Source organism: Drosophila nasuta, unplaced genomic scaffold (genome assembly GCF_023558535.2).
Source record: "Drosophila nasuta strain 15112-1781.00 unplaced genomic scaffold, ASM2355853v1 ctg16_pilon, whole genome shotgun sequence".
NCBI lineage: Eukaryota > Metazoa > Arthropoda > Insecta > Diptera > Drosophilidae > Drosophila > Drosophila nasuta.
Window position 1 is genome coordinate 702504 of NW_026869398.1, and position 72089 is coordinate 774592.

Sequence of the window (72089 nt, forward strand, 5' to 3'; positions counted from 1 at the left end):
GTTCGAGAGAAAAATTCTTCGCAAGATCTTCGGTCCCGTTCGGATTGGGGACGACTTTCGCATTCGGATGAACCACGAGCTATACGAGTTGTACGACGACGTGGACGTGGTCCGGCGCATCACGATACAACGTCTGCGTTGGCTCGGCCATGTTGTGCGTATGGATGAAGAATCTCCAGCTCAGAAGGTATTCGAAGCGAGAGTCGACTACGGGCGACGACGAAGGGGACGACCAAATCTTCGATGGAAGGACCAAGTAGAGCAGGACCTTAATCTGCTGGGAATTTCTAATTGGAGGAGGCGCGCGAAGAGCAGAGGCGCCTGGAGGGAGACGCTGAGGTCGGCCAAAACCCGAAATGGGTTGTAGTGCCACCAAATAATAATAATAATAATAATCCGAGCTGACGAAATACAGGAAGATTAAGGAAAGCTGGAAGTGGAAAACTTTGCAAAAATTATTCTCGAGCTTGATGGAAATAGTATGCAAGTGGTGGAATGGTTTCAAAACTTTGAGTTGAACGCAGATGCATACGGATTCAGTGATAAGCAGAAATATGTCCAAGTGCGCGCCAACTGCTCACCCCTACTGGGACACTAATTCTGGAGTAAACTGCTGTGTTCGATAATACATTGCGAAGAAAGTTGATTGAAGAATTTGCTAAGGAAAATTTGTTAAGCGCCGAAATTAATAGAAAACAAGAAAGAAAGTTACAGTCGAGTGTGCTCGACCGCTACCCATTTTCAACAAAAGCAAAATATTGCGGTATTTTTTCAAAATATACCAAAAATACAAATTTACTAATAATATACCAAATGGTATATTTGTTATATCGATATAGTACCACAGTCAATATACCAGATTGTCGGCCAAAGCAACTAAGACCCCTAGTAAGTAGGCGGTTTTGCCCATACAAAAGTATTTCTTTAATAACTTCCACATTTTTTATCTGATCGCAATAAAATTTTCAGAAATCATAAATACTACACCACCAAAATTCGCAGATGTAGCTTGTAAATTGGGCTTGTTATTCGATTTAATTGATTTGCGGGGGCGGAAGTGGGCGTGGCAAAAATTTGAAACAAACTTAACTTGCATGCAGACATAACAAATGCTGTCGAAAAAATTATAGCTCTATCTCTTGTAGTCTCTGAGTTCTAGGTGTTCCTACTAGAGATGGGCGCGTGTCTAAAATTTTCAACACGACACAACACGAACACGAAAAATTTTTTTTTGTGTAACACGAACACGCACGGTCGATTTTGGTCCAACACGAACACGCACGAAACACGCACGAACAACACGAAATTTTTTTTTCATATTTATTTCAATTTTGTATCATATTACATTACAATGTAATGATTATTTTGAGTCAGTGAGCTTTTATTAACAATAACCTTTGTTGGAGCCCGGATAAATAAAAAGACGCGCTAAATTTCTTATTAAAAGTAATGGTACTTTATTCACTTTTTATTACATTAAAGGTAAATGCGCATGGCGAAAGTTAACATAAAAAACATTAAAATTAATTCATATTTTTGTACAAATTGCTGCTGAGCAATCTTGTTCTGCGCTCGCACAGAACCATGCCAGACGTTGAGAACACTCTTTCGCTCGTAGCTGAGCTGATTGGTATATTTAAAATTTGCTTTGCCAGTTTTTGAAGACACTTAAGGTTATTAGCGTTTCTCCAAAACTCTAAAACATTGTTTTCATTTTCTTTGCCGCATTTGTAATAGTTATCTATTTCAATGTCGACAGCGCTGCGCACTAATTTAACCTTTTTAGCATTGGTTTCATCTCTAAATTCAAAAAAATCCTGGGCTTCATTAGCCGATGTGCTTTTCTCAGGACTGGTATTTTCAATTGAATATTCAGATAATATGCCTTTGATCGTAGCAAAAGTGTCATTTCTTTCCGTTTCTGTTAAAAAATTAAGCTGCCTAAACGGCGGGTTTAAAAAAAGACCGACGTAATGCAGGTTGGTTGGCTTAAGACGCTTATCAAGTTGTAAGAGAGTATTAGTTTTAAGTTGAGATATAACAAATGAATCTAACATTTTTTGATTACAGTGTGATTTTAATTTGTTGTACCAAAGAACATAAATATGTATGGTGGGTTCTTTTTCGGAACTAAATTTTTCAGAACATTCTTTAAAAGGTTTTAAGAATTCTAGAACTTGATTTATAATTTCAAAGTCAATATCAGCAATTCGATTCGATTGATTTTTTTCACTTAAAAGATATTTTATTTCATCCTTAACGTCAAATATACTTTGAAGCATAATATACACCGAGTTCCATCTAGTTTGTACATCTTGTTTTAGTGACTTGCTTAATTTATTGTTCAACTCTGAATGCTTGAAATATTTAACCAATTTCTTCGACGCATCAATAAGCTGCCTAATTTCATAAATTGGATCCTTTTCGAGGACATCGGTCATTAAAAGATTCAAATTGTGGCATGCGCACGATAGTCTCTTAAAATTATTAAAAGCCGAAACAACATTTGCTCCGTTGTCGGTGACAATTACAGAGTTTATCAACTTATTATCGATGTTAAATTGTTTTAAAATGTCGGTTACATGCAATAAAATATTAGCTCCGGTTTTTTTCTCTGCCTCGAATTCTTTAACACCCAATATTTTAACATTTAACTTAAATTCAGCACATATATAATGAGCGCTTAAGCTTACAAAACTCCGCTGCGTGTACGAGTCGGTCCACATATCCGTTGTGAAGGCTAATTGTTGTTCTATAAGCGCTGTGCTTAGCTCCTTATGTATACGCTCGTATTCCTTTATCATGACGGAGTAAGTAAGAGTTTTTCTCGATACGGATACATCCTTATATTTTTGAACGCCATATGCAGCTCCTAGATTTATAAGGGCTTGAGCATACTCCTGGAATCCTTCGCCTAAACAAAATAAAAAGTAATTACATATATATACATATTAATTAATATTTAATCCACAGGTGCCCAAGCTCAGTAGCTCTTTTCCACAATACACACAAATAAAAAAACATTGATCCGATGATACAAAACAGCGAGTTATGAGCTTGGGTACCACTAATTTAACACTCATATTCACACAAATAAACTCGGCACTGTACATATGAATGTGTGTAAATGTATATGTGTACATATATTGCATATATTTTAACTCACCTTCGGTGACGCTGAGAGGCTGTAAATCCTTAGCCACGAAAGCCAACTGTTTGATGGCCAGGTTATTTATGACATTTTGCGGAACTTTTTTATGCACAAAAGACGGCAAAGTAGGTTGGCGTGCGTCCGCTTGAACGGCACATTTGTGACGATTTAATACGCCGGTTCCGGTCTTCGGCGTGTATGCGAATACAACTTTGCACTTTTTGCAGCACACAAAGTTTAGGATCTCACCACAGCATTCAATTAAATTAAACGTCTGCCAAATAAGACTTTTGGCTTTCGAATTGTTAATTAATTTGTATTTTTCGTCCCCTTTGGCAATCGCTTCTTGAATTTGAATGCGCCTCTCCATTTTTATCTTTCTAGCATCCAGCTCAAAGAAACAATGTGATCGTATGTGGTCTACAGTGTGGCCAATTCTTGCTGAGGAAATATACTAAAAAATAGTGCAGTCGAGCAATATTGCCAATAAGGCAAAAAAAATCAAATTTTTTGCTTCGTGTTGTCGTGTTGTTTCGTGTTGTCGTGTTGGAGTGCGCAGCACGAGCACGCACGAACACGCGAAATTTGATTGCGTGCAACACGAACACGCGTGTTGAGTCGTGTCACGATGTGACACGAGAATTAACACGACACGCGCCCAACTCTAGTTCCTACGCACAGACGGACAGACACAAAGAGGGACATGGCTAGATCATCTCGGCTGTTGATGCTTAAGATGATTAAGAATATATATACTTTATAGGGTCGGAGATGCCTCGTTTTACCTGTTACATACATTTCCTGCCGGCACAAAGTTATAATAGCCTTCTACCCTATGGGTAGCGGGTATAATTAGCTGAGCGTGTAAAACACAAAGACGAAAGTTTTCACGATTACCTCCTGCAAATGAAATGTATTGCCGCGCTTGGAGTTTCAGACATACATTCAGTGATAAAGTACGTCGTAGATGTTCATCATTTAAAGAATTAAGATAAAAGTGTGAAGTATATGAGAGTAACCAAACGAATAAGAAAGAAGAGAAACGGCAAAATCAGCCAAACAAAAACCAATACAGCGCACAGCCGAAAACCAAGAAGAAGCATTGTTTTAACTGTGGCGCACAGGACCACCTTCGAAAAGATTGTCAGAGTGAGGTTAAGTGTTTTCGGTGCAACGAAAATGGGCACAAGTCAAACAACTGCAATGCTGCACCTAACATGAAAGTTGTCTATGAGGATCTTCGACTGAAAAAGTTGCAAATCGCTGAAGTTGTGGAAGAGGCGCTAGTGGATACTGGAGCTGACGTCTCAATCATTAAAGAGGTAGTGGTCAATAAAATTAACGGCGTCTAATTACAGCAGAGTGTTTCAACAATACAAGGTCTTGGAAGGTTATGACTCGCCCTCTGGGTCAATTCAATGAAGAGGTGAAGATCGACGAAATGCAGATGACACACACGTTCCTACTTCTTCCGCATGATGCCATTGCCTGTGATGCTTTACTGGGATATGACTTCGTGGCAAAATTTCGAGTGCAGATGACAGCAGCCGGCTACCAGTTTTCTCCCCCTGCTGGGGAGGAAACTGTAGAATCAAATCAGTAAAGAATTCTTAATATTTTAGAAACCAAAACTAATATTGATACCTGTCCGCAATATGAAGAAGCAGTGGAAACAGTGAGCGCCCAATTCAACTCAAGATCGTGCCGGATGCCAACATTGTGCCCTTCGGCAGGCACCCAGTCGAATTGCTGTTAACGAGGCTGAAACGGTAAAACATCAGGGGGTTAAAAATCGCAGAAAATGTGATTACGTAATATATGGACAGCCCCTTAAGTGTAACTTACAAAATACTAACATGTCTTATTAAGTGTAACTTACAAAATACCAATATATCACATTAAGTGTAACCAACTTATAATTCTGAGTAACTACACGTTGGTATATGTTTCATATTTAAATAGCGTATTCTTGAAACTCCGCTTTTGGTCACGCTGGTCCCGCATGATCAGCTGCTGCGGACCGCGCTATTGATTCGTTTTACTTAACTACTCCCCTCTTCGAGTCTAAGGCCGACCCTATCTCCGCAATGACGTCCCTCAACTGCTTTACAGGCTTCCTCGCAGTGATGACGCGTCAACAGGTGAGGCGACGCAGATGAGCACGCAACACACGGCTGCCACGAAGAATGCCACATTGTAGATGCGATGCGTTCCGACTGCTTCCTTAAACCTCTCGATCTCCTCCAGGTTACATTCATTTAGTTAAAGGTACGGGAGGCTCAGAACATCTTGGCTGGCGGTGATGTTCAAGATGGGAGAGTTGGCGATTCCAGGGACTGTATTCTGGGCGTTGTTGTGGTTTATAAACAGAGTCCCGTTGATCTTGGCTCTGTTGTTGAAGGTGATGAGGTGTGTGCCCTGCACTCTGACTTTAGTACCGTTGTCGACTTGAATCATTGCTGGATTATCGTTCTCAGGATGAAGTTTTATAAATAGTTACTTTTTTTTACAAGAAAATCTGAGTAAGGTCACTTATCAGTGTGTTAGTGGGTTCCTCAAACCAAATTGATCTTAAGTCTGCATGATCTAATATGTTTATGCTAACAATGTTAGCTTTTGCAAGGGAAATAGCCAAGACTAGATTTCGTAACTCCAACGACAACATTCTGCTTCTAGCTAATAGTCTCATAAAGACGGCTTGTGTCGATTTGTGAATCTTTGGTTACCTTTGAAGTATGGTTGACTGTGGAGGTTAGTTTATATATTCGATCCTGAGCCCTAGCGTTTATTTCGACCTGCCTACAGTTAAAATTTATTAGCTGCATCTCTGTAAATCTAGTTTTTTCTAAAAATGCGTGTTTTTTTTTTATTTTTATTTTAGCTATTTCTTATATGCAGAGGAATTTATGGCAAGGTGGCTAAATACAAATGTGCCTCGCGGCTGATAGAACTATCAAATAAGTGATTAGTGGCTAAAAAATATAAATGCGTAGTGGCTAAAGAATATAAATGCCTTGTGGCTAAGGAATATATGTGCCTTGCAGTTCGTCCGAACGCGCCTGAACTATTGTACATCGACAGGCCTTCTGTCAAGTGGATCGATTTATTGTACTCCGTTGCCGCCAACAAAATAACTTCAACTGTGTCACTAATTTTTTCTGTCGATTTTTAGACATCTAGCGAGCTCTAATAAGGTACTATGAAAGCGCTCTACCTGCCCATTCGAAACACTGTGCAGCGGTGGAGCATTTTGACGCTGAAATTGTTGGCCAGCATTGTCCAAATTGTTTGTGAGTTCAATGACTGCTCATTGTCGCAATAGATTGTCTTATTTTTGGGAAGTAATAGTCTGTTAATACCTGCTTGACGTTCTCTTGTGCTACCCTGTGGGCGCGATTATGTTCATCCGTCAAGATTTCTCTTCTTTCATTGACGTCGAAGATGTCAGCGACTATCTTCTTGCAATGCTGGAATTTCGTCGCTGGGAATGTTCTAACCAGTTCATCCTGAATCTGGGCGAGGGTGTGAAGGTCGCAATGGATCGCGTTAACCACCTTAGGGTTGACTGCAATTTTCATTTCCCTAATTAAGGATTTCCTGTCTACGAAATAAAGCGTATGCCGTGTCCTTTCTCGGAACAATATGACTTTCCTTGTTAAAGGGTACCTTTCCTCCTCAATTACGATCTGATTCCTAAAGCAATTTACTGGCTTATCGGAGGACTCCATGGTGTAAGTGGCAGAAGCTTCGCTGTGTACCGTAGCGACGTCAGAGCTGGGGGTGTTGTCTACAAGGGAATTCACGTTTTGCCGTGATAGTGCATCAGCTACGTTTTCTTTCCCGGGCTTGTAGAATAACCGTGCGCTGGTCTCGTCGATCCGGGCTTTCCAACGCTTTATCTTTGCATTGGGGTTACCCTCAGAAACTGCAAAGGTCAAAGGTTGGTGGTCTGTATAGACGCTCCATAGACATACTGACGAAGCTTTGCTAAGGCCCATACAATTGCCAGGAGTTCACGCTCGTTAGTAGCGTAGTTCGCCTCTCTGTCTTTGAGAGTTCTAGAAATCATTGTGATGGGCCTGCCATTCTGTGAGAGGACTGCCCCAATGCCGTACGCCGAGGCATCGGTGGTCAGATCGAATGGCTGCATGTAATCCGGATACATTAGCATGACCTCTTCCGATGCCAGAATATTCCTCAGTTTTTCGAAAACGTTGCGCTGCTTTTCGTTGAAAGACACAGGAATATTCTTTGATTTATATTTGCTGATTGTACCGTTTTCACCTTTTAAGATGTCGGAAACTGGTTTTGCGATGGCCGCAAAGTCTTTTACGAAACACCTACAGTAGCTGGCTAGACCTAAGAAGGATCTAACCTCGTACAGGTTTTTTGGCTCAGGATAATGCTGAAAGGCCCTTACTTTTTCGAGGTCAGTTCTAGCTCCCTGGTCAGTGATTATAAACCCAAGGTATTCTACGCTTGTTTTGAAAAACTTAGATTTTTCCTTAGCGACCCTCATGTTTGCTTCACTTACTTCTTTCAAAATCTCGTCAACGTGTTTGACATGTTCGTTTTCGTTTTTTGGAAAAATGATGACGTCATCTACGTAGACGTAGCACGTCTTACCGATTTTTTCACGGAGCACATCGTCGATGGCTCTCTGAAAGATGCTTCCCGCGCTCTTCAGACCGAACGGAAGCCTGCAAAACTCGTACTTGCCTTCATTTACGGAAAATGAGGTTTTTTCGCGAGCACGTTCCGCCAGAGTTATCTGGTGGTAGCCTGACTTCAGGTCCAGTGTCGTGAAGTACTTTGCTTGACCTAGGTTCGCCAATATCATTCATATGTTTGGCATTGGGTATTTATCGGCAATGGTTTTTGAGCTCAGTTTTCTGAAGTCTATTACCATACGATTTTTCTTGTTACCCATTTCGTCCACACCTTTTTTTCCAACAACCCAAATTGGGTTGTTATGCGGAGATCTGGACTTTTGTATGATTTTGTCTTTAAGGAGGTTTTTTAACCCCGAATCGACGAAGTCGGCCACACCCGTTCCCCGTTCGTATGGATGCTACAACCGAAGTATTGAACGGTAATGCCTCGTCTGGGTCGGCGAAGGCCTTGACCCTGAGTTTTAGCATCCGTGCGAATTTCGCTTTGACGCATGATGGAGCTTCTATATTTGCTGCTGTTGTGAGATTAACGCTTACACATCTGTGAGATTAACGCTTACACTGGATAGTCTCGGATTTGGAGCCTACCCTTAACTCTCTGTTTTTTAAGCATAAATTGACTCGGAGGTCATGGCCTATAGTGCCATCAAATGTTGACAGGTTGTTTAGCAAGAAAAATGGGACGGTTACGCCGAAGATTTGTAACAAGCATTTTTTCGTAACTTTGTTTGAACCATGGATTGAATAAATCGAGAATGGCTTATCGACAGGAGTAATGGATTTAAGTTGCTGAAATGGCTTTATGTAGCGCCCGTGTCGATTAAAAATTTTCTGCTGACCCCTGCTACTCTGCGTTGAATGAATGGTAGCAGGGACTCTCGTGTTTTGATTCGACCTCTTGCGCAAGGGCTAAAACCGTAGGCAGGTCTTTAGGTTTTGCAGCAAAAAGTACATCTGTGAGACTACGCCCGGAAACAAAAACTCGCAACGCGTCGTCGCGGAATTTGTCACGTAAGCCCTCCGCTAGGGCTGGCTCATAACTCATGTTGACTTTGTTTATCAACAGAGTGAGTTTTTCTCGATCTTATCATTATATTGGAGAAGTGGCATGTTACCTTGCCTTAATGTACCAAGCTCTTGCGCAATGACATGCATTGGGCGCTTGTCACTGTATGTGAAGTCAAGGCGACTTATGATTGCTTCAAAGCTTAAAACTGTACCAAAAGAGGCAAGAACTGCATCGGCAGGGCCTCGAATTTTACTCCTAATTATGATTACTGCCTGATAATGGCGTGAACTGCCATTATACGGTTTGAAAATGTCGTAGGCGGCTAACGCCGCTTGTCTCCAAGAGACATACGACTCTTGGACCCCTGCAAATTCATGCAGGCATTTGACGACATCCAATGGCTCGTCGCAACGTACGTCGTTTCTTATCTCTATTGCAGCGTATGTCTGCACTTCCAGTTGCTCAACGCTAAACGTTGCCATCTGGCTTGACAATTCGTTGATTTTCTGTATCAGCTCTTGTTTCTCCCGCTGGCTTGCGGCTGCGTGCTCAGCTAAAGCGTTGGCGATAGCTGCCTCGACTACAATTCTAAGCTGCTCTGGGTCCATGGCTGCCTGAGGGTTTCTGTTACTGTGCCTACTTGCAATAACTCTACCTCCAAAAATCCTAATGTGGCTTTCAGTGTCTGACTCTGAACTGCTAGATTCTTGTTCAAGGCTTCTATAAATACGGAATGGCGAGCTCATGAGTTGTGGCAGTGAATATAAATTCACTGCTGACGTCAATGATAAACATGAGCCTATTCACAATCAACCAAAAGATAGTGTTTTATTTTCCAATAATGAATATTAAACTATGAGTTACGAAATATAGCGCTTATGCTAAATGTTATTTAATACGTAAGTTGCAGACTTAAAAACACTTTGCTACAAGGAGCTGCACTTACATGATTGGTTAAGAGAATCTTAAAAGGGTTGTTGTAAGGTATAGTTCTCGCGCAGCAGTCTCCGGTTTGTGGTTATTGTTGCAGGGTGTAGTTCCCGCGCAGCAGTCACCGTTTGTAGTTATTTTTGTGGGGTACAGTTCCCGCGCAGCAGTCACTGGTTGTGGTTGCTGCTTTGTATTGTGGCCACAGTTTGCATCTGATGCGACTGCGCTGCCGACGTCGGCGTTACGTTTTGCTGCGTTGCTGTTGTTGCTGGCAGCGTTTCTGCCGAAATTGTTGCCGTTTTGTGCACAATTTTGCAGCTGATGCGACTCTGCAGGTGACTGCGCTGTCGACGTTGGCGTTACGCTTTGCTGTGCTGCTGTTGTCACTGCTGTTGTTGCTGTTGCTGGCAGCAGTGAGTGTCTCTGCTGAAATTGTTGCTGTTTTATGCACAATTTTGCAGCTGATGCGACTGTGCAGGCGACTGCGCTGTCGACGTTGGCGCTGGCGATACGCTTTGCTGTGCTGCTGTTGTTGTTGTTGCTGGCAGCAGTGAGCGTCTCTGCTGAAATTGTTGCTGTTTTACACACAATTTTGCAGCTGATGCGACTGTTCTGGCGTTATGCTTTGCTGTGCTGCTGTTGTTGTTGTTGATGGCAGCAGTGAGCGTCTCTGCTAAAATTCTTGCTGTTTTATGCACAATTTAACAGCTGATGCGACTGTTCGGGCGACTGCGCTGTCGACGTTGGCGCTGGCGCTACGCTTTGCTGTGCTGCTGTTGTTGTTGTTGCTGGCAGCAGTGAGCGTCTCTGCTAAAATTGTTGCTGTTTTATGCACAATTTTGTAGCTGACGCGATTGTGCAGGCGACTGCGCTGCCGGCGTTGGCGATGGCGTTACGCTTTGCTGCCCTGCTGTTGACGCTTATTGATTTTTCATTTTTATAACCGCGAAATTCGAACGCGTAGGTAATCTAAGTTACCACTGGTTGGGCGCCAATTAATTCAAATGAATTGTACGATATTATTTATTAGTTTTATTGTACGTATGAACAATATAATTTCATTTAGTAATTCAAGCAAACCGATTTGATGCGTATTCACGTCTGTTCACCACGCACTTGAAAACAGAAGAGAGCGATCTTTTCGCTTCCGGTTAACCTCGATAGCTCTAACTAGATAACAAAGATTTCTTAGAAAATACCAATATATCACATTAAGTGTAACCAACTTATAATTCTGAGTATCTACACTTTGGTATATGTTTCATATTTAAATAGCGTATTCTTGAAACTCCGCTTTCGGTCACCCTGGTCCCGCATGATCAGCTGCTGCGGACCGCGCTATTGATTCGTTATATTTAACTTATATATATATAATTATGTTTTTCGCGTTACACAAAGGGTAAATAAAAAATAAAACAAACGATTTTATTTTAATTTACTTTTTGACAAAGTTTATTGGGATTGCAAGAAACTAACTTTACAATATGTTGAGTTTAAACCAGAAACTTCCTATTACAACTTAGAGCTAACATATGTGTAATGTTTTGTGTATGTGTTAGCGTTTTAATCCAGAGTCCTCAAATTGCAATGGAAAATTTTAATTGATCTTTGGACTTTGAAAGTGGCGTGAAGTGGTTTTTTTTTATTGTGACGATTGGTCGCTGTCGCTACGAGTTATGTCACTCCTCCAACCTATAGAAATTGGCTTGTCAAGCGTTTAATTCAGGGTACATAAGTGGTACTGGTTTTTCTGTAATTTCAATTTCAGCATTAGCATTTGTGTTCGTTTCATTTTTTCTTACATATTTTTGTATGATTGTGTTGAAAGGTGTTTTGAATTAAGAATTAAGATTAATACAATTGTAATTGTTGAATATTTGTAAATAATAGTTTCCTTATTGATAAACAAAATCACTTCTTTTGTTTCTATGTATGATAATGGTTCTATTTTAGTTACATTGGAAATGATTATGTTTGATTACATGGGGAGGGAGGGGTCTTGGACAATGATTACGTAATCATTTTATAAAAATTTTGTTGTTAAAAGTATTTATTCAAAAATTGGTTTCGCGCCGATTACTCCGTCGATAAGTACCGAATCCAACTCTACAATTAAGTCGAAATACATATGCTATTATTTGTATATCGAAAATCATCTCTTCGTTGTGAAATTATGGAATGAATTGTAATCTGTTTTAAAGTTTCGGTTGTGACATGTTCTGCAATGGAATCAAACAGTGAATTATTTTAATCGTTATTTAAAACATACAAGCTGCGATATCCAGACAAAAAACCGTCGGATTGCCAAAAGGAAGCAACGGCAATATGGAAAACAGCAAAAAAAAGAAGAAAAAGATTTTCAAACATATATAAAAATGTAATAAAAAAATATGAAAATCAGGTGCAACAAAAAAAAAATCAAAACGATGTCATTTTTTATGAATGCTTCAAAGGTATGTACGATATTTTTAATATATTTAATTTAGTTCGCTATACATATGCATTCATAGTGTTGTCAAAATAAAAAAAAATTGTGTTATAAATTGTGACAAACACATGCTTTTGCATGTTGGTGGAAAAATTATTATATTTTTTTAACTATTTACAGAATATATGTACTCCTAAAAACGATGTTCCTCACTCAACGATCGATAATGAAAATTCTACTGATCTAAGGTCTCAGCAAGGTAAGTGAATAATAAAACTATTTTAATATTGGTTAAAGAACAAATCACCCAAAAACTTTTAAATTTTCGATGAAAATGAAAATCATATTCCTCAATCAGTGATCGATTCAAATGACAATTCCATCGATCTAAAAAATTAACATGGTAAGTAAATAATAATCAAAAATATTAGTTAACAGACCAACTAAATCACTTAAATACTTTACTATTGTAGATGAAAAGACAACATCTAATGTCAACAGCGAAAAAAGCTACAGAAAGCCTGCGCAGGAAAAGGCAAAGGCAAATATTGTATCCTTAACTCAGAGAGCAGCAGTCCTAGCGCAGGCAAATAATTCAACAATGTCTAGCGAAATCCAAAAGGAGCTTGATAAAACTAGGCAAGAAATTGAAAAGGAAAGAAGAAGCCTCAAGCGCAAGCAACAAATTGCAGAAGCTCAAAATAAATACAGGCAGAATAAACAACAAAAATTGAGTTGCCTATTTGAGGAAATTCCTGAAGCTAAAAGTTTTTGTAGCCAACGATCTACAGTCGGCAGACCCCGATTGAAGACGATCAACCGCTTCTCCATAAAACTAATTTGGAGATAGCCATGTTTGGAAGTGGAGCTGATGAAAAGATGCGCACTAACCTTGTCAGAAGTGTAAAACCTTGTCTGATCTCCATGAAGAGCTCAAAAAAGAAGGGTTTAACTTGTCGAGAAGCGCAACCTATCTAAGACTATTGCCTAGAAGCTCTTCCTCGATTGAAGGAAAACGTCATGTGAGAACGGTATCGGTAAAGCTTTGTCGAGCCCAAGCAGATTATCACAAACAGCATATAGATGGATATTTTGCTACAGCATCTATAAAATATCTTGAAAGCGTTGCCTCTGTTCTCGGCCCTGCTCAAGTGTTTTTTTTTTGTCACAAGTCGACAAGGCTAGGGCCCAATTGGATTGACTGCTGCAAATAAGCAAGCACCTCTGCTTATGCATCTTCAATACAAGGACAAGCTGTCAGATCACGATTGGGTTGTTGCCCCAAGGCATAAGGTAATCCCATCAGTTTATGCGGGTGTAATCATAAGTCCACAAAAACTGGGAGACCCGAAAGCAGTTGGTTATTCTGGCCCAAAGCATTCTTCATCTACTGCTGGAACTCATGCTAGAGATTTCGACAGTTTTGTGAAGCTAGACTCTTTTAAATCAATAGCAAGGTTTTGGTGGTTATTATAACTTCCGATGGTGCCCTGATGAAAATCCCAGATATGGGAAGATTATTTCCTATGCAGTACAACATTTTAAGGCATACAATTTGGATGCAATTTTTGTTGCCACAAATGCTCCAGGTAAAATGTTTATCTAAGTAATAGCTAAATTATATCGTAAAATCCATTTTTATTTCAGGAAGACTCAACCGAGTCGAAAGGAGAATGGCCCCACTAAGCCGAGAATTGTCTGGGTTGATTTTACCGCACGACATGTTGGAAGCCATTTGGATAACTAAGGCAGAACCACAGACTTCGACTTAGAGAAAAGTTTGGGGCAACATGGTTCTCGATGACTTTCCTGTGACTACCAAATATTGTCTACCTAAACAAGAAGATGCAGAACTGGATGACATAGATCAGTACTGGTATCAAGAACATGTTCGTGAGAGTCAATACTTTCTGCAAATTGTGAAAGGCCGTCCTGAAGAATGTTGTGGAGAATTTAGAAGTGGATTACTTCACATTCTATCTGACAGATTTTTCCCTCCTCCTATAAGTGTTGTTCAGGGTGTCTCTGAAATAATGGTTTCCGAGAACAATGAGAAGGGCAATTTTCTGGACCTAATGCAACGCAGAGTTCTCGTGGTATCAATAAATAAACACAACAAATATTTGCAGGTAAACTTTGTCTAAATTTCATATAATATATTGAATGTGCTAATATCACACTCCCCACTTTCACTCTAGATTCCCTACGACTTGAATTGTCCGTCGGTACAAAGCCAACTTCAAAAGCGCATATGCAAAACGTGTGGGTTGTATTTTGCATCACAAAAATCAGCTACTCGGCATGCAATAATCCATAAAAATGTAGCTGTAAGCTTCGATTGAAAATCAAAGAAACCCCTTTACCGTGTGGCTGGACGGCGAAAGGGAGAATGCCTAGTGATTCAGACATACGAAGGATGTGAAGACCTCGAATGGCTTGACGAGGACTGTGTAGACGACGAAGACGAAGAAGATACCTGCGGAAATAAAGAGATTTTGACAAGTCAACAACAAATATATGGACAGCCCCTTACTAGCTTTTAAATATTCGCGTCCTAATAATAAATTATAATTTTCAGAGAAGTTTTGAATATAAAATTATTGATCTGTGGGACAAAGTCTACTAGGACCGAAAGAGATAATATTCGATAATTCGGTGATACCGTTTATAGTTTGGACTTTAATTGGATTTTTATTGATTTTAAAATTGAAAATATTTTTTTTGATGAGATTTATAGAGGAATGATACATTTTAAATTTTTTCGTTCATTTTAATTTTTATAATAGGGGTATTTATTCGGCATTTGGTTCCGAGGCATTTTGATGAAAATTTTCATCTGTCTCCATTTTAAATTGGCCACTTTGGCTTTCTTTTTGTCTTTTACAGATGGGTTTGGCCCACGACTATTTGAAGTATTGCGGTTTGTTATTCGAATACAGAAATGTTTTGGGTTTTCCGATTTCTCACTGCACTTCATGCACGTAGATGTTTTTAGCGGATATGTACATATTTAAAAAGACAACATTATACGCGTTGACCTTGGGTAATGTTAGAATCCCTTAGCGGTCACGACTGTTTGTTGGTTAATTCTTTTAGAGCATATCCTACCGGCTACGCCAATTATGTTTTTCGCGTTACACGAAGGGTAAATGAAAAATAAAACAAACGATTTTATTTTAATTTACTTTAAGACGAACTTTATTGGGATTGTAAGAAAGCGGGCTACGCGTCTTGTCTGAGAAAAGTGTCTTTAAAAACTAACTTTACAAAATGTTGAGTTGGAACAAGAAACTTTTTATTGGTATTTAGAGCTAACATGTGAATGTAATAGCATCTTTGGGAAGATAGGGGAATAATTACGAGAATATGTCACGTACGAGAAATGAGTGTGGTAGTGGATATGTCCATATATATATATATAGATATCGAATGTCGATTGTTTTTTAGACTTCCACGAGCTTACCTTTTTATATAAATTCTTCTCTTTTGTCTCGATCCTCAAAGAATAATGACGGTTCCGCGAGTTGCTGAGAGAAATCTAAAAGTGTTTTATTTCGTAAACTATATACAAATATATGAAAATTATAAAGCTTTACAATATAAGGATTGATAAACGAGAAGTCGCCGTGTTCAACTGAACATTATCTGTATGGAATCGGAATAATTGGATTTTTAACACTAACCAATCTTTTTTCAAAATTAGCGATTAGATTAGATGTCTGTGCAACTTAAATAGTGATTTCCTTCAGACAGATAAAAATCTATTACTAACATGTCACGGTAATTTTCAGGCTTGCGCGAGTTAACATGGATGCAAGAGTTTCTCATGTGTGGTTAAAACTAATTTTTTAAATTTTGCATAATTGAGTAAATTTTGTAGCAAAATAAGACTTCGAAAATTGTTGGTATACGAGGGTTGCTATTTATATTTCTGGCCTAATAATGAAAATGCGAATATTTATAAAAAATGGATTTATTGTTTGTCACAGTATTCTCCAGCAAGATTTATATACTTTTGAATGCCCTCAAATCAATTGTCGAAGCACTTTTTCCACTCTGATTGAGGCACCTCCAAAACATGGTTTTTGAACACTTTAACAGCATCTTCTGACATCGAAAATCAATGACCACGCCTTTTTCGATGATGTGCGGGTATAAAAGAAGTCAAGTCAGGGCTGTACGGCGGATGACCCATGAATTCCACGTTTTGACCGCAAAAAGGCGCGGGTTTGAGCTGGTGTGTGGGAGTTCGCGTTGTCATGGTGCGGAATGATCCATCTTTTCTTGTTCGTTTTTCGAATTTCTACAAGGAGTTCAGGCTTACAAATTATGGTGTACCACTCAGAATTGACCGTCCTACATTGCTCAAGCGAAACAGTCGCCACATGACCAGTTTTACCGAAGAAACAGGCGACCATTTGCTGAATAGTGCTTCCTCCACGAACAAGGTTCGTTGGATTTGGCTCGTCTTCAAAGACCCACACGGTCGATTGCTGTTTTGTTTTGGGCTCATAACCATAGATCCATGATTCGTCACCTGTGACCATCTTATAAATGTCTTTTGAAGCACAGGGAATGTATTTTTCAAAATTTCTTTGAACCAATCCACACAAGCCTTTTTTGAGCAATCGTTAAATTGTGCGGGATCCAATGAGAACAATCCTTTTACGACCAGGTGTTTATGCAATATCGAATGTATTCTGGTGGAAGAAATGTCAAAGGATGCCTCTATCTCACGATATGTCACATGTCGATCTAGCATTATCAGTTCACGCACGGCATCAATGTTTTCTGGCCCAACGTCCGTTTTTGGACGACCTTCACAACCTTCGTCTTCTAGCGAGCATCGGCCACGATAGAATCCATTAAACCAGTATTTCACAGGGCTATAGGATGGCACTTCATCGCCTTATAAAGATTTAAGTTCATCGGTGCACTCGTGTCGTAATAATCCAAGTCGAAAGTTGTGAAAAATTTTTGCTCAAAAGTGTTCACGAGTTAATTCGATTTTTCTGCCGAGGTAAGTTTTTGATTAATCGTTTATCGATATCAAACGTGCTCGTACATGAACAAGCTGTATGGAGCTTTTATTGATAAAAGTCCAAACTTTTTTTGGAAAATAGCCAATTGGTCCTAATATGGCTAGAAGTGACCTAGGCCAGAAACTTAAATAGCAACCCTCGTATTTTGGATTCACGGTTTCTTTAAGTGCACTTTAAATCAATCAAAGAAACCCCTTTACCGTGTGGCTGGACGGCGAAAGGGAGAATGCCTAGTGATTCAGACATACGAAGGATGTGAAGACCTCGAATGGCTTGACGAGGACTGTGTAGACGACGAAGACGAAGAAGATACCTGCGGAAATAAAGAGATTTTGACAAGTCAACAACAAATATATGGACAGCCCCTTACTAGCTTTTAAATATTCGCGTCCTAATAATAAATTATAATTTTCAGAGAAGTTTTGAATATAAAATTATTGATCTGTGGGACAAAGTCTACTAGGACCGAAAGAGATAATATTCGATAATTCGGTGATACCGTTTATAGTTTGGACTTTAATTGGATTTTTATTGATTTTAAAATTGAAAATATTTTTTTTGATGAGATTTATAGAGGAATGATACATTTTAAATTTTTTCGTTCATTTTAATTTTTATAATAGGGGTATTTATTCGGCATTTGGTTCCGAGGCATTTTGATGAAAATTTTCATCTGTCTCCATTTTAAATTGGCCACTTTGGCTTTCTTTTTGTCTTTTACAGATGGGTTTGGCCCACGACTATTTGAAGTATTGCGGTTTGTTATTCGAATACAGAAATGTTTTGGGTTTTCCGATTTCTCACTGCACTTCATGCACGTAGATGTTTTTAGCGGATATGTACATATTTAAAAAAGACAACATTATACGCGTTGACCTTGGGTAATGTTAGAATCCCTTAGCGGTCACGACTGTTTGTTGGTTAATTCTTTTAGAGCATATCCTACCGGCTACGCCAATTATGTTTTTCGCGTTACACGAAGGGTAAATGAAAAATAAAACAAACGATTTTATTTTAATTTACTTTAAGACGAACTTTATTGGGATTGTAAGAAAGCGGGCTACGCGTCTTGTCTGAGAAAAGTGTCTTTAAAAACTAACTTTACAAAATGTTGAGTTGGAACAAGAAACTTTTTATTGGTATTTAGAGCTAACATGTGAATGTAATAGCATCTTTGGGAAGATAGGGGAATAATTACGAGAATATGTCACGTACGAGAAATGAGTGTGGTAGTGGATATGTCCATATATATATATATAGATATCGAATGTCGATTGTTTTTTAGACTTCCACGAGCTTACCTTTTTTATATAAATTCTTCTCTTTTGTCTCGATCCTCAAAGAATAATGACGGTTCCGCGAGTTGCTGAGAGAAATCTAAAAGTGTTTTATTTCGTAAACTATATACAAATATATGAAAATTATAAAGCTTTACAATATAAGGATTGATAAACGAGAAGTCGCCGTGTTCAACTGAACATTATCTGTATGGAATCGGAATAATTGGATTTTTAACACTAACCAATCTTTTTTCAAAATTAGCGATTAGATTAGATGTCTGTGCAACTTAAATAGTGATTTCCTTCAGACAGATAAAAATCTATTACTAACATGTCACGGTAATTTTCAGGCTTGCGCGAGTTAACATGGATGCAAGAGTTTCTCATGTGTGGTTAAAACTAATTTTTTAAATTTTGCATAATTGAGTAAATTTTGTAGCAAAATAAGACTTCGAAAATTGTTGGTATACGAGGGTTGCTATTTATATTTCTGGCCTAATAATGAAAATGCGAATATTTATAAAAAAAAATGGATTTATTGTTTGTCACAGTATTCTCCAGCAAGATTTATATACTTTTGAATGCCCTCAAATCAATTGTCGAAGCACTTTTTCCACTCTGATTGAGGCACCTCCAAAACATGGTTTTTGAACACTTTAACAGCATCTTCTGACATCGAAAATCAATGACCACGCCTTTTTTCGATGATGTGCGGGTATAAAAAGAAGTCAAGTCAGGGCTGTACGGCGGATGACCCATGAATTCCACGTTTTGACCGCAAAAAAAGGCGCGGGTTTGAGCTGGTGTGTGGGAGTTCGCGTTGTCATGGTGCGGAATGATCCATCTTTTCTTGTTCGTTTTTCGAATTTCTACAAGGAGTTCAGGCTTACAAATTATGGTGTACCACTCAGAATTGACCGTCCTACATTGCTCAAGCGAAACAGTCGCCACATGACCAGTTTTACCGAAGAAACAGGCGACCATTTGCTGAATAGTGCTTCCTCCACGAACAAGGTTCGTTGGATTTGGCTCGTCTTCAAAGACCCACACGGTCGATTGCTGTTTTGTTTTGGGCTCATAACCATAGATCCATGATTCGTCACCTGTGACCATCTTATAAATGTCTTTTGAAGCACAGGGAATGTATTTTTTCAAAATTTCTTTGAACCAATCCACACAAGCCTTTTTTTGAGCAATCGTTAAATTGTGCGGGATCCAATGAGAACAATCCTTTTTTACGACCAGGTGTTTATGCAATATCGAATGTATTCTGGTGGAAGAAATGTCAAAGGATGCCTCTATCTCACGATATGTCACATGTCGATCTAGCATTATCAGTTCACGCACGGCATCAATGTTTTCTGGCCCAACGTCCGTTTTTGGACGACCTTCACAACCTTCGTCTTCTAGCGAGCATCGGCCACGATAGAATCCATTAAACCAGTATTTCACAGGGCTATAGGATGGCACTTCATCGCCTTATAAAGATTTAAGTTCATCGGTGCACTCGTGTCGTAATAATCCAAGTCGAAAGTTGTGAAAAATTTTTGCTCAAAAGTGTTCACGAGTTAATTCGATTTTTCTGCCGAGGTAAGTTTTTGATTAATCGTTTATCGATATCAAACGTGCTCGTACATGAACAAGCTGTATGGAGCTTTTATTGATAAAAGTCCAAACTTTTTTTGGAAAATAGCCAATTGGTCCTAATATGGCTAGAAGTGACCTAGGCCAGAAACTTAAATAGCAACCCTCGTATTTTGGATTCACGGTTTCTTTAAGTGCACTTTAAATCATTTCGAAATCTAAGTACAAGGAACTGCTTTTAGAAAAAAACAAGTAAGAAAGTTACAGTCGAGTGTGCTCGACTGTGAGATACCCGCTACCCATTTTTAATAAAGGCAAAATATTGCGGTATCATTTTGAAAATATACCGAAAATACTTTTAAAAAAATACTAAAAATATACCAAATGATATGTTTGGTATATCAATATAGTACCGCATTCAAAATATACCATAGACGGCTCAATATACCAGATTGTCAGCCAAAGTAACTAAGACCCTTATAAGTAGGCGTTTTTGCCCATACAAAAGTATTTCTTTTATAACTTCGACAATTTTTACCTGATCGCAACCAAATTTTCAGGAATCATAACTACTATAGTTATTATTATATATACCAAAATTTGCAACTCTAGCTTTAAAATTACGCTTGTTATTCGATTTTTTTGATTTGCGGGGGCGGAAGTGGGCGTGGCAAAAATTTGAAACAAACTTGATCTGCGTGCAAACATAACAAATGCTGTCGAAAAAAAATTATAGCTCTATCTCTCGTAGTCTCTGAGATCTAGGTGTTCATACGGACAGACGGACGGACACACAGACGGACAGACGGACATGGCTAGATCGTCTCGGCTGTTGACGCTGATCATGAATATATATACTTTATAGGGTCGGAGATGCCTCCTTTTACCTGTTACATACATTTCCTGTCGGCACAAAGTTATAATACCCTTCTACCCTATGGGTAGCGGGTATAAAAATGGTCAAGTAAATATGGATTGGCTGTTTCTAAGGTTATGCCGTTTTTTGAAATATGTATAATTTGTTTTTTAAAATAAGTTTTTTGTTGTATGTTAGTAGAATGTTTGTCGCTTGTGGTCATTTTTGGGTTTCTAGGACAATCATACTAAATTACTACTGTGCTCTTCTGCTCTATGTTGTGTAATCATCTTATTTCATGTCTCTCTGGTGAGGCTCTTGGAATGGTGCGATCGTTTCAACTCACCGATGATAATTATGAGAAAGCAATGGCAATGTCTCGATATACGGTTCATTGTTGTTGCTAAGCTATAATAAGAAGAGTACAAATGCAATCCTTATTTGATGCAGTGACAAAAATGAAGTGGGATGAGCACCTAAATTATAGGTTTATATAGATTCCATTGTGGAGTGAGGGGGAAACTGCGCTTAATCGTCGGTATCAGAACTTGTCAGCTGAGCATTCGAGCAAGTCCGATAATGAAGCCGTTTCTGCTAAGCACCTTAATGAAACCTCGTTCTCAGGTACAATTGTCAAGAACAAGAGTGATCACAGTTCCAAGTGTCACGCATAGTAATTTTTCGCGCGCTTATCTCGTTGATCTCAGTTTTTGTAAACAAATAAGTCTCAAAGAAGAAACAAAAAGTGCCGTTACCGGATAAGCAATAAGCGACTCGCTACGATGGGGACAGATGAGTCATCTGAGATGACCCACCAGATAAAAACAAATCTAAGCCCAGATTTGTTGTTGTTAAACGACTAGATGATAACTCAATGTCAAATGTTTCACCGTTTGTTATTAAGAAAATTATTGACTACTCCTGCGGCGGTGTGTTCGTTTTACAAAGAAGACCAAACTAAGAATGGAACACAAGCCCAAAAATTGGTAAAGCTGACAACGTTAATAATTTCCCTGTGGAAGTTAAAGAACATCCCTAGCTTAACTTTTCTAAAGGAGTTATTTACTCCAATGACTTGCTACATCTTGATGAAAAAGTCATCAAAAACTACCTTACTTCACAAAATGTTCACCAAGTGAAAAAAATCAAGAAGAAGATAAACGATCAACTAGTTGAAACAGGCCTATTAATTTTAACTTTCGGAAGCGCCTCTTTTCCGGAAAGTATTAAAATTGGGTATGAATCAGTTAAAGTGAGGGCTGGGAACGAAGGAATCTGCAGTTTTATATTTTTATTTTTACTCACTGTAGTTTGTGGCTGTATATACTTATACATATGCTTTTACGGTCACATACAAACTAATTTATTGTTAATTATATATATCGGCTATTTCCACCTTAACAATACTGTTGATGCCAGATGACTGCAGGTGTGACCACTCAGGCCAGCTGACAGTGTGGTAGCGATCGAGTGTTACCGATAGCGACACTGATCTGATTTCTCTTGATGCTGGTCACCCTGCCCTTTTTTTAGTGCTTTTCTGCATTCCTACTCATATGTTCAAATTTTCTTGTGCACATGACAAGTATTTCTACAAGTGGTCAATAAAAAGTATTGTAAAGTTTCTACAAACATAAAATCGAAAAATGAATTTGTTCTTAATTTATATGGAGACGCCCCCCTGCAAACACTTGGTCCTTCGAGCCGGAGTTGCCCGACCCCAGCAACAGGATTGGTTTTTTTTTCAAGATAAGTAATGCACTTTCTTCATTCATTCTCAATACATTTTGTGCAAGTGTCGTGTTCGCGCCATATTCTTTTTTTCCTTGTACCTTATATATATGTGACACAGCATATATATAAGTACATAAGCGTTCCACCGGCATTTTTTTCTCTATCTTTTCTACTTTGTTGTTTACGTTGCACATTATATATATATATATATATATCCTTATATGTGACATATCCACCACCACACTCATTTCTCATATGTGACACATTCTCGTAATTATTCCCCAATCTCCAAAATTTCCTATTGCATTCACATAAAGATTATATTATATTCAAAACATAAACTTGTCGCGACAGCGACCAATCGTTACAAACAAAAAGATTCTATTGCATTCAAATAAAGATCATATTTTAAACATAAAATCGTCGCGGCGGCGACTAACGTCAAACAAAAAGATCCACTTCACACCACTTAAAATTTTCTGGTGCAATTTGAGGACTCAGCATTAAAACACTAACACATACAAAAAACATTACACATATGTTAGCTCTAAGTCGCAATAAGAAGTTTCTTGTTCAAACTCAACATATTGTAAAATTAGTTTTTAAAGACACTTTCCTCAGACAAGACGCGTAGCCCGCTAATCTTGCAATACCAATAAAGTTCGTCTAAAAGTTATTTAAAAATAAAATCGTTGTTTTATTTTTTTTAACCTTCGCATTACGTGAAAATATAATTGGCAACAAACTGTCGTGACCGCTAAAGGACTCTAATATTGTCCAGGTTAAACGCGTATAACGTTGTGAACTATATAAAACATATCCGCCAAAAACATCTACGTGCGTGAGCGTATTATTAAAACGGTTTAACAAACGAACATTGTGAACCCGATATAATAAACCTCAAAAACCCGTAGTAAAAAACCACGTGTGTGTGAACTAATAACCACCAACAATAGCAATTGAACTTTCGGAAGCACACCTAAACCAGTGCTTAAATCAAATCAAACATGTGTCAGCGCTTGGCAATGGTGCAGAAAATTTGTCAGCCTTTATAAAAGGGATAGACTTCATCCTATCGCTATATACAACAAGATGTGTACGTCAAAACATCGTAATTTTCGGAGCCATCGAAAGGCAGTTAGACGGAGAAGCCTTGAGAACAGCCCAAGTGACGCAGTCCAATAACTGGATATCACTAAGATCATCGCTAATCGAGGAGTTCAAAACACAGACGTCTTATGAAGAATTGCTGCGAAGACTACAACACCAACTGGAGCGGAAGTCTACGTAAGTTTGTCGAAGAACTCGAACGCAAATCTTATATAATCAGTAATAAGTTAGCATTAGATAATGAATCCAGTACTACAATATTAACCACAAATGCATTAAAAACAACTACTAAGAATGTAATAACTAGGAAATTACCTGACAGAATATACATGACCTTAGCAAGGCATGATATTACCACAATAAGCTAATTAAAAGCTATTGCTCAAGCGGAAGGACTTTATGAATCTTATGAAAAGCGAAAACCATAATCGCAGAAATCAAAATAGATCATGTGCAAATTATTCATCAAATAATTTTCATTCAAATAATACGTCCTGTAGGAACCGGTGCGAGTAGATACGGAGAGCGCCAACGATGACTCTGCAGAGAGGGATGATGGCTCGCGCTCAAATGCAGGCCAGTAGTTCGCACTCAACGAGAGTGTATATAATATTTGTGTCAGTTACTAAAAGTAATAATAAATAATATACCTTAAAATAGAAACAATATTCACTGTTATTATCGGGTTATTACATTGGCGACGAGGTAAATTAAAAAAAAAAAAAAAAAAAACATTAACATTAACTAAATAATAATAAAAATAAAGCAAAGAGTTGTGCGGAAAATACTTGTGCAGTAAAAAAGTCCAAAGACACGCATTCTGCGTACAGTTTGCAATTCCGTTAGTTGGTCTTTTCATTTCGTTTTATGCATGCATTCGGTAGTGGCGTGATCTTGGAAAACAAAGAGAGTAGCGCATTTAAAAAAAAAAGAGAGAGTGTAACGAAATGGAATGCAAGGCGTTAGAATCATCGCAGGTGTGATGCGTATCAAAGAGTACACAAAAATAAATGCAGACACAAGCAAATATGATTTAAGAAAAAAATAAGCAACCAGTGTTGGGGCAGTACTAAGAGTACGGGCCGAATTAAATACATACATATATATAAGTATGTACGAAGCTGACTTTGAGTCAGGGACAGTACTAAGAGTACGGGTCGAAGTTAAAATATATGAAGCTGGCTGTCAGTCAGGGGCTATACAAAAAAAAAAGTATGAGTACAACTTGACACTTAAAACGATCTGACTGAGTCAGTGGCAGTTTGCCTAATAAAATCAAAATTATTTTGTTTATCTCGTGATTTCAGGAATATCTGACAACAATGACGGAGAGCGTTATCAAGCCATTTCTCTGCGAAACAATTGAGAAGACTCTTTTGCGCGTTGAGTGGGAGAAATGGCTGCGAGCCTTCGAAATTTACCTGTTAGCGGAAGAAATTGATACCTCTGTTCGTAAGAGAAGCAAATTGCTGCATTTTGGGGGACCACAGCTTCAAACTGTAGCATTCTCTTTACCTGATGCTATTGTAGAAAATGTTGAAGATAAAGATATAGACATATACAAGGTTTTGGTCGACAAGCTAAACGCATATTTCTCACCAAAGCAGAATTCAAGTTTTGAGAGGCACCTATTCAGAAATATTTGTCCTACGGAAGGAGAGTGTGCTGAGATTGCGAAATCAGATTCAGAAATGTGACTTTGGGACCACTAAAACAGAAGTTGAGGAGATTTCCCTAAAGGACAAGATAATCGTCAGCTGGGCCGGTGTTAATTTAAAAAAGAAACTTTTAGAAAAAGAGTACACATTGTCTCAGGTAATTGATGCCTGCCAAGTCAATGAAGAGATTAATAAACAATCGGAGATGATGCGTTCAAAGCCAGAAACTGAGACGTTAAGAAAAATTTCAGCAGGGCACGTTAACCTAAATAAACCATTTGAATGCGGAAGATGTGGCCGTAAAGGTCACAATAGCAACAGCCCGTCATGTTCAGCCATAAATCAAAAGTGCAATAAATGCGCACGGATTGGCCATTTTGCAGTTAAATGTAAAACAAATCTGAAACGACAGCGATCCCATGACTATAATGACACCGCTAAACGTCAACGCAACAACGTCCGTTTGGTGGAAGAAGAGGATGACCGAAAGGCCAAATCAAATTGTTTTAAGATCCAAAGCGATGATGAGGATGAGGTCATTAAATGTCGAGTTGGGGGTCGTAAAATCTCGCTGGTGATTGACTCTGGTTCCCGTTATAATCTAATAAGCCCAAAGGACTGGGCCTGTCTGCAGATAGATAAAGCAACTGTTTTCAACGTTAGACCGAATTCAACGAATCAGTTCAGAGGATATGCTTCGCGCGAATTGCTGCAAGTAATTTGCGTTTTCGAAGCTCCTATATCTATTGACCAGAATCCTGAGGTGTTTGCTACGTTTTTCGTAATAAAAAACGGAACACAATCACTATTCGGAAAGGACACAGCACTCAAGCTAAATGTTTTACGTCTCGGGCTCTGTGTCAAGAAAATAGAAAAATTAACACCGTTCCCAAAATGGAAGGGGGCACCAGTAAAGTTATCAATAAAGGCAGACATTAAGCCGGTTCAACAACCAATGAGGCGAATACCAATTGCCCTGGAAGACAAAATAACAGCAAAATTGGAAGAAGCACTGGCCCTTGATATCATCGAACCAGTAGTAGGCCATTCTCCCTGGATATCGCCCATGGTCATAGCATTTAAAGAAAATGGCGACATCAGAATATGCATCGACATGAGGCTGGCAAATAAGGCAATCTTGAGAGAGAATTATCCGTTACCAATATTCGACACTTTTATGACTAAGTTGAAGGGCGCAGAATATGAGTCTAGCCGGAGCATAACCACATTTATTACCCCACGTGGGCTATCTAGGTATAAAAGGCTTATGTTTGGCGTTAACTCTGCTCCAGAGATTTTCCAGAGAAGACTCGAAGAACTTTTAGCCTCATGCAAGAACGTGATGAACTACATCGACGATATAATTATTTTCGGAATCAGCGAGAAGGACCATGACGACGCAGTTCAGAAAGTCAAAGATGTTTTGAAGGAAAATAACGTTGTGTTGAATGAGGAAAAATGCGTTTGGAAAACGCAAGAAGTGAAATTTCTGGGACATATTCTGTCGAATAAAGGTATTGAAGTGGATCCTGAAAAAGTCCAAACAATCCTTTCTTTTAGAGATCCCAAAAACAAGGAGGAGACTCGGAGTTTTTTAGGACTTGTTACTTACGTTGGTAAATTTATCCCCAACCTGGCAAATTGCACAGAGCCTTTAAGACGACTGTTGAAAAAGGAAAGCAAATTCAATTGGGGCGACATAGAAAAAGAAGCTTTTGAAGACCTAAAGTTCCATTTAGCAAAAATACCAAGCTTGTGCGGAAAATACTTGTGCAGTAAAAAGTCCAAAGACACGCATTCTGCGTACAGTTTGCAATTCCGTTAGTTGGTCTTTTCATTTCGTTTTATGCATGCATTCGGTAGTGGCGTGATCTTGGAAAACAAAGAGAGTAACGCATTTAAAAAAAAAAGAGAGAGTGTAACGAAATGGAATGCAAGGCGTTAGAATCATCGCAGGTGTGATGCGTATCAAAGAGTACACAAAAATAAATGCAGACACAAGCAAATATGATTTAAGAAAAAAATAAGCAACCAGTGTTGGGGCAGTACTAAGAGTACGGGCCGAATTAAATACATACATATATATAAGTATGTACGAAGCTGACTTTGAGTCAGGGACAGTACTAAGAGTACGGGTCGAAGTTAAAATATATGAAGCTGGCTGTCAGTCAGGGGCTATACAAAAAAAAAAGTATGAGTACAACTTGACACTTAAAACGATCTGACTGAGTCAGTGGCAGTTTGCCTAATAAAATCAAAATTATTTTGTTTATCTCGTGATTTCAGGAATATCTGACAACAATGACGGAGAGCGTTATCAAGCCATTTCTCTGCGAAACAATTGAGAAGACTCTTTTGCGCGTTGAGTGGGAGAAATGGCTGCGAGCCTTCGAAATTTACCTGTTAGCGGAAGAAATTGATACCTCTGTTCGTAAGAGAAGCAAATTGCTGCATTTTGGGGGACCACAGCTTCAAACTGTAGCATTCTCTTTACCTGATGCTATTGTAGAAAATGTTGAAGATAAAGATATAGACAAGGTTTTGGTCGACAAGCTAAACGCATATTTCTCACCAAAGCAGAATTCAAGTTTTGAGAGGCACCTATTCAGAAATATTTGTCCTACGGAAGGAGAGTGTGCTGAGATTGCGAAATCAGATTCAGAAATGTGACTTTGGGACCACTAAAACAGAAGTTGAGGAGATTTCCCTAAAGGACAAGATAATCGTCAGCTGGGCCGGTGTTAATTTAAAAAAGAAACTTTTAGAAAAAGAGTACACATTGTCTCAGGTAATTGATGCCTGCCAAGTCAATGAAGAGATTAATAAACAATCGGAGATGATGCGTTCAAAGCCAGAAACTGAGACGTTAAGAAAAATTTCAGCAGGGCACGTTAACCTAAATAAACCATTTGAATGCGGAAGATGTGGCCGTAAAGGTCACAATAGCAACAGCCCGTCATGTTCAGCCATAAATCAAAAGTGCAATAAATGCGCACGGATTGGCCATTTTGCAGTTAAATGTAAAACAAATCTGAAACGACAGCGATCCCATGACTATAATGACACCGCTAAACGTCAACGCAACAACGTCCGTTTGGTGGAAGAAGAGGATGACCGAAAGGCCAGATCAAATTGTTTTAAGATCCAAAGCGATGATGAGGATGAGGTCATTAAATGTCGAGTTGGGGGTCGTAAAATCTCGCTGGTGATTGACTCTGGTTCCCGTTATAATCTAATAAGCCCAAAGGACTGGGCCTGTCTGCAGATAGATAAATCAACTGTTTTCAACGTTAGACCGAATTCAACGAATCAGTTCAGAGGATATGCTTCGCGCGAATTGCTGCAAGTAATTTGCGTTTTCGAAGCTCCTATATCTATTGACCAGAATCCTGAGGTGTTTGCTACGTTTTTTCGTAATAAAAAACGGAACACAATCACTATTCGGAAAGGACACAGCACTCAAGCTAAATGTTTTACGTCTCGGGCTCTGTGTCAAGAAAATAGAAAAATTAACACCGTTCCCAAAATGGAAGGGGGGCACCAGTAAAGTTATCAATAAAGGCAGACATTAAGCCGGTTCAACAACCAATGAGGCGAATACCAATTGCCCTGGAAGACAAAATAACAGCAAAATTGGAAGAAGCACTGGCCCTTGATATCATCGAACCAGTAGTAGGCCATTCTCCCTGGATATCGCCCATGGTCATAGCATTTAAAGAAAATGGCGACATCAGAATATGCATCGACATGAGGCTGGCAAATAAGGCAATCTTGAGAGAGAATTATCCGTTACCAATATTCGACACTTTTATGACTAAGTTGAAGGGCGCAGAATATGAGTCTAGCCGGAGCATAACCACATTTATTACCCCACGTGGGCTATCTAGGTATAAAAGGCTTATGTTTGGCGTTAACTCTGCTCCAGAGATTTTCCAGAGAAGACTCGAAGAACTTTTAGCCTCATGCAAGAACGTGATGAACTACATCGACGATATAATTATTTTCGGAATCAGCGAGAAGGACCATGACGACGCAGTTCAGAAAGTCAAAGATGTTTTGAAGGAAAATAACGTTGTGTTGAATGAGGAAAAATGCGTTTGGAAAACGCAAGAAGTGAAATTTCTGGGACATATTCTGTCGAATAAAGGTATTGAAGTGGATCCTGAAAAAGTCCAAACAATCCTTTCTTTTAGAGATCCCAAAACAAGGAGGAGACTCGGAGTTTTTAGGACTTGTTACTTACGTTGGTAAATTTATCCCCAACCTGGCAAATTGCACAGAGCCTTTAAGACGACTGTTGAAAAAGGAAAGCAAATTCAATTGGGGCGAAATATAAAAAAAAGCTTTTGAAGACCTAAAGTTCCATTTAGCAAAAATACCAAGCTTATCATATTTTGACCCAAACAAAAAGACACGTCTAATAGCGGATGCCAGCCCAGTTGCTCTGGGAGCAGTACTAGTTCAATTTGACACATCTGGAGAACCTAAAATTATTTCATTTGCAAGTCGCAGTCTATCCGACGTAGAAAAACGTTATTCTCAGACTTAAAAAGAAAGTCTCGCTCTAGTATGGGCTGTTGAAAAGTTCTACTTTTATTTAACAGGCTTGGAATTCGAATTGGTGACAGACCATAAGCCGTTGGAAACCATTTTTAAGCCAACCTCAAAACCGCCGGCACGAATTGAGCGATGGCATTTACGCTTGCAAGCTTTTAAGTTCAAGGTATATATAAAGCTGGTAAAAAAAAACATTTCAGATAGCCTATCTCGATTATGTGAATTACCATCAACAAATTCGGATTGGCGTAAAACGGAACACAACATATTTCGAGTTGTTGAATACACTGTCCCTACATCATTGGACATTTCGGAAATAGCGCTAAAAAGTAGTGCTGATGAGAAAATTGTTGACGCGATGACCTGTTTGGATGCCAACTCGTGGGAAAGCAGTACATCAAACAGTTATTACCCATTTCGAACACGACTAATTATCCCAAAAAGTCTACGGGGAAAGAGTTCTAGAACTAGCTCATGAAGGACACCCTGGTGAGTCAGCCATGAAGCGTCGATTAAGAGTAAAGGTATGGTGGCCACGCATCGATCGAGATGTGGAAAATTTTGTGAAATCATGCAAAGATTGCATGTTAGTATCTCAGCCATTAAGACCGGCTCCTATGCAAAGAACTGCTTTTCCAACAAGCCCATGGAACTCTATAGCTAGTGATTTACTAGGCCCACTTCCAAACGGTAAATACGTCCTCGTATTTATCGACTATTTTTCCAGGTATATGGAACTAAAATTTTTTACAATCTATATCATCGGAATCAATTATAGGAGCCATGAAAGAAATATTTTGTCGATTGGGTTTTCCGAGATATCTGCGAACGGACAACGGGAGACAATATATTAGTTCGTTATTCGAACAATACTGCAGCACAAATGGCATCGAGCTAATAAGGACCCCACCATATTGGCCTCAGGCGAATGGCGAGGTCGAAAACATGAATCGATCTTTAGTAAAAAGACTAAAAATAGCTCATCTTAACAAAACCAACTTTCAGGAGGACATTCAGCAGTTCATTTTAATGCATAATGTTACCCCGCACAGTACAACTGGTACCTCTCCTTCAGAACTTATGTTTAACAGAATGATTAGAACCAAAATTCCAAACATACAATACGCTTTGGGTGAAGCTCATGACTCGGAAGAAAAGGACAATGATTATATACAAAAACATAAAGGGAAAGTATATGCAGATAAGAAGAGAGGAGCGAAAGAGATTAGTATTCAGGTGGGCGATAAGGTACACCAAATTTTGATACCACAACATATGAAGTCTTAGAGCGTGAAGGTAACATTGTTAAATTGACAGGGAAGGGAAAACACTTATAAGGGATGCTAGTCACCTAAAGAAAATTCCAGCTTCGAGCACAAGCAAGGACTTTACGGATATAGCATCGACTGCGGCGGATTTGGAGAAGACACGTCAACAATCGTCGGTGGATACTCCCGAACAATACGACACATCATCTGGACCTGGTTTAAAACTCAAACTGGTAAACAAAGGAGGGATGTGGGAACCGGTGCGAGTAGATACGGAGAGCGCCAACGATGACTCTGCAGAGAGGGATGATGGCTCGCGCTCAAATGCAGGCCAGTAGTTCTCAAGCCATCAACGAGAGTGTATATAATATTTGTGTCAGTTACTAAAAGTAATAATAAATAATATTCCTTAAAATAGAAACAATATTCAGTGTTATTATCGGGTTATTACACGTCCAATTCTAAATCACAAAATAATCACAAAATTCAAATCAAAATCAAAGTAATCAGAACATTCACCAAGAGTTCAATCAAAAATTAAAAGAAGCTCAAAATCAGAACCCTTATAATTATTCAAGGGATACCTCAACTAGCCGTGGGCCTAACCCACCAGTAAAGAGACAAGGAGAAAGCCAAAGTGGTCAATTTAAAATGGAACATGGTGAAAATTTTCATCAAAATACCTCGGAGCAAAGTGCAGAATAAACATTCCATATATGAAAATTAAAATGAATGAAGTAAACCTAAAATGTATCATTGTCACAGGTTCTTCAATAAATCTTATAAAAGAAAATATTTTCGGTTTTCCAACCTATAAAAACGCAATCAATGTCCAAACAATCAATGGTATCACTGAGTTATCAGAAAATATATTTTTCGGTCCTAGTAGACTTTGTCCTATAAAACAAAAATTTTATATTCAAAAATTCTCTGAAAATCACTATATGTTATTAGGAAGGGAGTATTTAAAAGCCAGTTAATCTCAAATCGACTACGAAAATGGAATAGTCACATTAGGAGATTACAAATTCAAATTTAAAAATAGTGAAGAAAATTTCGAAGAAACTTATATAGAAAACCATTCAAACCCACCCTTAACTTAAGATAGACCCTTCAACTTCGCAATCGAAGACGAATTAAAGGAGTGTAATGAGTTCAGATTAGAACATCTTAACACAGAAGAAATGGAAAAATTAAAAAAGGTCTTGTACGAATTTAGCGACATCCAGTACAGGGAAAGTGACAATTTGACTTTCACTAGTACGATCAAGCATTCAGTTCAAACAAAACATGAAGATCCAATATACAAGAGACCTTATAAATATCCACAAGCTCTTGATCAAGAGGTCAACAAACAAATCAATGAAATGATAGAGCAGGGTATAATTAGAAAATCTAAATTCCCCTATTGTTCACCAATCTGGATTGTTAAAAAAAAAATGGACGCTTCAGGAAAACAAAAATTCCGGGTAGTCATTAACTACAGGAATCTCAATGAAATAACCATTGATGACAAATTTCCCATACCAAATATGGATGAGATCTTAGATAAACTAGGCAAATGCCAATACCTTACTACGATCAATTTGCAAAGGGCTTCCATAAAATTCAAATGGATCCCGACTCAATTGCAAAAACCGTCTTTTCAACCAAGCATGGTCATTACGAATTCACTCGTATGCCCTTTGGGCTTAAAAATGCTCCAGCGATTTTCCAGCGCTGCATGAATAACCTAATTGAAAATCTGATCTTCAAGGATTTTCTTGTTTACTTAGGTGATATCATCATTTACTCCACTTCATTGGAGGAACATATATCATCCATTTCGAAAATCTTCTAAAAACTTCGAGAAGCCAATTTGAAATTACAAGTTGACAAATGTGAGTTTATGAAGAAGGAAACTGAATTCCTTGGGCATGTAATCACCACGCAGGGTATAAAACCAAACCCGAACAAAATTAAGGCTATTGTCGAATTTCCAATTTATTCCCAATTTTGCAAATATTGCAAAACTTATGACAACTAAATTAAAGAAAAACGCCACTATAAATATAAAGGATCCCACATATGTGTCTGCATTCGAAAAATTCAAAGTTTTAATCACGTCCGATCCGATATTAGTTTATCCAAATTTCGAGAAGCCATTCTCATTGACTACCGATGCTAGCAACTTCGCTATAGGCGCCGTTCTGTCACAGGAAGACAAACACATTTGTTATGCAAGTCGAACTTTAAACGGACATGAATCAAACTATTCAGCTATTATAGCTATATATAGCTATAATATTAAAGAACCAAACATGAAACTGCAAAGATGGAAAATCCGATTAAATCAGTATGATTATTAAATCAAATATTTACCAGGAAAAGAGAATAATGTAGCAGATGCACTTTCGCGTATCAAAATAGAAGAGAATTTCCTAGAAGAAGATGCAGTTAGCAACTATACATAGCGCTCAAGAGGACTTATAACCGAAAGGCCTTTAAATTATTTTAACAAACAAATAGAATTTCTAAAAGGTGATGATAACAAAGTCGAGACAACTCGTTATTTCCATAAACTAAACATTAAAATTTCTTATGAGGAAATGACCAATCAATACGCCAAGGATATGATAAAAGAATATCTTTGCTAGAAAAAGAGTATTGTCTATTTTCACAATGAAATAGATTCTCCAATTTTTCAAAGAGCTTATTTAGAAATAATAAGACCGAATAATATAACTAAAGTACTGAAAACAAGCTCGAAATTAATCGACTTACAAACTTTTGCAGAGTTTAAAGAGTTAATATTAAAAACACATAAAAAGCTGTTACATCCACGAATTGAAAACACAATTAATTGGTTCAAAGAAAAATACTATTACCCTGACTATCAGAAATTAATACAAAATTTAATTAATGTTTATAATGTCGCTAAAACTGAACATAGAGACACAAAACTCACTTTTGAAATAACACCTGAAGTTCTTAACGTTAGAGATAAATATGTAATAGATTTTTATATGATCGATAAAAAACAATTTCTTTCTTGTATAGATGTATATTCAAAATTCGCAACATTAATATAAGTTCAAAGCAGAGATTGGTTAGAAGCCAAAAGAGCTTTATTAAAAGTTCTCAATGAAATGGGAAAACCCTTAGAGATAAAAGCAGATAAAGATTCAGCATTTATTAGTGCAGCTTTGCAAATTTGGTTACAAGAAGAAAATATAAAAATAGAAAGAAAGGTTCCATAAAACAATAAATGAAGAGTTACGAATAATAAGAAGTGACGATGATGTAGAAAACAAATTATCAAAATTTGAAACATTTTATATACCTATAATCATAAAACAAAGCATAAAGCTACTAATAGAACCCCAGCAGACATTTTTATTTATGCAAGAACTCCTGAGTATAATTCACAAGAAAACAAAGTAAATCAAATAGACAACCTTAATAAAAACAGAAGTAATTTTGAAGTAGATACAAGATTTAGACAAGCCCCGTTAGTAAAGTCTAAAACAACAAACCCTTTCAAAAAGACAAGTAATATCATGAAACTTGATGAAAAACATTTTGAAGAAACAAACAGAGGAAGAAAAGTCACCCATTATAAATAAAAATTTAAAAAGAAGAAAGTAATTAATAAAAGCGAATATTACAATTCCAGGCCAAACGATGAAACATCCTAAGTTGCTATTGCTATTAATACTATCAATGATTTGTAAACCTATAAACACTCAACGAGTTAAAGTTCACCCTATTCAAAACGACCAAGGTTTCATCCTATTCGAATCAGGAATAATCAATTTACCTGTATCTTTTGAACATGATTGCTTCACAAATAGAATATTCTTTGGACTTATTAGTAACTCAGTCATATTTTCAATAAATACCCTCAAATAAGATACTTAATGAATAATCTTGAAAAGTAAATGGCCGCTATTAGAATAGCAAGTCGTACTAAACGTGGTTTATTCGATTTTATAGGATCTTCTTTTAAATTCCTTTTCGGTACATTAGATAATGAAGATAAAAAACAAATTGAAAATCAGATTAATATCATCGCCCATAATTCAATCCAAGTAAGCAATCTTAATGATTTTATAAATAAATTTAATCATGACATAAATATAATAAATAGCCAAGTAAAATTCTGGAAGAAGAAAGACAACTAAATTCGTTAATATTTAATACTGAACACTTTACCGAATATATTGAAGACATAGAATTAGGATTACAAATAACCCGCTTAGGTATCTTTAATCCGAAACTACTTAAACATGATCCAATAGATCATATCAATCATGAAAAATTAATTAATATAAAAACTTCAGCATGGTTCAATCCAATAACAAATGAAATTTTTCTGATGTCTCATATACCACTTACCAATCTCGAAGTTAAAACTTTCCAAATAATTCCAAACCTGACTGAAATGGACAGATCATTAGTGAAAATATTGAAGGGAAATTTTATTTACATAATAACTTTGTTTCAAATAGTATCTCAAAGAAGATCATAAATGACCAATGCATTGCAAATATAATAAAACATGAAGCACCAATAAATATCGCAAACAAGATCTTATACAAATAGTAGAACCAAATATTGGAATAACTTGGAATATAACACGAACATAACTTAACCAAAAGTGTAACAATTTAGACATTTACATTGAAAAGGATAAAATAATCAAAATATTTAATTGTACAATCGAATTAAAAAAATGTAAAATTATCAAATAGAGCCCAACAATTCACAACACTTATATTTACAGAATACAATGTAACTAAAATAGAACCATTATCATACATATGTTAGCAATAAAAGAAATGATTTTGTATAACAATACGGAAAATATTATCTACAAATATTCAACAATTACAATTGTATTAATCTTAATTCTTAATTCATAACACCTTTCAACACAATCATACAAAAATATGTAAGAAAAAATGAAACGAACACAAATGCTTATGCTGAAATTGAAATTACAGAAAAACCAGTACCACTTATGTACCCTGAATTAAACGCTTGAGGACAAGCTATTTTCTAAAGGTTGGGGGGAGTGACATACCCACCACCACACTCATTTCTCGTATGTGACACATTCTCGTAATTATTACCCTCTCTCCAAAATATCCTATTGCATTCACATAAAGATTATATTATATTCAAAACATAAACTTGTCACGACAGCGACCAATTGTAACAAACAAAAAGTTTCTATTGCATTCAAATAAAGATCATATTCTAAACATAAAATCGTCGCGGCGGCGACTAACGTCAAACAAAAAGATCCACTTCACGCCACTTAAAATTTTCTGGTGCAATTTGAGGACTCAGCATTAAAACACTAACACATACGCAAAACATTACACATATGTTAGCTCTAAGTCGCAATAAGAAGTTTCTTGTTAAAACTCAACATATTGTAAAATTAGTTTTTAAAGACACTTTCCTCAGACAAGACACGTAGCCCGCTAATCTTGCAATACCAATAAAGTTCGTCTACAAGTTATTTTAACCTTCGCGTTACCCGAAAACATAATTATATGTATGTGTAAGTATTTATACAGTTTTAAAGAGTTCGCTTATATTTTCCGTTTGTCCGTTGTTGTATGTACTTTGTTACATTTCTGTCGTTTCGCGTTTTGTCTGCATTTCTTGACACACTTCAGTGTATGCAACCTCTTCGTGTTGTTTTATTCTAAATAACAAGAAAGTTGCACGCTATTAAAAAACAAACGCGCGTAGATCCGCTACACTCCATATATATATATATATATATATATATATATACATATACATACACATACGACACACATACATACACGTATCCTTTCATACACGACACCTACACACATATACACTCCGTTTATATTACTTATATATATCATATCATATCCATTCCATATATTCCATATACGTTACATATATATTATCCAAACTTTGTTCATATATGTATATGAACAGCAGCAACTTGTGATCCAACGAGTTTAATAAAGATTCACGCTGTTGTTTGTGTTTTATTTATGATTGTGTTTTTTCCAACACCGAAACATTTTTGTTTTTTTTCAACAGCGATCTTTCCGTCTGTTTTTTGTGTCGGCCTTGTTCACTATCCTGTGATAGTCGAAGTTCCTCTCCATTTTGTGCTTGCTTTCGGCTGTCCGCTTTATCTTGCGTCTTTGTCGAGAAAAAGACTCTAAAGTCCAATCTAAACTTAGCAAAACCCGTGCGATGGCTCTCAGCAACTTCGTCAGCGTCTCTGACAAGCTGGTGCAATTCGAGAGTCGGGTCAGAGGGCCTGCAGCCGAAGACGTCAATGTACACACTTACGAGATCCGTCGTGACCGGCTGCAAATCCTCTGGGACAATGTCGAGGCCGCTTATGCCACGTGCGCTGATGCACTGCATCGAGACGGGGACAACGAAGGCATACAGGCCATGGAGGTGAAATATGACCATGCTGTGTATGAGTGGTGTCTCGCCCGTGTAAAGGGGCAAATTACCCAAGTTTCCGGGTCCACCAGGAATGGACTCCAGTGATTGCTGGCTCCCTCCAGTCGACACCGAAGTATTCCGTGGGGATTACTTGCGGTGGCCGACCTTCCGTGATTTTTTTCACGGACTTCTACGTCGACAATCCGAGGTTGACTCCGGTTGAGAAACTTTTCCATCTAAACTCAAAAACCGCAGATGAGGCCAAATTTCCGCTGACGAACGATGGTTTCGCGTCGGCTTGGAGTGCTCTCTGCGAGCGATTCGAAAACAAGCGCTTGTTGATAACGAGCCAGTTAAAAATCCTTTTTAACCTGTCCGAGGTTACCCAAGAGTCGGGGGGCAGCTATTAAGGAGCTGGAGAGCACAATTCAGCGTTGCTTGACCGCTCTTGAGCATTCAGACATTTCCGTCTGTAGCCCGTTCGCAGATTGCATCCTCGCATTTCTCTGCTCGTCCAAAATCCCCAAGCTCACACTCTCGTTGTGGGAGCAATCTTTGGTGGATAAAGCGAAAATTCCCGCATGACAGGACATGAGCACGTTCCTCAACGAGCGCTATCGTACGCTCGAAGCGGTTGAGGACGTGAAACAGACTGCCAACTCACAGAATGCGACTGCTGGACCACCCCGTCCGCAGAGTTCAATGCGAGTCAACTTTTCCGAGTCACTCCGAAAGGCAAACCATGTGACTTGTGCTCGTTCGTTATTCCACAGTTGGCAGGCAAACTGCCCATAGCGCTGGCTCAATTCCTCAAGAACGAAAATCGTTTGTCAAGAAGCGATTCTCTAAAGGAGCAGTACAATGTCGTTCTCCAGGAGTACGTGGATTTGGGTCATATGACACTCATATCGCCACAGGCGATTGTCACGTCACGACTCCTAGCTTCTATCTGCCTCATCATGCCGTACTCAAACCAGATTGCACCACAACGAAGGTGCGGGTCGTTTTTAACGCTTCTTGTCCATCCTCAAATGGCAACAGTCTGAATAATATCCTTCATTCAGGGCCCATTCTCCAATCGGATCTCACGTTGCAGATCCTCAAATGCAGATACTATCGGTATGTGTTCAATGCGGACATAACGAAGATGTATCGCCAAATCCTCATGGACTCGAAGCACACACCGTTCCAACGAATTCTGTTTCATAAGTCGGACGGTGAGATCCGTGACTTCGAATTGAACACAGTGACATTCGTTGTCAACTGTGCTCCTTTCCTGGCCCTACGAGTCCTCCAGCAACTTGCTGAAGACATACGCTTGGAGTATCCTCGCAAGCCGAGTCATCTCCAGCAGCATGTACGTGGACGACGTCCTGGCGGGGACACACACGAAGGAAGAGGCCATCCGGACCATTGCGGAAGTGTGTGCAGCCCTGGACAGCGCTGGCTTCCCGCTGAGGAAGTGGACGTCGAACAATAAGAGCGTGCTGAAGGACATCCCAAAGGACCACCTACTTCGAGAAGGCTTCCTAGAACTCGACGACTCCAGTACGGCGAAAACTCTGGGCATCAGGTGGCAAGCTCACGATGACGAGTTCTTCTTCATGCCACCAAAAGTTGCCCATCAGGACTCCTACACGAAGAGGGAAGTACTTTCGCAGGGAAGTACTTTTCGACCCTGCTGGGTGGCTGGCCCCTTTCGTTATCCGAGCCAAGATCTTCATGCAGGAGATCTGGCTGAAAACGCTCGAATGGGACGAACATTTACCCGCGAATCTTTTACTCCTATGGAAGGAGTATCTGGAAAGCTATCCTGCTCTGGGTAAGATCCGGATTCCAAGATGGGTCCAGTTCCAGACATGAGTGAAGCTCCAGTACCACGGATTCTGTGATGCTTCAGAAAGGGCGTATGAAGCGGCGATCTATGTCGGCGTGGAGACAGCGAACAAGGTTACCACGCATCTCCTCGCTGCGAAGACAAAGGTGGCTCCTGTCAAGTCACTCTCAGTGCCACGTTTGGAGCTTTGTGGCGCAGTCCTGTTGGCTGAGCTATCTTCGGCCCTGCTCCTGAATCTTCCAGCAGAAAGTTTCCAGGCTTTCTTTTGGACTGATTCAACAATTCCTCTCGCCTGGTTGAACAAGCCACCCTGCAGATGGACAACCTTTGTGGCCAATCGTGTGGCTAAAATAGTCCAAGCCAGCGACTCCAAAAATTTTTAGCATGCGCGATCCGAGCACAACCCAGCAGATCTTGCAACCCGAGGTGTCCTGCCACAAGAACTGATTCATAACCCTTTGCGGTGGCGTGGACCAAAGTGGCTTCATCTCCAACCGGATCAATGGCCAACATCTCCAAGTCCCATTCCGGAGACTCTGCTGGAGCAGCGGATTAAGTGTAACATCGCCAAGTTACCTCCTACTCCTGATTTTCTGAGTAAGTTCTCTGATTTTGGCAAAGCACTTCGCACTTCTGCCTATGTTCTCAGGTTCATCTATAGAAGTCCGAAATTGGCAGTTTCAAGCTGTACCGTGGTCCAAGCGGATGAGCTGTCACGGATCCAAGAGTGGCTAATCGTCATGGCTCAACGACAAACTTTTTCGCAGAAATACCACTGTCTGCAGTCCAAGCAGCAGGTTCCTTCTTCATGTTCAATCCGAAACTTGAACCTTTTTCTCGATGGCAAGGGGATTCTACGGGCCTGTGGGCGTCTGAGGGCGTCCCACTCGCTGCGTTATGATGAGAGTCATCCAATCATACTCTCGTATGAGAGTATATCCTTATCCTTATCCATAGTATATCCTTACATGGGGGTAACCAAGTCGTCATGCGGCTGATCCGTTCCAGATTCTGGATTTCAAAACTGAAGGTCCTCGTGAAATCCACCATCAACTCTTGCAAGGTTTGCGTGATCTATAAGAAGAGATTGCAGACCCAACTGATGGGGGACTTGCCCATGCAAAGGGCGTCCTACTAGAGACCGTTCACGCACACTGGAGTTGACTTCGCTGCCCCATTCGAAGTCAAAAACTACACTGGCCGAGCCTGCCTCATCATCAAGGGATATGTCTGCGTCTCCGTGTGCTTCAGCACGAAGGCGATTCACTTGGAGGCGACATCGGATCTCACGACGGAGAAATGGCCGCATTCTCCCGTTTCATCGCACAGCGCGGTTGTCCACACCAAATGCACTCGGACAACGGGAAAACTTTCGTTGGAGCTGACAAGGTGATCTCCACCGACTTTTTGGAAGCGACGAGGGAGTGCATCATCGCACAACATGGTCACAAAAGCCTATCCTGGCACTTCAACCCGCCGGGCGCCCCACATATGGGTGAATTATGGGAAGCCGGCGTAAAGAGTTTTAAGGCACTCTTTTACAAGGCGACCTCCACCACAAGGTATACGTTTGAAGGGCTAAGATCGAAGCCTGCCTGAATTCGAGGCCGATCTCTCCTATGTCCGAAGACCCTTGGGATCTACTAGCGCTAACTCCTCGCCATTTCCTCACAGGTGGCCCACTTATTTCGGTGTAGGAACCACAAATTAACCAACCGGCCACCTCCATCCTAAATCGATGGCAGCGACTGAAGGCTCTTCACCAACAATTTTGTTTCCGTTGGAAGGATGAGTACCTAAAGGAGCTACACAAATGGACGAAATGGCAATCCCCTACACGGAACCTTCGGATCGGTGACATGGTCGTCGTAAAGGAAGACAACCTTCCCTCCAACGAGTGGCGCCTAGGACGGGTGCTGACGACGTGACCAGGCACCGATACCAAGGTTCGAGTTGTAGATGTGCTCACGGCGCGGGGTACTATCCGAAGACCCGTCGCAAAACTAATTTTACTCCCGAGGAGGACAGCAAAACTGACTCCTCTATGTCAGAAGGACTGAAGGACGAATAACCTCCTGTTCCGTATCTCCATTCGTCGTCCTGTGCTGTCCTATGCTGTCCTGTTCCATGTGTCATTGACAATGCAAAGAGGTTACTATAATAATCATTTGTTTCTTCTGTTTCATTTCATGTAGTATGCCATCACATGCAGCCGCCAACCAGAGCCGCCACGCTGGCACCAACTCTTTCCGGTGTCGCGTGTGCCGTGGGATCCACCCACTCCGGAAGTGTCAGCGATTCCTCAGGCTGACAGCGGACAAACGGTTGAGAGCAGTACTGATCAACAAGTACTGCTCTAACTGTCTGGCCCGCCAACACTCCGGGCAATCCTGCCGCAGCGCGGGAAGTTGCAGGGTGTGTCATAAGGACCACCACACGCTGCTGCACTTTAAGGAGGCACGCAGCGCTCGCCCCAGTCGTCAGCGACGTTGCGATGACCGACCGGACTCGACCCGGTCCCGAACTCCAGCACGGTCACGTTCCCGCTCGCCGTCTCCCCATCGACCGGCCTCACCTACGCACGAGAGGGCTTTTCCGACGTCGCTCACATTCTTGTTGCAGGACAAGGCTGTGAGCATCCTTCCGACGGCCAACATCCTGATCGACACCGGATGTAAGACGTTCGAGATGCGAGCGATCCCCCCCTCCGACTCGATGGCGAGAACTTGGAGCAGTTCCGCAGCATTACGCTCGCCGACGAACGCTGGTTCCAGCCATCGATGGTGTCCCTGGTGCTCGGCACTGATGTGTATCCTCACATCATCCAACCTGGCATCCTGCCGAGCACCAACGGTTTGCCAATGGCCCAGAATTCCATATTGGGTTGGATTCTGTCCGGTCCATGTGGACAATGAAACCGTTTGCAACTCATTGCATGACTGCAGGTGTGACCACTCAGGCCAGCTGACAGTGTGGTCGCGATCGAGTGTAATCGATAGGGACAAAAAGCTGGCCACACTGATCTGATTTCTCTTGATGCTGGTCACCCTGCCCTTTTTTAGTGCTTTTCTGCATTCCTACTCATATGTTCAAATTTTCTTGTGCACATGACAAGTATTTCTACAAGTGGTCAATAACAAGTATTGTAAAGCTTCTACAAACATAAAATCGAAAGTGAAAGTGTTCTTAATTTATCTGGAGACGCCCCCCTACAAACAAATACATCATTTGTTAATTAACAATTCTCCAATGGAATATTAATGGCTTCACTAATAACTGCAATGAGTTGCAAGTTCTAATAGCCAAATACAAACCTCAAATTATTTGCCTGCAAGGGACCCACTTAGCATCTTATTCCATTCATCCAATACCCATAAATTACAGAATGATCTCGCGCAACTTACTGCCATCTTATGGTGGTGTTGCCATACTTATACATAACTCCATTCAATACAATGAAATTTGCCTCTCTACAGAATTCGAAGCCATATGCATCGAAATCCGTAAAAAAAAAAAACAATTAAATATTATTTTTACTTACCTCCAACGTAAAGTTGTCTATACCCTTGCCAACTTAATTTCTGTTCTTTCCCCTTCCAATAACAAAACTATGTTAATAACTGAAGATTTTAATAACTGACATAAACGCTCAATAATAAAAAGGGCTTAATTCTTGATAAATGTTTAACCTGTAAATATTGTAACATTAAGAATTAATCGATTAAATATCTATCGAGTTAGAAGCCCGATCGATAGGTATATCGGTCGAGCACGCGACGAAAGTGCGATCACTATGTAAAAGAACTTAAACGGGAGAACAAGTTGTGAAATAAACTGAAATAAAGAAATATAAAAAACCTGACAATTATAAACCCAATCTAATTTAATTCTTCTTAATGATAAATGCCCTACCCACCTCAGTATACATAACACTCTTACTCACATAGATCCCAGCTCCGGATCTAGCAATTGACTCGGAATGGAGAACTGAAGATTACTTCTTTGGTAATGATCACCTATTATTTCCCGCCTTTACTCAGCTTAAAAAACTCTACGTGGTGTACACTTAAAAGATATACTTCTACGGAAAATATCATCGATTTTAGAAGGAAATATTCAGTATACAGAATGGCTCTAAAAGCAGCCAAAAGACAATCCATTTATAAATTTACTGAAGAGATTAACCCTTCTACCCCGATCGCCAAAATCTGGAACAATAATACACACTTTTGCGGTATATATCCTACTAAGGATATTGTATTATTCTACCCTGTAATCAAAAAATCACAACAGAATATTGCTGATTTCTTCTGTAATAACTGGTCCGTGCAGTCTGAGGACTCCTCATTTTCTAGTCTCTTTACTGTCAATAAAATGAGAACTCTTTCCGATTCATTAATTTACCCACATAGTAAACGTGCATATCCAATAGAAGTTGGCAACAGACCGGCCGCCCCTGCTAGGGGCAAACCAGTAGAGGGCCGTAGCTGGAGGGTGTCTTCGTCTCAGAAGTCGCATGTATGGATGCATTTTTAGCAAAAGCCAGCAGCATCTTGCCTTGCAGTTTTGCACGAGTTGGTATTGCGCTAGCTCGCGTCCCACTGAAGTCTAGTTATCAAGATGCTTATATCATCGGCATAGGCAATAAATGCAAATCAAGTAGCTTCTCCAAAGTTTTTAGCAGGAAAGAGGTAAGGCTGATTGGCCGGAAGTCATTTGGGACTACATGACTGCATTTGGCAGTCTTGGGCAGGAAAATGACTTTTGAGGTCCTCCAAAGAGTGGGGATATATCCCCATGCGAGACACGCCGAAAAGATCCCCGATATCCAACGAACATTCGTAGGTTTGCTGGCTTGCAGCATTGCTGGCGAAAGTCCTGACCTTCGCAAAGGAGTCGATAGCCCAAATTATTTTTATTGTCAATGATTAGACCGGCAGGGGGTCTCAAAACTGGGAGACTAGGAATGAGCTTTTCTCTATTCCAATACATTCCGGGAAATGAGTTGAGAGCAGTGATTCAAGAGTTTCAGCACTGCTCTCCGTCCACACTTCATCGCCCGACCTGAGCAGACTAGGGCTAGAAGCCTGCTTGGACAGCAGCTTCCTCAGTCTGGAGGTGTCTTTAATATTGTCCAGGTCTGAGCAAAAAGTTCTCCATGAGGACCTTTTAGATGATCGAATCATCTTCTCGCAGGACTTCAGGAGATACTTGTACTCATCCCAAATATAGACGTTGTCCACCTTCTTAGCAAGTTGAAACATGCTAGTAAGCTCACCACTCAGCGATGAGAGATCTGGGTTCCACCAGGGTGGCTTCGATCTTAAGAGCCCACAGAATTGGCGAAACGCGGAAAGTAGCCTTTCTGAGAGGACATTAACAGATATTTCTAGGTCCTATACCGAGTTGATAGTGCTCGGTGGACCAAGAGAATTGGAAACGAGACTGAAAAATTTCACCCAGTTCGGGATACGGGGTAGATACCCTGTTTAATGGAATTGTAAACTGGATGTACTTATGATCAGAGAAGGAGGGTCTATCCAGGACTTTCCACTCACCTGCATCAATACAATCAGTCGCAATGGTTAAGTTCAGTACGTTACGTTCAGGTGCAGGATGCTAGCAACAAACATCCTTCACAGCTCTCTAGCACCCCCACGGTCATTGCTAAAATTAGGTAGTAGAGCTTTTAGCCCCTTACTTACAAGAATGACAGTTCTCGATTACGTATAAGTTCAGCCCTGCGACCGTGTTGCCCGACGCTATCCACAATTCTTGGACCAGAGCCGCGGAGGCGGACTCCTCCTCCAGACCGAGGAGTAGCTCCGCCGAAGCCATTTTAGACTTATGGAAGTTGAGTTGCAGCGCACTCCTTGAGGGTTGCAAACTCTCAGGGGGCCCATCTGCATGGACAGTTCCTCCCCCACCTCCTCCGTCTCGTCAGTCAGATTGAGGTGCATGGTGGCGTCGGTTCAAAGTTAGAATTGCTAATTACCGCTCAAAAACTTATTCACTTAATATTGGCATCCCGCAAGGCTCGGCACTATCGGTAATTTTTGTTATAGCATACCAAAAACATGATGAAATAATTGACATAAATAAATAAATTCAAATCAGAGCTTTGGTGACGTTTTTAATCTCCTTATCAAATTAGATAAGGGGAAAGACATAACCATTAACCTTGATTCTTTAGCTCTTAATATTTCAAACTGGTGTTCCAGTGTGTGCCAGTATTTTGCTTGAAAAAGCAAACACATGCAGATTTGCAATAAACATAACTGTCATTGCATTATCTTTCTTGGTATCTTCCATCTTCAAAATCATCGCTGAAACTGATAGGCGTTTTCTTTAACGTTAAACATAACTGGAACTCACACATAAATTATCTTACGGATCCCCTTTATCAACGCCTCAATATTATCAAATTTCTTTCGAGTCTTAAATTTGATTGTAGCACCCTTACACTTATCTCAGTAGTTAATACCCTTCTTTTATCAAAAATAGACTTTGCACTTCCCCTTTATTCCCTTTATTCCGCCACTTAACAAAAGAAAAGATAAACTAACAGCTAATTTGTTTACTACCATAATCAACAGTTCTGATTCCCCAATATAATGGGGAAACTACTCCCAAAATCTATTAATTTATCTCTAAGCTATATAAATAAAAATTCAAATCCTGAAATTTTCAGAAAGGGTTTGCTAGAATGCAGTCGGAGCAAAATCAAAACACAACTTTCATATACACAGATGGGTCTCAAATTAATGGCTCAACGGGTTATGGAATAGCCACAACTCACACCATCATCTTTTTCGGTTTTCTTCCTCCGTGCACAAAAGTGTTTTCCTCTGAAATTATTGCCATTTACTTAGCTGTCCGCCAATTACAAAACAAGAGGGGCAGATACATTATCTGCTCAGACTCTCTTTCCTTTCTCAAATCAATAAACATATCCAACTCCTCCTTTTACCCAGATTTAATTCGTTACCGTCTAATCCCACTCTACCCTAAATTCACTTTGTTATGGATTCCCAGTCACATAAACATAACAGCCAATGAGTTGGCAGATCAAACAGCTAAGAAATCTATTTAGTTTCCGCTTGTTTATAATACCAACAACAACAGCAAGGACATTAATAAAACACATTCAAAATAGTTTCATTTATCCAATGGCAATTTGCTGAAACTTCGCACCAACTCTCAAAAGTTAAACATCTGTAACTTTCTCAACAATAATCATTTTTTCCGGCTCGAAGAAACGAAACTAATTCGCATTCGTCTAGGCCACACAAAAATTACCCACTCTCAGTATTTTACCCTCTATCTGATTCTGAATTCTTTAACCTGAACCACCCCTTGAACTTCTGCTCCTTCACTCAACAAATCAGATCCCGTTTGTTTCCTAACAACTCACCTTTGTCCGCTATAACCAATCCAACTGCTAACAATATAAAAATCATAATGAAATTTCTCAAACATTGTAATACCTTTATTCATTCATACCTAGAATTTTAAATAATTTTAAATAAATAAATAAGAGTGATCAAAGAAAATCTGCGTTTATTGCAATGCTGAAGACTATTTATTTGGACGTTGACACGCGGACAAAACAAAAATAGATTTTTTGAACAGCATGCATTAATCGAAAACCACGAATAAATATTAAAAAGACGGGGACAGCTAACGAAATAAACTAGTAATTTTTAGAAGATAAAAACAATTAAATACTCGAAAAATATTTTAATATTTTTTAAGCAAAGGTATAGATTTACTGGAGCAAACTACGTGTTACGGACTAGTTGTCTTCCCTGGGGCCGTGCCGGCTGGCTCATCGCTACTCTGGCAAGGGGGGCATCATCTCAACATACGGCCAGAATCGATTAATGGCCAACTTCGCGACCAAGCACTCTTTTTCTATTATTAATAACATTTCTAAAATGCTTTCACGATATTAACCAACAGATGTGTCCAGCTCCTTGGTTACGCTGATGATATTGATATCATTGGCCGCACCAAGCGTGATGTCACAGGAGCCTTCGGGGCTATTGAAAAAGAATCAGCGAAAGTAGGACTATGGATATGGAGAAAACAAAGTTTATGGTGTGCTCTAGCAGAGAATCGCGGCATCTTGATTCTCAGCTGACTGCAAAAAACTATAGCTTTGGGTCCGTCAAGGAGTTTATTTACCTAGGCACTGCTATAACAAGTACAAATGATGTCAGTCTGGAGATTAAGCGGAGAATAACACTTGCCAACAGATGTTACTTTGGGCTCAGTAAGCAGTTCAATAGTAGAGCTCTCTCTCGACGCACAAAAACCACACTCTACAAGACGCTCATTCTTCCAGTACTCCTACATGGTGCGGAGTGCTGGACAGTGACGCAGTCAGATGCAGCTGCTCTTGGAGTGTTCGAGAGGAAAATTCTTCGTAAAATCTTTGGTCCAATCTGCGTGGACGATGTTTATCGCATCAGATATAAACACGAGCTGTATGAGCTGTACGGTGATGTTGACGTGGCCAGTCGAGTGAAATCTCAAAGACTTCGCTGGCTGGGCCACGTTGCCCGTATGGATGAAGACGCTCCGGCTCGTAAGGTGTTTGATGCGGTAATTGTTGGGACACGAAGGAGAGGACGACCCCGAACGCGTTGGCAAGACCAGGTGATGGAATTATTTGAGTAGGTACAGATACGATAAGATATCAGCGTGATCCAAAGCGTTTTTTACGACTTCGTTAACTCGAAGCGTAGATCCGCGTCATCACCAGCATTTGTGTCTTTGGAGAATATGACAGTATCTAATGGTCATGATGTTGCCGATTTATTTGCGGACTTTTTCCAAACGACATATTCTGTCCCAAGTTCTCAAAATTCCTTTTCTTATCCTTATCAGTTAAATTCATCTAATTGTATTTTTGGTCCTTTAATTACTGAAAGCTCTATTTTAACGGAACTATTGGCTATAAAACCTGTTTTTTCGGCAGGTCCGGATGGAGTACCTAGTTGTGTGCTAAGGTATTATGCTGGTAGTATTTGTAAACCGCTTTTTAAATGGTTTGAATTATCCGTTAACTCATGTTCTTTTCCTAAAATCTGGAAAAAATCATACATTATACCTATCCTAAAAAAAAGGGAGCACATCTAAAGTTCAAAATTATCGCGGTATATCTAAATTGTCTGCGATTCCGAAAGCATTTGAAAAAATTATAACTTCTCAACTGCAACATCTGTGTAAATCTATAATTTCACCTTACCAACATGGGTTTGTGAAGTCTAGATCCACTTCTACTAACTTATTGGAGTTCTCTTCTATTGTAATTAAAGGATTCGAGAATAAAATGCAAACGGATGTCATTTACACCGATTTTAGTAAGGCTTTTGACTCTGTTAATCATCACCTGTTATTGTATAAGCTTAATGTTTTAGGGTTTCCTCATAGTCTAATTGAGTGGATATCCTCATACCTTTCCAACAGAATTCAGAATGACAAGACATCGCCGCTGCTGAAACTCACAGCTTTATATTGGGTTAGCTTCAGAATTAACTTTAAGTCTCTAATTTGATTTCAATAAAGAACGGTTCCAATCGGAATCGCAATCAAATATATTTTTTTTATTATTTCAAAATAAATAAAATATTTGATTAAACTTTTAATCTACATACCTTGAGCAATATTATTAATTTCTATTCCAATTGGTGCACAAACGTAAAAATGGCGAATGATCAAACTTATTTAACTATTTATCAATTCGCTCGCTCTCGCATTCGCAGTCGGACGTGTTTTTTTTTTCTTCCCTCTTAAATTTGTGATTTTTCATTAAATTTCATATTTATTTACTATTAATATAACATTAATTTTACTCTCTCACTTGGTTTTAACTAGAGATCGTTAAATCGCTGTGTGCTTTCGTGTATTTAGTAAATTATTATCATTTTTCTGAAAATATAACAACAAATTGTGTGGTCAAACTTTGCTTTGCTTCGTTAGCAAAACAATTCTGTTTTCGTTGTCGCTGCACTTTGTTTTTGTATTTTTGTTTACTTTCGCGCTCTTATTTTTTCACTTGCTTTTCTTTGCGCTCAACGCTGTTACAATAGTTAACTCTCCCTCTCTTGGTGTTGTTGTTGGCTATCGTCTATCTTGCGTCTCGCTCGACCCGCGCTTTACTCTCAGTGATTGTGCTTTGTGCTCTCAACGCTCTTTAGAATAGTAACTCTCCCTCTCTTGGTGTTGTAGTTGCCTATCGTTCTATCTTGCGTCTCGCTCGACCTGTGCATACTCTCTGTGTTTTGTGCTCTTCGTAAGTACAGATCATATTAGTTTGCAAATAAATTACTTATTTTGATTTATTTCCTTTTTTGTTTTTTAATTTTTTAATTGGTTTAATAATCTTTGTTTTAGCAATATGTTAACCTGCTATAACAAGAAATGCCGGGTGCCAGTTGGTGCCAAAATGGGTTTTGTTTGTTGCTGGTTATGCGACAACGTTGCACATGAAAAATGTGCTGGCTTTAACGGCCGTATAGTGGATTTGATTTCGGCCAAGTCTGGATTGAGATGGACTTGTGAACATTGTAGGGACTCTGAACGCGATATTGCTGGGTTTATACGGCAGACGCGAACTGGTTTTAAAGATATATTGGCGGGCTTTAAAAAACTCTCCGATAGCTTTTCTGCTTTGGATTCTGGGTTTAAGAGTATGAAGCTCTTGACCGAGTCTCCGAAGCGTAAAACTGTCCCAGTTGATGTTCCAAGCTTATCTGTACCACCTGCTGGGGAATTAATGTCGTTTAGTTCTCCGTCCCCTCAACCTTCGGTAGCTCTGGATGTTCCAGATCATGACATTACGTCTTTAAGATTGGAGTCTCCTGCTCCGGCTTCGATTTTGTTGTCGACTGAGATGGAGACAGTTGAAGAAATTCAACCATCACCATCCTCTGTTGAGATTGTTAGTGCTGTAACGATAGAAGACTCGCCTCCAGTTCCTACCTCAGTTGTCCGCAACACTTTGGTTGCAGTGCCACCTCTTAAGCAGATTTTCGTTTCAAGGCTTTCCCCTCATACGACATCTGATGATGTTCGGGCTTATATTAAGTCCAAATCTCAAGCCAGGGTTAAAGTAGATAAATTTAATTTCTCGTATGAACGGGAGATTTCGTCTTTTAAAATAAGTGTTCCGGTTGAACAATTTAGCATGATGTGCAGTAAAGAGTTTTGGCCGGAACACCTATTAGTTAAAGAATTTGTTGCGAAAAAGAAAAATCGGTCTCCGGTTTCTCTTCCTAGTAGTGGCAAGAGTTCGATTTCAAAGCCTTCCTCTATGTCTGTCAGTTAAAAAAACTAACATCCTCTTTACTTCTTGGCTATCAGAATGTAAGAGGTATTTGTAGTAAACTTACTGACTTATATTTAAATAGTGTATCTTTCCCTTTGAATGTCATTGCCTTTACTGAAACTTGGTTAAAAAATGACATCCTTGATACGGAAATCTTTTCTAGTAGATTTTCCGTATACAGACGTGACCGCAAGGTACGTCGCGGTGGTGGGGTTTTAATTGCAGTTGATGCTCAATTAAATTCAGAGTTGATTGAGCACACTTCTGATATTGAGTTAGTGGCTGTTAGATTATCCTTTGGTAGTTTTAACATTTTTATTTCTTGCTCATATATCCCCCCTGCTTCAGATGATGCTTTATATTTAGCTCATTTTTCTATTATTAATAACATTTCTAATATGCTTTCTAATCGTGATCATTTTATAGTCCTTGGTGATTTTAATATTGCTGGGGTGTCATGGCATTCCGCCGAGAATCTAAATGGACTTTGCCCCTCTGTATCCCATGTTTTTATTGATAGTCTCTTCGGGGTATCATTGTCTCAGATTAATGGTATTCCAAATTGCTTAAACAGGTCTCTAGACCTTATTTTTGTTTTAGACCCAGATTCATGCTCTCTATCGAGAATATCTCCTATATCTTCCCCTGAAGACCCTTACCATCCCACTTTAGAAATTATGTTGGAGCTCCCATTTATTGCGTCAGAGTCGAGTGTACGTTGTGGTGAGCTTTCTCGTTGTTTTCGGAAAACCGATTTTGAGAAACTTGCTCTGCTTATATCTCAAACTGACTGGTCCCAACTTTCTTTGTCTACAAACTTGGATAGAGCGGTTGAATTTTTCTATTCTACTCTAAACTCGCTATTTGATGCTTGTGTTCCATCAAGTATTCCACATTTGTCTGATAAACCCTTATGGTTTACTAAGAAATTATCGAATTTAAAAAATCGTAAGTCGAGATTTTACAAAAAATTCAAGGGAACTGGCTCTTCTTTTGATTTTCTCCGTTATTCTGTTGCTTAAGCTGCTTTTCGCACTCATAACAATGAGTGTTATGATAATTATTTGAGTAGGTGCAGAATAAGATTTCAGCGTGATCCAAAGCGATTTTACGACTTCGTTAACTCGAAGCGTAGATCCGCGTCATCACCAGCATATATGTCTTTGGAGAATATGACAGTATCTAATGGTCATGATGTTGCCGATTTATTTGCGGACTTTTTCCAAACGACATATTCTGTCCCAAGTTCTCAAAATTCCTTTTCTTATCCTTATCAGTTAAATTCATCTAATTGTATTTTTGGTCCTTTAATTACTGAAAGCTCTATTTTAACGGAACTATTGGCTATAAAACCTGTTTTTTCGGCTGGTCCGGATGGAGTACCTAGTTGTGTGCTAAGGCATTGTGCTGGTAGTATCTGTAAACCGCTTTTTAAATTGTTTGAATTATCCGTTAACTCATGTTCTTTTCCTAAAATCTGGAAAAAATCATACATTATACCTATCCTAAAAAAAGGGAGCAAATCTAAAGTTCAAAATTATCGTGGTATATCTAAATTGTCTGCGATTCCGAAAGCATTTGAAAAATTATAACTTCTCAACTGCAACATCTGTGTAAATCTATAATTTCACCTTACCAACATGGGTTTGTGAAGTCTAGATCCACTTCTACTAACTTATTGGAGTTCTCTTCTATTGTAATTAAAGGATTCGAGAATAAAATGCAAACGGATGTCATTTACACCGATTTTAGTAAGGCTTTTGACTCTGTTAATCATCACCTCTTACTGTATAAGCTTAATGTTTTAGGGTTTCCTCATAGCCTAATTGAGTGGATATCCTCATACCTTTCCAACAGAATTCAGAATGTTTATTATAATGGTTTTGTATCTAAATGTGTTCAAGTCACTTCTGGTGTGCCCCAGGGCAGTCATTTGGGTCCTCTATTGTTCACTTTGTTCATAAATGATCTTCCTTCTGTTATTGTGCATTCCCGTGTACTTATGTACGCCGATGACGTTAAGCTTTGCCTGACATTTAATGATAGTCTTGAGAGCTCACTGTTACAATGTGATCTTAATCGTCTAGAATCTTGGTGCAGAGTAAATATGTTACATCTCAACTGCAATAAGTGTAAGTTTATGACCTTTTGTAGGGGTTCTTCTCAGTTAAATAACTATGTGTTATATGATACTCCTCTTGAGCAAATTGAAGGTGTGAATGACTTAGGGGTTCTGCTTGAAACTAAAATTCGATAAACATATTCTGTCTGCTGTAAATAGGGCCATGGGTGTTTTGGGATTTATAAAACGCTGGTCGAAAGAGTTCAATGATCCCTACATCACTAAGACTTTATACGTCTCACTGGTTCGTCCTATCCTTGAGTACGGATCTCTTGTCTGGAATCCCCAGTATAGGGTTTATCAAGATAGGATTGAATCGGTGCAGAAACAATTCTTATTATTTGCTCTTCGTAGTTTAAATTGGAATCCTAATATTAGATTACCACCGTATCGCAGTAGACTTTTATTACTAAACCTTCCTTCTCTTTCTGACCGTAGAACTATGCAAAGTTTGTTTTTATACAGAGACTAATTAATGGTGAAATAGACTCTTTGGAGCTTTTAAGTCAAATTAGTTTTGCAGTTCCTGTCAGGATCACTAGGAATTTTCTTCCTCTTCTCATTTCACGTAGATCTACTAACTTTGCTTGCCATAATCCCTTCCGTATTCTGTGTGTGAACTATAATAATCTCAATAACGTAGTTTGCTCTAGTAAATCTATTCCTTTGCTTAAAACCTTATTATTAGCTTATTTATCGAGTATTTAATTGTTATTTATTTTATTATACATTTATTCTAACATATTTTTAATCTAATTTAATTAGCTGTCCAGCGTCTTTTAATATTTATTCGCGGTTTTCGTTTAATGCATGCTGTTTACAAATTTATTTTGTTTTGTCCGCGCGTCAACAAGCCCGTGTTTGGTATCGCTGGGCCACTTGATGGTACTGCCGTTAGTACGTCAACGTCCAAATAAAATAAAAATAAATAAAATAATAAAAAATTTGCCGCTTCTTTTTGATCGTTCCACGAACTTTGCGGTCCAAGAAAAACTTCAGGGTTGCAAATATTATACTTAAAGTTATTGATTGTAGTTAAACAATATATTACAAGAATATTAAAGTTAAATCAATATATTTGAAAATGAAAATTTTGATTTTTTGCCAAAAAAAATTGATCATTTCGATCAGTGTGTATTGTAAGTTCTGCGAGATTGTTTTTTTTTTTTCAAAAATGGGCAAGTTAGCAACTGATATCGCCGAAAATTTCAGAGTGTGCGCTAAGGTTAACATAAATACAATAGACACCCAAAACGCCAGGAACTTTAAAGAACACAAATTCTATCTTCTCCACGGAAAAACAAGTTTTTCAAGTTTCCTACAACCGTTACGTCATTAAACTCTGAGACATTGGCATGTCTACTGAAGAATAGCTAAAACTTAGACATTGTAAGCGCACCCCCGCTCCACAGCATCTCAAACAAAGAGGTCGAACATTTTCACGGCACATTGGCAGATATATGTAGCTAGATGCATCAAAATCGACAAGAAAATTTACGATACAATAGAACTGATAATGCGGCCTAAAATGGAATACAATAAGACATTGCATTCAGTAGCAGGCAAGACACATCGAAATCGTTCATGCAATGCACATTGATTTCCAGCAAACCATAACAGAAAAATAACACATTCCCAATTAACCAACATCGGTAGATGCAACATCCCCGTAGTATACAGTGATGCCTTAATATGGTAACTTATCTAAGACACTCGAAAGACAGGAAAATTAACAAATTTATAGGCTAAGTTATTAGTTGTCGACATAGATTATATCATAATCCTCTTGTACTTTTTAAAGAGCCACCATAGAATAGCAAAAAGCTTAAGCTTTTTTTTAAGCCATAGCCGTTAAGATTACAGCAGTCACACTTTAACCTTTAATTCCATTTATAGATGCGAAGTAAATTATGGAGTTTATAGTACAACATTCATAAAAAAATAACGTGTGATACATTCGTTCAAGGAAAAATAATTAACAGGCTAAGGCCGAACAAAGCCACAAAACAAAATCTGGAAATACAGACGAAAACAAAATTTCCACCGGAACACGTAAATGAAATTTTATTTATAAAAAAAATTGGTGCTTGGAAAATTTAACCTTGCGCTAAAAGGGCATAAATAGTGGACACTTTGACATGTTACCCAGGCTGTACGCAAAGTAACTATGTACATATAAATAAATCAATCCCATATTAACTTCGGGTTGAAGATCCATATACATAAGCATTAGATATGTTTACAAAAACCATTACTAGCATTTGAGTTGTGGTTTCTGTTAGGTAGCATTGAAATATAGATTGGGTCATCATAAATCATATGATCATCATAAATCAATTGATTTCAAACAAAATTATAAGAGGTTGTTATCAATTCTTCACTTTTCACAATATAGTTTAGTTTATGGAGGTCTCTTGTGGATTTATTTCCAAATTTCAAATTCATGGAAATTTCTTGTGTGTAATTTTAACTTGATTATTATTGTATAAAAGAAAAAAAATGAAGGGCAGTGAATCTTGCCGTTCTAAACAAACACTTCAAAAAGTTCTCATTTTTGTTTGAGGGGAAACAAATACTACAATTGGATTGCCGCAGACGTTATTTTAAGCTCAATCTATAGTTTTTATTGCTACTTATTGAATTCAATTATACCCTACTTCACACATCGCGAGGGATACCCAATTGAATGTTTGTCCATTTTGCAGCATCCGGGTAATCAAACTCCCCCTACAAGTAAATATTTATATATTTTTGAGTTTGTGTAAGTAAACACTAGCAATACTCACAGTAATATGATCTGGTTCATGCCACAGATGCCAAATAACCCACCACCACATAGTCCCGCCGACTACAACCGCTCCAATTTTAGTTGCTTTGGAATGAGGTGGAGGAGCACTCCGATAGGAAACACTGAAACATTTGTCTCATATAAGCGTTACATAATATCTAAATATATATTTCTGATAATTTTCACTTACGCATGACTTTTTCTATTAATAACTTGTGTGTTGCATTTTAGAGATTGAATTGCTCTTCCAGTTGCCAAAATATTCCGAAAAGTTTTCATATTCCCAATCATTTTTCAACCAGTGCACTTTAAAGCCGTAATATATATTGTGATAGAGATGTGCGCAAGGAATTATCGATTAACTTGAAAATCACTAACCCTTATATGGTGTATAAAAAATCGATGCTAAGACTGTGACTGAGAGTGAAACACTAAAATGGCCTACTTTTCCATCGATACTTCGATAATGGTGTGTATGAGAATGTCAAATTAGCTGTTTCGGCAAAGTGAACACAAACATAAAAATGGATAATTTAAAAAAATTAAAATAGTGTGTGGCAATTTCTCGTATAGAAAAATATCATTTATTAAAAATTGTGGATTCGCAAGACTGCATTCAAATTTAAAATAAAAAATATTGCATGAAAGTTTCAATATGTGCTTGAAATATTGTCGCAATAGAAATAGGACTTCAATGTGATTTTATGTTTTTTAGTAATTTGCATTTATTTAATAGGCGAATGTTTCAGTGGTGTAGCTATGAATTTTTTATTTTTTTTTTTTGTCATTTCTATGTCAAATGTTGGCACACAAAGGTTGCTAAAAATGGTCACACTAATATATGTGGAATTTGCCGTATTTTCGATAATATTTTGGTATATGTATGATTATTCCACTGCTAAATCTTGGGGCCTTAAATTATTTCAAATTGATTTGCAATACTTCGAAAACTAACCAAAGTCGAAAGATACAAGTAAATAGACAGGGGCATTAGAAAATGTTTAATGAAAATCGCCAAGACGATCAATTTGACCACTTTGTACATGAATATGATCGTTGCAGAGCAAGTTGCTTATTAAATTATTTTTTTCAATTATGGGAAAAAATTAAATTTATATAAACCTGATCTCAGTGTATAATAATTTATTAAATTGCTAATTTTCATTTGAATTTGCCTTTGATGTTCTTTATCTTCCTGCCTAAGATTATTTACTTTATCACACCCAAACAGCTGGTCGCGTGAAGCAGTTTTGGTGTAAGCACTTGCACTTGAATCAGATGCACTTGGTTTGTATTTTGGTTTCATTCTTAGTATCTACAGATACTTAAAAGAAGCTTGAAGGTTGAAGGTTGACATAAACATGCTGAGAAACTCCCTTTTTATAGGAGTTCATTTGTCAGTCATTACGCTCTTCGGAACCTTGTGGAATCTCACGTTTAACTTGAAGTCGTTTCTTGCTGGCTACCAGTACATGCCGAGATTTGGAATACCATTAATCTGAGACAATGATACTCCGAAAAGACTATCGATAAAAACATGGGAAGTAGAGGGACACAGTCCATTAAAATTCTTGGCGGAATGCTATGAGACAGCAGCAATATTAAAATCACCAAGGGCAATAAATTAACGATCAGAAAGCATGTTAGAAATGTTATTAATTATAGAAAAATGAGCTAAATATAAAGCATCATCTGAAGCAGGTGGATATACGAACAAGAAATAAAAATGTTAAAACTACCAAAGGATAATTTTACAGCCATTAGGTCAATATCAGAAGTGTGATCAATCAATTCTAAAGCAAATTGAGCATCTACTGCAATTAAAACCCCACCACCTCGACGTAGTTTGCGGTCACGTCTGTATAAGGAAAATCTACTAGGACAAATTTCTGTATCAAGAATGTCATCCTTTAACCATGTTTCAGTAAAGGCAATGACATTGAAAGTGAAAGGCATACTATTTAAATGTGGGTCAGTAAGTTTACTGCAAATGCCTCTTCCATTCTGACTGCCAAGAAGTAAAGAGGATGTTAGTTTTTTGAATTGACAGACACAGAAAAAGGCTTTGGATTACAATTCTTGCTACTATTAGAAAAATGAACCGGAGACCGATTTTTCTTTTTGGCAACAAATTCTTTGACTAATGTTCCGGCCAAAACTCTTTACTGCACATCATGCTAAATTATTCAGCAGGAACACTTATTTTAAAAGATAAAATTTCCCGCTCGTTTCAGGGGCAAACCATGAGACAAAAATCTGTTTATGCTGTGGCACCGCAACTAACATGTTGCGGACAACTGAAGTATGAGCTGGAGGCGATTCTTCAATCGTTACAGCACTGATAATCTCGACATAGGATCGTGATGGTTGAATTTTTTCAAAAGTCTCCATCTCAGCCGACACCAAAATCGATGAAGTAGCAAGAAATTCCATACATAATGACGTAATGTCATGATGTCGTGCCTCCAGAGCTACCGGAGGTTGAGGGGACAAAATGACATTAAATCGCCAGCAGGTGGTACGGATAAACTTGGAACATCTACAGGGACAGAAAGCTCAATCGGGGCAACCGACAGACGCGTATTAGCCTTTTTACGCTTCGGAGACTCGGTCAAGAGCTTCATACTCTATCTCTCTACATCTATCCTGTGGTCGTATAACGATTTAGTTAAACATCTCCTGGGTATTGCCGAAGTCTCCGACAGCTCCTTCTTTGAAGTGAAAGAGAATGGCTGGTAACGACTCGTAGTGCTGTAGACCCATGTCCATCAGCGAATTTAACGAATCACCAACTATCGCCGCTGTGTCAAAGACCTGCTTCTCTGGCTAACACCTCTGCTCCAAACGCCGAAAGTATATTTAATAAGCGAAATAGTTCACAAGTCGCCTGTACGCTAGGCCATAAGAGTACTATCTATTATCTCTGTTTGAATCTCACAGTGATATTTTCGAGAATCGATTGCGATCTGGTGTTCGAGCTGGTTGCAACGGCCGATGCGAGCTTCACGCCAAAATTCTCCACTCGGTTACCAACTTTTATACTGTGTCATCCTGCAGCACAGTAAGATGGTAATCCTCTGCAATCCTTTGTTGGACCAAAGACCAGCCACCCCAGCTTGTAGGCCGATGCATAGGGTTCATTTCCAACGAGAAGTCTACTCTCTATTGGCCCAACTCGTCGCCAATCTTTTTCGATGCATCGGCAGGCTTAGGCTCCGCACTGCTTGTACGTTCTGCGAATCGTAACGATGGCGTTTTCCCGCTCCGCTGATTTGTAGATTAACTAATGTTGCGGGTTTACTGGCAAATCTAAGGCCAAACCAATATTTATTCAGCTGCCGCCGCTCTCCAGTTAGCTTCAGCCCTCTCATCGATCATCGAGACGGATGAACCTTCGTCGAAGAATGCATACGTATTTACCCTTCAATTGAGCCATGCGTTACAGTCGGATAAACTTGCAGAGTGCTGGCATGCCATGCCCACTCAGTTCTTCTCCCTGGTGGCAGCTTTGCGGACAATTCCTCCATTAGCGTCGGGTTGCTCAAATGGATCAGATCCGAGAACCATAGTCGGCACTGGTGCGTTTCGCAAAGTAACCGGCAGATCGAGTTTACTGACTTCTTGTTTTCCTGGGGAAGTGCTGAGTTGACATTCTCAACAATTAGTCGTACAAGGCAATCAAGAATTAGCAACTCTCTTGCTGAGGTAAAATAGTGCATCACCCGGCACTAACAGTCTACTTAAACTTCCTAATCAATTTGTCGCCGACAGAATTAAAAGATGCTTAGGAATCCGCAATAGTGGAGGATTTATTCTGTGTGAAAATTCATTATAATGGAATCCGTAATATGAGAGAATTTTATTCTGAGTAAAAATTCATTATAATCTGTTTTAAATCTATGACTTTTTTCTTTCCGCAATGACTTACTCTAATTCTCTACAAGATCGTGCATTTTTCAAGCATCTGCTTAAATACTGTAGGATGTGACTGTGACTGTCACAATAGTCATTGAAATACCACATTATTCTTTAAACTATCGATAACCTAACACTAAAAACCAGTAGTCGAAATTTAATTTATTTAATTTATTTAAGAAATAAATGTTTATAAAATATATGACAAAAGACGGCTGCTGAGGTCGGGTCTTAGTTGCTTTGGTTGATAATCTGGTATATTTTCATTTTAAACTTAATAGTATATTTATATAGAAACTATAGTCTTTATAATTATGTATATTTATTTGGTATATTTTAAACACAATACCGTACTGATTTGCTTTTATACTTTTTTTAGAACAAGTGCACCGGCTTCAATAATGCAGTTTTATTATGCAAGTTCTTACACCAAAACTGCATCACTCGAACAGCTGTTTAGGGGCGAAAAAGTAAACAAACTCAGACAGGAAGAATAACAAAGGCAATAGAAACAAATCCACAGAAAAGTAGTAATTCAATAAATTATGAAGCACTTTTATTTGCGTTTTACATCATAATGATTAACTCGCTCTGCAACGATTATATTTATATATGCCCCTGTCTATTTCCTTTTTTTTTAATTTTTACATTTTTGTAGAAATGCTAAGAAATTTAATTTGAAGGTGCTAAAATGTGTAAGTGGAATAATCAGCTGATTTACATTCATACCGCACTTTTTCGATAAATATACCAAAATATTATCCAAAACGGCCACATTTTCAGAATAATTGCCGCATGATGAGGCATAAGTAGGGTTGTAGGATTTTGAAAAAATATCACTCGATGATATTAAGAAATATGAAAAAAAATCGATATATCGAGTATTTTTGATCATATTTTATGTTGAGCTAATTTTGAATAAATGTTTCCTGTCTCTGTTCTTTTGGCCTAAGAATATGTATAATAAAAAAAAAACGGCATAATATTTGATTTCATCAACCATGAACTGCAAATAAGACACAAAAGACTATTTTTTACTTAAAAAGTGAATAGAAAAAAATAAATATTAAATATTAAAATAACAAAATTATTAAGAATATGATATAGAGCACAGCCCAGCCTATTGTGCTCAATTTTATTTGGTATTGTTAATTTATGGAATTTGCGCTTAATGCTTTTAATTATTAATAAGAAAATAAATGTGTATTTAATGATTTTAGAAAAACTCATTCGGTTACATGCTGGTCTGTCATACGACTACGGGAGTCTGCAACAACACTCTTTATGGCAGAAGCCCACGGTTCAGATGAAACCGACCTAGGCATAATTAAGCAAATTAATGCCACCTTCGCTAGCATAGGCATAGTTGACATTCGCGAGATCCAGAATTCCAACGGATTTGTCTGATATTTTAGAAGGGTATCTTTAATTTCGATGCCCTTAGCGGTAACCACAATCCCTTCTTTCAATTTTGTATTAATCATAAAAATCATTGGAATCACTAAGCTTACGGTCACATAAGAATTTGCGTTCAAATTTTCAGTGGATATATCATCTCAACAATATCAATATCGCCTATTTTTGACAAAAAAAATGGCGATGATATTTTTTTAAGAGGAAAAATATCGATATATCGATATTTTGATATATTTCCGACATCCCTAGGCATAAGGTTCTAAACGGAAATTTCAGTGATTTCAGTCAGTTTTATTCAAAACCGATAGCTTTCATACTTGTTTATATATACTTGTACTACATCTATATTTAGTAGCCCGATGTTTCGCAGGCGGATATTATAATTTTAACTAAAGCTTTGCGTTTTCTAGCTTTAATTAAAAACCATGTAAGAATTCATTCTGTATTATAGCCTATTTCCACTACACCCAAAACCTCGGTTTTCTTTGGTTTTTTCACGTTCAGGCCGAATGTTACGTTCGCCCCATGTAAAAACCCATAAGAAAAAAAGTCGGTTTTTCTACGTTCGCGAGCTTCGTAGAAATAGCGAACGCACTTTTTGGGTAATTACGCAATATTTTGATCGATATGACAACGAAAAAGAGTTCGCCACTAAGCAAACAGCTGACATTTAAGTGAGCCAAGGTATGAAAATAGGAAAATAAAAATTTTATTTTGCTTTTTAAACAAATTTTTTATATTTTAGATATGCCAAAAAACTCGAAAGCCGTCAATATCGTGGAGCGGCATCCACGAGGCTATGTTGTTCGACTTATGGGAGGAGAAATGTAGTGCCTTTTTTGGCCAATCCACAAGGGTGCCAAACTCCTCCCAATTAATTCGAACATTTTTTTTTTAAAAAATGATTCGTTGTTTCCAGGAACATCGCGTTCCCAAAAACACCCATGCCGTTGTTTAAAAGTAAATGTATTTATGTAAATATTACATTGCTGCCAGCAAATCTACTTATGTACATAATCCTAAACTGATGGCGATTTCTTTACTATTGGCAAAGGCCTATACTCTATACTCCGTTAATTTTCCACTTCGTCAAAATCCTCATAAAAATCCTGCAATTTAAGAAAATTTTCCATTTTAAAATGCGCGTGCTGTTTTTTGAATTGTTCGCCAACTCGTGTTTACATTTGAACAGCTGACATTTCAGAGCGGCCATATTGAAAAATTTACCGTTGCCCATATTTTTCGGTTCGTGCCAATGGAAACCCCGAAACGGGACTGTAAAAAAACGTAAAAAAAACCGAGTGAAGTGGAAATAGGCTATTATTCAATTGTTCATTGCTTGTGTCCGTCTGTCAGTATGAACACCTACATCTCAACGTGTACAGTAGGTCACAGCTTATTTCAACCACCACCAACCGACAACTTTGAGTTAGTGTACTGGCCAAACTAAAAGAGGTATTAACTTTATTTAAACGCAGGATTTTAGTTTATTGTTTTAACATACAAGATACTTTTTCATTTATCCACTAATTTTTTGTTTATTATATAAAATTATTGAAAAACAAAAAAATGACAAAAAAAATACTACAGCTTATTTCAACCAGCTGAAAATAACTAAATATAAATATGTTAAACTGTGTATTTATAATTTCGTATGACCTCCTTCTTGGTTAATAGCTCCTTCCAGACAGTTTGGAATAGATTCCACCAATTTTTTTGTAATATAGGGGCTAATTTTGTCCCATTCTTCCACTAAAGCCGTTTTAAGGTTAGATTTGTTGGAAATTGGCCTTTTTCCGATGTTCTGGTCCAAAATGGCCCAAAAATTTTTTACAACATTTATGTCAGGTTACTGAGCTGATGGTTTCATGACATGACGACAGTTGCACATTAGCCAATCTTGGCCAATTCCTGCCTAGGGTCATTGTCTTGGTAGAAGCGGAAATCATCCTTAATGCCTAGTTTATCTGCACTTTGGATCAAATTGACATTCAGTACCTCTGTATTGAGTCTAGTCAATGGTCGCGTCAATAAAATTGAGTTTTCCGACTACGGCTGTGGACATACAGGCCCAAACCACGACGCTACCACCGTAATGCGTGATTGTAGGCTTTAAATTTATGTTTTGAAGCCCGGAATTTGGATTCTGACCGACATATGGAGCTCCAACCAAGCCAAAAATGTTGATTTTGGACTCGTCCACAAATTTCGAAAATCTAACTTCTAAGCATTAAAAATACTATATACAATGCAATAGATCAATAAAGAACCGTTATTTTCCTAGGAAACTGATCTTTGCACAGCAGCAAAGTTGCTGGTTGAAATAAGCTGTGGTACTTTTTTTTTGGCATTTTTTTGTTTTTCAATAATTTTATATAGTAAACAAAAAATTAGTAGATAAATGAAAAAGTATCTTGTATGTTAAAACAATAAACTAAAATCCTGCGTTTAAATAAAGTTAATACCTCTTTTAGTTTGGCCAGTACACTAACTCAAAGTTGTCGGTTGGTGGTGGTTGAAATAAGCTTTGACCTACTGTATGTATATACCAAAATTTTTTTTCGAATTTCTCTTAGTCTATAAGAGATACAGCCAACATTTTTTTTCCAATTTTGGTATAAACAATAATAATATACACTCTTTGTGATTGTTGAAAATTTGGTTGCAAACAGATAAAAATTGTCGAAGTTATTAATGAAATACTTTTGTGTAGGCAAAACGTCTACTTACTAGGGGTCTAGTTGTTTTGGCTGACAATCTGGTATATTTTGCACTCTATAGTATATCTTGAACATACCATATCAATACACCAAATATAAAGTTTGGTATTTTTATAGTATATTATTTCGGTATATTTTGAGAATAATACCGCGATATTTTTCTTTTATTTAGAATGAGTAGTGGGTATATCACAGTCGAGTACAATCGACTGTAACTTTCTAGTTTTTTTTTTATATAATAGAAGAGTGCACAAGAAATAACAATACTACAACATGTAATATTTCTTGTATCTTACATTGCGTACTGTTCCCAAATGTGCGAAGTCGAATTCCGCGTAACTCCGATACTAGAATGTACATATTTGGGTGTCAAAATATATAGTATAACAACCTAGTATTTCGCACTGCAAAGGGAAGAGAAGCATCAAGATGAAAATTTTGAGCTATTTTATCGTGAAAAGAAATAGATTTTTTGTAATATTGTGGAGTCGCAAGATTATTTTTGAAATTGAAAATAAAAAAAAATATTGCAACCAAGATGCAATAATGTGTGCTTAGGATAGAAATAGGCAATGAATGTTATCTGTTTTTTTTATTAAGTGCATTTATTTAATCGGCAATGTTTTTCTTTTTCTTGAGCTTGTAGTTAAAAATTTCTTGTCAATGTCATTCATTAACAGTACTAGATTTACGTTTTTGTTTATCAAACGACCAAGAGTCCCTTTTTTGATTTTTTCAGAGTAGTATCTTGATTGCTCTCCCCGTTCTATCTCGCTGTGCACAAATACTTAAATAAATTAATTACATTAAACTCAAGAAATTTTGTGTTTCTGTATTCGAATTGGCCAGATACATTTAGACGAGACCCTCAACGCCGCCTTCGTTAATGAACCACCGAAGGCCGTATCATATCTCGGCTAGTTTGGGACTCCCGTCAGTCGGTGCAGTCGAAGCATCAACAAATTTTCTTAAATTTGTCTTGGTCACTGGAATAGACAGACGCTTTATAAGAACAGTAACTTTTTCTAAGAAATAATCGGTTTTTTATAGAATGAATAAATAGCTGCAGATATTAATCGTACTTGGAGCGAGATTTCCTTGAACTACATAGAATGCTTGTATCATTCTATGAAGGAAGTTATTACTAAGAAAGCAGCCAGTCCTCACTACTGAAATTTTTGTTTATCTCTTATAAATTAGATATTAAACCCAACTAAAAATTTAAGTTAGAAAACAAAATACGTTTCTTGTAAAACATTAAAAAACCTTTGTGCGTCTCTTCTAATAAAAATTGCTTTACGAAAAAATCATTACATACCAAATGCGTTTGCATATTAACTTTTTTAGAATCATCATTAAATATTCATTATTTAAAACAAATTTTAGAGCAAGAAAAAGTGCGTATAACGTAAGACAAGCAGTGTATATCAATCGAACTACAGACGAGCAGTTTGAGTAGTTTAAGCGTGTTTTATACATTTCCGATTCTGACAGGAAACCTTTTTAAATCAGATAGGCGAGTAGTTATTTGATATTTTGTAGCAAAAATTAATATTTTATTATTATTATTAAAAACAATTAAAATTTGAATCATAATTTTCTTCAAATGGGTTTTTATAATTGTTCTTAAAGTTATTAATAAATGGATCGCAATTATATATTTTATCATTAACTTTATCAGAAACATTTTTACAATCTTTTAAACCAACTAATCCTGATGCAAACAAATTGGAAACTTCTTCAATTATATCGCAGGGTATAATACTGTCAATTTTATCGTAATTTATAAATGAATTGCATTTAATATTTTTGTCACAAATAAAACAATTTTTTGTATCATAATTACAGCGGATGCAGTCCATGTGAAATGAATGCTGGCATAAAAAATAGACAGAGGGCATATGCAACGATTGACGACATTGATCACAGCAGCTATTACGAAATTCTATTGGATTAGAAGTAAATTGGGACAATAGAATATGAGTTGATTGTATTGTCTCACGAAGCTCTTCAATTAATTCAAGGTCAGTTTTAGCCTCTTCCCTATTTTGAAAAAGTTTATTCACCATTAAATTTCTCAAATATAACACCTTGGTGCCAGGAAAGGACAACAAAGGTGCAACACTTTTACTTTTTTTTAAATTTTTATCAAGACAAGTTATAGTTGCTTGATCTGTGTCATCATTAATAGGATTGTTAGGTTCAATTTTAAAAAAAAACGCCTTACATATTATTAAAGTATTATTTAATCTCAGTGGCGTTTGTTTTAAGTACTTATGAATTGTTTGAGACGATATTTTTTTATCGCGCCAAAGACTTAGATAATGAAGAAGTTTATAATAATGTAGTCCTTCGTCACTATTTATTTGTTCTTTCGAAAAATCAACTAATAAGTTTATACAAAACTCGTCAAGGTCGGAAAAAATTATTAGATACGGAAGTATATTTTGAATTTTACAGTTTTGCACTAACGTTTTAAGAGTCTCCAAAAGCATTGAAGAATTCATTGCAAGAAATTCTCGCCCATGCTCTTGAAAGAAATGTAATATTTCCTTTTCTTCAGTGTTTTGAAAAATCGAAATCAAGTTCTCTGACTTACTTTGCGCATTTACAAGACTTAAGAAAGGGTTGTCGTGAACTAATAGTTGCTGAAAATCACAAAAGTGCGATCGAGAAGACCAAAACTGCTGAATTCTTAAACCAAGTGATTCACGATGAAAACATCTTTCATGCAATTTTATTTGCTCGACTGTCCGATTATGATTAGTTTTTAGTAAATTACGTAAATATCGATTAAGATTATTGTTGTGTCTGGAATATAGTAGTTTAGAAATAATGTCATATGGTTTGATCAGACCAATAGTACGCTCAAATTCCTCAACAGCCGAGCTTACTGCGCCTCTCATCAATAAATTATTGCCGAATTTCAATCGCACGTACGACGTATTCCGAGAGTTGGCATTTCCTGATCTTTCTAGTAATCGAAGTGTATTATCATACATACTTTTGGCAAGCAGACGTTGAACTTTAGTTGCAGTATTGTGCTCTTGCAACATGAATATGTTCAATGCTTCCGCCTTAGTTATGATATAATATGAATTTCTTCCTTTGCCACTGCCAACACAAATTAAATTCTTGATTCTTTGGTGAAACACAATTAACTTATTTTCTACATCGACGCAAATTACGAGGGAATCGCTAGAAGTATTCACCACAACGATAAGATAGTGTCCTATCCAAGAAATAAACTTCTTCGTTCCACCAATGGCGTAGCAGGGTCCTCGACCATCTCCATCGCGAGTAAAACAGTATATGGCATCATCTCGGCCAGCGACGAGAAAAGATTCGGATCCAATCGGTTGTGATATTGTTGAACAATGATTGTCAACATTCTTGTTCGTATCCAAAACGCTTTTGAACTCTACAGAGCCCTTATCATTTAATGCAAGGCAATATATACCATCAAGGCAGGTTACAAACATATTGTATGTTTTTATGTCTGATACCATAGAATTTCCCTCAAATTGTATGCCATTTATTGAGCCTGTTCCAATAATATGTCTTCGAAAGTTGAGCACAATTTTACTACTGATTTTTCCGAAATGAAGTAATAGATCTCCTTTTTCAAACCCAATACCGATTGCAAATATCGCATTTGGATTTTGATCTCCCATGAACTCTGCTTGAAGAAATGTTGCCGCACTCGTTGATCTGATGAGTTCTGTTGAAATACAACATGCATGTTTTTCCTTCTTCATCAAATTCTTCAGATCGTATACTTCTATGCGAAAGGAAAAAATGTCTGCATCATCTTGTGTTATGAGAGTAAGTAGATGGTTTGTCGTTAATGCGCACAATTTAACTGGTTTTTGACTGTTAGGGCATTTAAAGCTTGTAGTTCTGAGATTATCATTTTCGAATATAACATGTACAAATCCATCCAAATCACAAAGTACAGTCGTGCTGCTTGTTAAGGTATTATTAATAGTTTTGGTAAAATTGCAACAGTGAGCAGTAATATCGGCTTTTATTGTTTCCAATCCACTTGAATTTACAGATCTTAACTCGAAGAGTTCGACGTTTTTCCACTCCAACACACTCATCATAAAAATATAAAGCAAATTGAGAACAAAGAATTATTTCACATCAGCTGTTATTCAGTGTGACCCCACCTTGGCTAGTGAAAATATATCATCAATGTGAAAATAAATATATTGATATCTCGTTTATGTTATGAGGATTCACACTAATTGCATCTGCTTAGAAAAGATTCTATTCTGGGATGCGAAAATTTACAAGGTTGAATCCTTCGAACAGCTGTTAATGCGTGGGAAAGTACATATATAAACTCAAGCAGAAAAAAAAATATCAATGAAACATAAACATGCAAAAGGAAGCATTTTATAATATGATTAAATATCTCTGCAAAGCTGCTAAATAAATGGGTTTTAAGAGGTCTGTTTTCAGATGAACTAAATCGCTTTATTTATCGTCAGCTCTATTATAAATAAGACTTGAGAAGTTTTTGGCTCGAGTTTCGGTAGTGGGAAAAAATAGTAAATCAATTATTTTAAATTCGTAAATTCAAAACACAAATTTCAGAGTTGGAAATGGGAAAAAAAACAGCACTATCAAACCATTTAAATATATTTTAGATGTTGTATCACAATTCCAATTTATAAATAAACATATATGTTCCGTCGGAAATTAATTAAAAATGAAATAGTGAATGGATTCTATTCTGTGAGGAAGTCAGTATTTACAATTTATGTATACGAAGTGTACGATTTAATGCTTACACGCTGTTTAGACTGGGCTGAATCATTGAAATTTGAGCGAAATTGTGTTTTTTCTGCGTAACCCCGTATAAAGAAAACGGACTTGCAAAAATTTGACGGCGACATTTCGTTCAGCAGTTCAGCAGTTCCATATTCGAAAAATAGGCAAATATGCAATAAGATGGATAATACAAAAAAAATTAAAAAAAAAAGAGTTTCAGGCATTTTCTTTTGAAAAGAAATAGCATTAATTAATATATTGGAGTCGAATGATTAGTTATGAAATTTAAAATCAAAAAATATTGCAACCAGGTTGTGCTTGGAATATTATCGCCATAAATGTGATTTCATCTGTTTTTTTTTTTTAATAATTGCATTTATTTAATAATTTCCATGCCAAATTTAGGATAGAGGCATAAAAAAATGCTTAAAGAAAATCGCCAAGACGCTTAATTTAATTTCGTTGCAGAGCGCGTTGCTAACTATAATGTTAAACGAAAATAAGTAAAGTCAAATGATAAATAATACATAATATTTAATAATAAATAATATTTATATATACTAATATTTTTTAAAAAAACGGCAGTGTCGATATTTTATTAAATTGCTCATTTTTGGTTGATTTGTTTCTATTGCTTTTGATTTTCTTCTTCCTGTCTGAGTTTGTTTACTCTTCCACTCCTAAGCAGCTGTTCGAGTGATTCAGTTTTGGTGTAAGAACTTGCATCACAGAACTGCATCATTGAAGCAGATAGGCTTGGTCTAAATAGAGTATTACAGCAATAAAATTCAAACAATTAAAATGTTACCATTGTAAAACGTTGAATACAAAAATACTATAATATTTAAAGCTTAGATCTATCGTCAACAACCCAATTGAATTTCTTGTCCTGCCATGACTGTGACTGCCGTACAGTCCAGTAGACAACTGGCTAACATGTCACAACATGACAATATTGGTGTATGTATGCATGTGAAGTTCTACATCGTCCCTGCAATTCTGAGCACTAGTTCGTTGCTGGTGAACCAGCAGACCACCACTTTCCGTTTTTGTATGAAATGTCCGCAATTAGGGTCAATCGCCACGGTTGGCCGTTATAAATTAAAAGACATGTACAATTACAATTACAGTTTTTATTTAATTTTATTTTTTCTTTATTTTAATAAGTCGGATTCTTTTATTACTTTAAGGCACCTTGAGATTTTAAAATATCGTTTTTTTTTTTTGGAGCTACAGGGCCTTTCTCAACTGGTCCACACTTATTGAATCTGGAAATAAAAAGGATTACAAAAGTTTTAATAGATTGAAGTAGATAATGATTATTAAATAATTGTCTTTTAAAATACCGATCATAACATTGTCTTATTTTTTAGGGCCGCCGCCTGTCATTATTTCCATAACGTAGATTTTCTGTCATAATTTCCACTTCTATTTTAGGCACATTTTCGTTAGCCACTGTACATCTTAACTTTTCATTATCAGGCATGTTCCCGTTTTCACTTTCACAAGATTTTTTCGAATTGCAAAACGAGAAAATTTGACTTGCCGAAATGAAAAGTAAATGCCTTTTTCTATATTAAATCGGATCTTATTTGCAAAAGGAAAAAAAGTAGTTGACTCATTGGTTTATTGTCGTTCTTTTAAGACCGCCAGCAGATCAATTAGGCTTGTAATTATTTTTAAAACGACTAATTTCTGACCCCACCTCAAATTTGGATATCAAATTTTGCCGTCGGCAACAACAATTTTCGTTTTGGTGAGCGACCGATAAGTCGGACACCATGAGTTATCGCCTAAGCTGCCATACTTTTGATAGAATGAAAAAGCAAGTTAAAAATACTTGTATAATCAAACGGATGGCGATAAATTTGTTGAAGTTGGGTAAAATATGTTTTTTAAAAATTAATTTATTTAATTTAAAATTTTATAAAAAAAATTGTTGGAATAACCGGAATGAAATGCATTAAAAAGGTGGCATCCCCATTTTTTGTGGGAAACAGCTGATTGCCGTTCAACTGATTTTTTTAAAGAAAGTTTCAAATCTTTCTTTGCAAAAAAGACAAAAGGCAAATATATTTCATTCAGGGGAAGCATAAATAAACTATGCAGGATAAAAAAATCCTGAGTGAGTTCAATCCACGCACGAAATTGGATATACAAAAGACATTTTTTCGCGTTGTTTACTTTTAACCAAAACACAAGTCAGCTGTTTTAGTAGTAAAAAATGAAACGTTCCGATAGCAAAACGATGACCAAAAACGTACGAAAACCGGAGCACCTAAAAACGAAAATCTCGGTTTTGGTCCCAAAACGAAAACGAAAAGTGAAAACCGGAGCATGCCTGTATATTTGAGTTTTTGCTGCTGCTACTTTAGCAGTCTTAAATGACGATGCTTGTCGTACTTTCATTAACTGTTTATTTAATATTTACAAATAAAACATATATATATATATAACACATAATATTTTTTAAGTGACTCACCTAATAAAATTGCGATTGCTCTGCTTTGCACTTCTCAGCTGAAATGCTTTTAAAAATTTCGTTTGGGCAAAAGAGCAGCACAAAATAAAATAAACGGTTCTTTCGGGACAATTGTTTTGTAAGCGGTGCACCGAAGACGCGTAAACAAACAGCGAAGGAAAGCGTAATCGAAGTTTTGTCTTTAACTGTGTAAATGCCCTTTCCACAAAATAACAAAAAAAATATGCGATGCTTGCCGTTATTTTGTACTTATGCTTTAATGCGCATACATTTATTAACTAGGCGTTCGTGTACTATGGGGTCACTTTTGTAAGTACCCATGCACAGTGGGCGATTTGGTCCCGCTAGCGGCATTTAATTCAAATTTTCAAATTTAAAAATCCGTTAATATTTTTTCACATATCGATAGCAGATGCTTTGATTAGATTTTTAAAAGCTTTTTGAAAGCTCTACGATCAGCTGATCATCAGCTGTGATCGGTCAAACACACCATATGATTTCGCAAGAGCTTTACAAAATTTTTTCTCTTTGCGCGCATGGAATTTGAGTTCCTCAGAAATTTACAATTTTTGGTGAATTTGTTAGAAGTTTGGTTTTTTATTATATTCAAGGTATGTATTTTCAAAAAAATCAATGTTTGTGATCGGTCTATAAATGTGTAGCTCATAAAACGTAGTGGTAATTCAGTGTATTAACAACTAGCCCGGATTAGCGTACACCTGTCTTTCGTGGAGTAGAACTTAATTTATTCAACTTAATTCAGTCTAACTCCTTTATTAGCCGAAAGTGTGAATCAGTGGCGTCCAAAATGTGTAATATCAACTGCTATTATCTGCTAGCCTTGAAACTATGGTACTTTTTAGAAACAGTGTTAGTACCAAAAAGGGATCTTTTTTTAGTATTGCACTCAGAAGTCATTCCACTTAACCATGGCCAATAGCCTCCTCCAGTTCGGCAGGCGCACGTTAATTTTGTTATGC

General features: G+C 37.7%; 2 protein-coding genes and 2 long non-coding RNA genes across 4 annotated transcripts; 1 reads left to right on the forward strand and 3 right to left on the reverse strand.

The window, feature by feature from the left end:
* Positions 1-11947: 11947 nt before the first annotated feature.
* LOC132797677 (uncharacterized) lies at positions 11948-14773 on the forward strand. Its single transcript, XR_009633766.1, has 6 exons — positions 11948-12216; positions 12372-12450; positions 12550-12594; positions 12665-13780; positions 13839-14320; positions 14390-14773. It is a non-coding gene; the product is annotated as an uncharacterized LOC132797677 (long non-coding RNA).
* Positions 14774-55442: 40669 nt separating this feature from the next.
* LOC132797669 (NADH dehydrogenase [ubiquinone] 1 beta subcomplex subunit 2, mitochondrial-like) lies at positions 55443-56173 on the reverse strand. Its single transcript, XM_060809422.1, has 3 exons — positions 55988-56173; positions 55796-55919; positions 55443-55736 (listed from the first exon to the last, which is right to left on the reverse strand). Exons 1-3 carry the CDS (start codon positions 56086-56088, stop codon positions 55668-55670), a joined length of 294 nt encoding a protein of 97 aa, XP_060665405.1. The 5' UTR covers positions 56089-56173; the 3' UTR covers positions 55443-55667.
* Positions 56174-58682: 2509 nt separating this feature from the next.
* LOC132797655 (uncharacterized) lies at positions 58683-59876 on the reverse strand. Its single transcript, XR_009633757.1, has 2 exons — positions 59726-59876; positions 58683-59661 (listed from the first exon to the last, which is right to left on the reverse strand). It is a non-coding gene; the product is annotated as an uncharacterized LOC132797655 (long non-coding RNA).
* A 5525-nt stretch (positions 59877-65401) lies between these two features.
* Positions 65402-68015, reverse strand: LOC132797661 (uncharacterized). The gene has a single exon (XM_060809416.1). It carries the CDS (start codon positions 67952-67954, stop codon positions 65417-65419), a length of 2538 nt encoding a protein of 845 aa, XP_060665399.1. The 5' UTR covers positions 67955-68015; the 3' UTR covers positions 65402-65416.
* Positions 68016-72089: the final 4074 nt, after the last annotated feature.

Excerpts from the sequence above, each read along its gene's own strand:
- LOC132797661 (XM_060809416.1), bottom strand. The coding sequence starts at position 67,954 with ATGATGAGTGTGTTGGAGTGGAAAAACGTCGAACTCTTCGAGTTAAGA.
- LOC132797669 (XM_060809422.1), bottom strand. The coding sequence starts at position 56,088 with ATGATTGGGAATATGAAAACTTTTCGGAATATTTTGGCAACTGGAAGA. Across the intron at positions 55,920-55,987 it reads ATTAATAGAAAAAGTCATGC|TGTTTCCTATCGGAGTGCTC; the intron begins GTAAGTGAAAAT and ends CAAATGTTTCAG. Across the intron at positions 55,737-55,795 it reads ATGAACCAGATCATATTACT|GGGGAGTTTGATTACCCGGA; the intron begins GTGAGTATTGCT and ends ATTTACTTGTAG.